The sequence below is a fragment of the Capra hircus genome, chromosome 5 (genome assembly GCF_001704415.2).
Source record: "Capra hircus breed San Clemente chromosome 5, ASM170441v1, whole genome shotgun sequence".
NCBI classification, from domain to species: Eukaryota; Metazoa; Chordata; class Mammalia; order Artiodactyla; family Bovidae; genus Capra; species Capra hircus.
In genome coordinates, this window is record NC_030812.1 from 25,806,005 (window position 1) to 25,877,344 (window position 71,340).

Sequence of the window (71,340 nt, forward strand, 5' to 3'; positions counted from 1 at the left end):
ATTTGCTTACTTGTGATAATTACAATACTGGATGAGGCAGATCTATGCAGACAAAGTAAAGCCAAGGAAATATGCTGAAAAATGAAAGTGAGACTGTCCTTTCTTGAGTATGTTTCAGAATCTGTAAACTTGCCAAGGACCTCCGTGGTTTAGGAGTAGCCATCTTGTAGGGGATGGGTCATGCTGGGAGACCCTACCACCTCCTTTTCTCCTTATACCCCCCTCTGCACAGACACCAGAGAGGATCAGACCATCAAAAGGAAATGCTTTCTCTCTCCCCCTACAATTATCCGGATAATTGCTTGAATCCTTCCTGGAATACTGCTGGGTAGTCAGGTTGAGATTTCACCAGGAAGTGCAAGGGACAGGGATTCCAAATGGGGGAAGCTGAGAGAGCCTGCGTTCTTACATTCCTAGACTTTATAGTTCTGTCTAGTGTTACACTGTTTCTTCAGGCAAAGATCTTTGTTTGCCTTCAGTCATATTTCTCCCCTCCCCCTCCCTTTCTCTCTCTCCACCTCCCCCTTTTGGTCCCGTTAAAGTAGATTGAGATCGCTCTCTGCTCTTAATAGATGACTATAAAAGTAAAATTAATTCCCCCCTGCCTACTAATATCAATATCTCTCTGTTCAGTATCCACATTGGTGAGAATAAACAGAATTAAGTGCTGCAACCCAAACCAGCAATTACACCCAAGGATTTTTTTTTTTGGGGGGGAGGGGAATGTTTTGTTGCTGTTTTTGTTTGTTTTTTGTTTTCCTTTGGGCTTATCTAGGGGTGTTTACTCTGCTGAGAGATAAGCAGGGGTATCTGTATTATTATTTTTACAAGCTCACTGAGGCCTGAGCCAGTATCAACTTGGTAGAAAAAGCAAGCTTGAAGCCAGAGAGCGAGCCTAAGGAGGGAAGAGAGCGCCAGACGGAGATGAAAAAGGACCACGCAGAGAAATGCGGGGAAAGGAGAAAGCGGCAGGTTCCTGAACAAACGTGGTGGAGGGCAAGACAGGCACTCATGGACAGAGGTTTATGTATCTTTATTATTTTTTCTAGTTTTTTAAAATTTGAGGCTTGATTTTAAAAAGGGAAAACTCAAGGAGGGGGGAGGGGAGAGGGAATTATTCGAGTCACAGCATTTCAGCCCTAGAAGGGAAAATCCCTGGATACACCGGATCCTCGGTGGTCTCGCTCTCGGACCACCTCCTCGATCCTCGGTGCTACATGGCTCTGGTTCCTACATTGCTCTGGCTCCGACCTGCTGCTGCCCCACAGACCCTTGGGCTGGGCCCTCGAAGTCCCCCCTCACGGCCACCAGGGCTTCCTTGCTCTTCTTATCATCTCCATCTTTATGACGAGGCTTGTTAACAAGACCAGCGAGCTGGCCACGTACATCTATCTCGGCCGCTCAGGCAGGCTCAGCCAAGCAGCGGAGGGTGTGGGGAGTGGGGAGGCACTAATTAATTGATTCCTTTGGACAGTAAAATATGGCCGCATCTACACGGAACCCATTGACTCATAAACAATATCTCTGCTGGGTGTGAGTGTGTGATCTCTCAAAGAATTTTTCCATAGGTAAGTGTCAGATAGTCCTGGATTTTTAGCTACTAAAGAAGGACCCAAGTGGACCTAATTTTTAGGGGACCAAATCAGAATTTGCTCAGCCCCCCAAAATGCTTTAAGTTATCACTTAAAGTGGGTTTTGTTGAGAAAAACTTGGGTTATGGGATAAAATTTCCTGGTTGCTTGGATAGACCTGGCCAAGATTGAGGTTGGAAACTGGAGTCCAGAAGCTGGGCAGGCCAGAGTCCTCTTCCTGGTTGGCTGGGCAGAGTGGGGCTGCTATGGGATTAGAGAGGAGCACAGAAGACAAGGTCCGGTCTTTACTTTATACTGCTTCCTAGACTTGAATTTTGAAAGTAAATTTTTAAAAAGTTAATTCTCACCCTTCAAGGAACGCTTGTATGGCCAGCATACACTCAGAACCTGTCTGTTACACACCTCTCCTGGCTGCTGCACTCTGGCAAACCAGAGTAACTGGATATTTACAGTAGGTCCAGAAGAACAAATGCTAAGACAGAAGGGATAAAGTAATTAGACAATGCTAATTCCATGCAGGCATGATTGTGCAGTTAGACCCTGCTGCCAACAGGACTTAGGGCTCAAAATATAGACCCTGACCTCAAACAAGAGAGGCAACAGTTAAACAGAGACAGGAGACCACTGATATAAATAATCCGTGTAGATGTAGAGGGGGTTTTGAAAAGACAAATAATAGAAAGTTCGGAAGGATAGAAAAGAGCTTCTGCTGATGGGGAATGTCATTGCTAATGCTTGGGCTTCCTCCTGATACTGTTTTTAATATTGGCAGAGAAGTGTGTACTATAAATACAATACTATGTGAACCCAAAGTATGTACTTCAATGTATTTGGTACACATACAACATGTATGCAGATGTAATACACAGAATATATTTTTCATGTACTCAGTTGGTATGCACTTTGTGTATATATAATAACATATTTCCATGAAGTTTTAAAATGTGGGTATATTAATAATAAGATATACTATTAGTATCTAGTATTATAATTATTATCTGGATGCATTGTCCGTGTACTGATTTTATATGGCTTTTACAGTGTATATACTCATGTATCTAAGTTGGTGCAGGACTGTACTGTAAATGAATTTTTATACATGTAAATGAATTTTTATATATGATGGATATACATGCTATATGTAATCTTTTTTCAGGAGGTGGCTTTCCCATACAATAGATGAGTGCCTACATTTGTATATTTTCTAGAGAAATATATTTTCCATTGCCAGAATGTACATGTAATATAGATCTCTGTGCATTGTAGATTGTTTCAATATGTCGGTTATGTGGGCAGTATGTCCAGGCGTACATTTTGTGGAACATCTTTTCCCTGCTCGGAATGTGGACTATCTTTCACAGGGAGCTTTTCTAGCAAGAACTGCCAGTGAGTTCCATCCGCACAGACCGGTCCTTGAAGTTCTCCACTCCATATCATGAAAATTGACAAACCAAAGGCTTGTCTCGGAGTACCAACGAAGCGACTCACGCTCAGAGAGAAGTCACCCCCAGGCAACAGGCTGGGTCGCACTGCCTAAAGGTTCTCTGTGTTTGATCTCTTCCAAGCCTCGGGTGCCAGGCTCCTGCGGGGCGGCACAGGCTTTATTTAGGAGCCTGAGGCAGATCCGCCGGCGGTAAGGAGCCCGGCAGGAGGGCCGGCCGCCGCCGTGCGGACGCCGCGTGCCCAGCAGAAGGAGGCCATTTGGGAGAAAGGCCTGGTTCCCGCAGCCTGGCAGCGTCTGGGGCTCAGGCTGCTCTTTGAGGTCACCCACAAACCCACGGAGCGTCTCCCCGGGCTGGGGCTCGGGGCTGATCAGCTGGGCGGGTCCGGGTCTTGGCGGTCTCCGCGGCTCCGGCCAGCAGGGGTCATCCCGTCATTCGCGGGGGCCTGCGGCCCTCGGGCGGCGACTGGCGCTGTTGGTTGGGCTGGCAGCTACATGGGGCGGCGGGGCCGGGGCTGGGAGGCGCACCGTATTTCCTCTCTGGGATCCCGGGCGCCCCGGATCCGAGGTCGGGTCAGGCGCTCGGGGAACTGGACCGAGGTCCCGGAGCCCTATCCGCCGGGCCGGGGCACGGAGCGCTCCGGACTCGGGCTGGGGAGCGAGCGGCCAGGCGCCCGTGTCCGCCACCAGCGGCCGGCGGGTCTTTGTCTCGCTTGGAGCGGCGATCGCTAGCTCGGCGCCGGCCGGGCTGCCGTGGTACGGGGCGTTCGGTGTCGGCGGGCCTGAGACGCACGCTTCCCCGCGGAAAATCGGCAGCTCCTTCTCGACGGAGGCAGACACTGTAGGGCGGCCGGTCGGGCCAAACACTCGGCTTATACGCGGCGGTGGGGTCCTCGGCCTGCAGCCCACCTCGCGCTTAATTACGCTGGGACCTTCGGCGCCTCCGTGTCCCCGCCGCACAGAGAGGGCTGGGGGCTCCAGTATGCGTTTCTCACACGGGTCGGGGGCCTACAGTCCTCTCCTACTTTCCGGGTAATGGCAGGGAGGATGGGCGGAAGCTCTGGCCGGTCTGGAACCCAAGGTCCCGGGGGTTTGCTTTGTTCGAAGATGGGGCCGGCGGTCCCTGCTTGACTCTGGGTCTGTGCCATCGATCTCGCCGGGTTTCCGGCTGAATTAGCATCCGCAGAACCAGGGCTGCCGGGCCCATCTCCAGTCCGTTCGTCCGTTCGATAGTGGCTTAAAATACCCTAGCTGCGTCTACGCAGCGCAGAGTGGAGTAGAACTGGGTGATAATCAGGGCCCAATACACAACTTATTTGAGTGGTATAAACTTATACATACACAACAGTGAAATTATTTTTTACCTGAGTTATCCAGATAACTCTCCCTTTTTCCTGTCCCTCAAGACCCGATTACAGACACAGGATGCTTTGTCTTAAATCAGTGGAGTAACTTGTAGTTTGAAGGCTTAAACCAGACAAACAATTGCAAAACAGATGCAGTCTTTGCCCAGATACAGAGCTCAACTGCACCCTGGGTTATTTAGGTTGCAGCTCCAACCATGACCTTCTGTTTGTCCAGGAGAGCCAAGGACTTGTTATTTAGCCATTGGGAAGAGGTTATAGTGTTTTTTTCTTCCCTGACAGCTTCCCCAGTTATTGAGTCTCGGGGCCTGCATAGACAACACATAACAAGGAAACTTTTCTCTCAGATCTGCACTGTCTCTGGGGATAAATCAAGGGAATAAGTTGAAGGTCAGTAATTCCTGACCTCCCTTCTTTCCTATTTAGCCAGAAATGCTTTCTCTGTTAACTTCCTGTATAGATGTGGCTTAAGAGGGTAGTCTCTTTGGATTTAGGACCCCCACCCCCTCACCCTTTATTTAGACCTAAGGGCAGCAATCCAGTCCCTCCCCCCCACCCAGCTCAAGGCTTCCAGAAGCTGTCCAGCTCCCACCCTCCAAACTCTGTGGGCCCTTTATATGAGTACCCCCAAAGTTTGGGATCTCCTTTCTGCCTAGACCTCTCAGATGCACACTCAGCAGGGGATTGGGGCAAAGGGAGGATGGGATTTGGTCTGAATTTGGTACTTTTTCTAGTTGCAGGAGTAAGAAAAGGAGGTGAGAAAGAGAAAGATTTCAGGGCAGGAGGCCTGGCTCAGGAGGCTGAACTCTGTGGGGGCTCTTGCCATTCTGGAGCAGGCCTAGGAGGGTGGAGGGGGAATGTGGAGAAGACTCATGACTGGAGCCTGGCTGTAAGAAAGGGAAACTTGGGGACCAGAGGCTCATGGGTGGTGGAGGCAGAGGGAGGGTGTCCCTTCATCCATAAGGAAGGAGTGAGGTAGAGGTGCAGAGGACTTGTGGGCCCAGGTGGGACTAGACTCTGGCCCAGACCAGAGCCCCTCTCTAGCATGACCTGAAGGGGACCACGGCTGACAGGGATGGAGCGTATATCACAGGCTTCAATCAGTCTTTAGTACCCTGTCCAGTCATCTGACAGTGCCCCAGATGTGCTCTCACAGTGAATCCACAGAGCTAGAAACATACAGCTGAAGTGTGGACCTACCAGCCCCTGCCCTGTACCCCATGGCACTCTCACCATCCCATCTCCTACCCTGGCTTCACTCCTGGGAGTTCCTGCAGCTCAGACTTTGTTTCTGTGGTCCCACAGGTAGTGTCAGCCTCCCCCAGGCTGTCCACATGATTTGTACAACCCTGTGACTCCTCAGATATCACTCTCCTCCCCACTCATCTACCATCCCTCAATTTTCTTTCTAGTAATTGCTTGGGACTGGAGATGGCAGCTCATCAACAGATCTTGGTTGCTCGTATATTTTTGTTGCCCATGCAACCACTCTTCCTTTATTATTGTAGGCTTATTATTTTTATTATTCATCTGAGCTGGAGAAAATAAAGTGGGTGAACAGCTAGGAGGTTGGGGATCCCATTCTTTCTGGGCAGAAGAGACCATGTGTAGGGAGCCAGTTTAAAATTTTTTCTCTCAAAAAATCACATCATCATACCATCATGTTTTTAATTATTATTAATATGATGAAGCAACTCTGTACAAGGACAATATAAAGGGAAAACGTGCTAGAGACAGACATCCGCATAGGAGGGCACACTACAGAGAGCTGGGGAAGGAGGGAAAAAGGGCATCTACCCACAAGGGTCACTCTAGGTACTAGCAACAGACACAGACGAGGACACAGAGTAACAGAGACGCTCACAGAAGTTTAAAGCGACAGGAAGAGAATATTGCATATCTTTGTTCCCCCACCCCTGTTGGAGTGTTCTGGTCTCTCTTCTCTATTAAGCTGTAAGTCAGGCTGGAGTGGTGGAGCTCAAACCCAGCACCCCAGAGCCCAAGAGGTCACAGGAGGGGCTCAATGAAGGGGTAGATGGGTGACCTGGCAAAGAGGGGAGCGCCTCACACCCAGGTCCAGCCCACAGGGGAGTGCGAAGACAAGCTGGAAGCCTAGTGATTTTTGCAAATTTGTACATAGGTTACTGTTGGTGGGGAAATGTGTCAGGTGCCCAGTAGGGGATGGGGGTATGTGATTGTACAGGCTACTCTGCAGGGCTGAATTCGGGGTTATGAGTCTGCCTGCTTGCAAATACAGTCAGGAGAATGGTGTAGGCCCAATGGTGTACTGGGCAGCTGTGCCTGTTTGTCCATGCTGCTGGCTGTACAATCTTGTGCAGGGCCTTGAAGCTGGTGGCAGAGTGGGGGGCCCTGTGGATTGCCTTTCCAGGATGTGGAAGGAGAGACTCTGCCCAGGTGGGAAGAACTCCAAGCAAGCAGGCCAGTTTCACACTGTCCAGGCTGGGTTTAACTCCCATGATTTCCCCCCACCCCACCCGGCTTCTCATTCTCTGCCTCCTGTCAAGGCTGGGTCAGCAGATGGGAGGTTGAGGGACTCTCACCAACAGGAATAAAAATGAGTGCAAGAAGGCAGGCCAGCTCCCTCACTGCTTCTCTTTCCGAAGCTCAGCCTGGCATCTACCCAGATGGGGGTGGGGCCGCGGCGGAAGGGGGCTATGAATAAAAGGCTCTCGGCGGCTGAAGCCACCCTCTGGCCTACAGTGGGTTTTGGGGATGTGCCCTTCCCTCTCCTCTGGTCCTCCTAACCAGTGGCTCCACGGCCTGTGGGCGGAGGCACCGGATCTTCAGACAAAAGGCGGAGGTTGGGGAGCGGGTGGAGTGAGGGGTGGGTAAGAGAGAAAGGAGTTGGGTGGGGGGCTGCAGCGCCCACCTCCTTCATTGTCACCAGCCTGGGAAACCCGGGCTGAGCGGGGGGCCTCTGCGGCCGGTAGCCCCTTTTAGGGGCGGATTCTCCTCCCGCCTCGTAAATTATCCTGGTCCAGCCTCCGGCCGGCCGTGACCATGAACGCCAGCGGGAAGAGAGGATCTGCTGCGGCTGCCAGAAACTCTCTCGGCCAATCAATGCTGCGCTTCGCAGCTCCTTTTACAGCCTCCCGGGTTTGCCAAACAGCCAAGTGGGGGTCCCTGGGGTGGCTACTGAACCTGAGACTGCGTCTGCTCAGCTCTCAATTCCCCTCTTGCGGCTTCCGGTCCGCAGCCCCCTGGACGGCAGGGAGAGTGGATGGCAGCACACCTGTCAGCGGATGGGTGCAGGGGCCTCGGTGCAGGGGGCTGAGGACCAGGAGCACGGTTGGTGCGTTCGGGTAGCCTGCTCTAAAGGGGACCTAAGGCTGATGATCGCCCCGTCCACAGCCGGCTCGGCAAAATGCGCATGCCTTCTCATGCCTTTACCTGCTCCGCGTCCAGGCCTGGAGGACCCAGGCCCCAGCGGACTTGGGCACTGCTGACCATTCTGTTCTCTCAAACCACACTTCTTCCTCTGTTTCCCCACTTCCTCCTGCCTTCCCAGAGCCCCCCTGACCCCATTCCCAATCTCTGCTGATACTCCACTCTCGCTCCCTCCTCTTGGCCAGTTCTAACCCAACAACTGCAAGCTCTGAGAGCGTTGGCCCCACTGTCCCCACCCTGGCCTCCTCCTGCAGGCAGACTGACCAAAGACCATGGAAGGAAAGTGGTGGGAGGGGCGTCTTAGTCACCTTGCCTCCAGATCCTCAGCCCAAAGCCCCCATCCCGGGGGGGTCAAACTGGCCTCTCCCCAGGGCCTCAGCCTTCCCTTCCCCTACCCCCTACCTGCAGCTGTGGGCTTCTCTCCCTGGCTGGGTTCTTCCCTTGTCTCTGGGACTTGGCAGGGTCTGCTGGGGGTGTGTGGGAGGGAACCACGAACAAAAGAGACAAGAGGACGTCCAGGGAGGACCTGCAAGAGACGCCTGGCATTCTAAGCGGGGACTGTGTCCCAGGCAGCACCCCCTCTTGCTGTCCGCCAGAGACAGGCTCAGTCTGGGGCTGGCACCAGTGTCTTGGCCCCCTAAAAGAAGGAGAGAGCTTGCTCCCTCAACAGAAGTCTTTTCTTTTTCATTCTGCGGTTCTGAAACCAGATCTTGACCTGCTGGTCACTAAGATTCAAGCGGTCTGAGAGTTCCCTCCGGCGCTGCCGTGTGATGAACTCGTTCACCAGAAACTCGCCCTCCAGCTCCGCCAGCTGCAACTTCGAATAGGGCTTGCGCTTCTTCCGTGAGCGGCTGTGGATCGGGTACCAGGGTGCTCCTGGGTGGAGATGAACCAGCAGGGTTGACCAGAGGACCAAGAGATGACGAGCCCCGTACCCTCGGTCCTTGCCAAGCCCCTTCACCTTGGCCTAACAACCCACGCGAGGCTCTTCCTCTCCTGTTTTGCAGACTCCCATCCCCACCAAATCCTCCGCCTTCATCAATCTCTTCTTCCCCTTTCACTCTTTTCTCCTGGCCTCCCCAACCCTACTTCTCAGTGCCAAATCCCAGAACCTTCTAGATTCTTATCCTCTCACTTCTCCTCAAACCTCTTCTCCAGGATATCCTGGCCCCTTCCTCTCACATTCTCCAGAATGGAGTCCCTAATCAGTTAGAACAGACAAGAGCTAGTGACAAGAGTAAACCATATCCACTGGCCTTTCTTAAAAAAAAAAAAAGTAGGGAATGGGGCCCTTTGGGAAGGTGGAAAGAGAGGCCCTGGGCAGGCAGGGATCATGCTCTGGGTCCCCAGGCCCCAGGCCTGGAAAAGTCTGTCAGAATCCCCCGTCTCCAGAGCTCCCTGCCCCCTCCGGCTGCAAACCAAGCAAAAAGGGAATCTCCCTAGTTCTTTTATGGGGATATTTACATGTTTATAGGGCTCCCCCCCAATTCTTCTTTTTTTTTTTTTTTTTTTAAGAAGCGCTTCCTCACCGCACAGTCTGTCACCCTAGGAGGCCCTAGCTCAGTCCTACACTGCCCGCCCGAGTGAGACGTCCCGTCCGGAGTGGGCCGAGGTCCTTACCGCTGGCCGCGAGCCCGCCACCGGGGTTTAAAGGCGATACCAAGCTTCCGGGGTCGCCTGCGCCGGCGCCCTTGTTGCCCTCGTTGAGCAGGGACGAACTGGAGTCGGATTCCAGCGACTGGCACGAGGGCGGGTCGTGCGGGGGCCCCGCGCCGCCGTCGCCACCGCCTGCCGCGTAGTCGTACTTGAAACCGAGCGCTGGCGGCCCCGACGGCTCCAGCGGCAGCAGCGCTGCCCCGGGCCCGACTCCTGGGCCGGGATCGCGCCCGCGCTCCTCACGCTTCAGGCCCCCGCCGCCCTCGGCGCACGGCTCGCGGTAGTAACCCTTGCTGTCCTCCACGCGCGCCAGCTCGCACGTGCGGCCGAAAGGAGGGTTGAGAGACACCGGGCTGCCGAGGTAGGGCTGCGGGTAGCCATTGCACGGCTCCGCCGACGGCCAGGGCAGCGAGCACACGTTGTCGCGGCGCGGGTAGGACAGCGAAGGCAGCCCGGGCAGCTGCGCCCCGGACGCGCGGAAGTTGGGAAAGTAGAAGGTGTCTCCCGTGTGGATGTTCACCAGCGGCCCCACAAACCCGGGATTCAGGAGATTATGCTCGCCCATTTCCGCGGGGCCCGACCGGCAGCTTCTACTTTATTGCTATCTGACATTAAACATAGTTAAACCTGCACCGGCCACCCATTGGCCGTCCGGCTCACGTGGGCGCCGCCGCCAGGGGGATGGGTGGGGACAGAGAATCCCCCCACCCTGCACCAACTCCAACTTCCCCCTTCCCCAGTAGAGGCGGGTGAGAGTGAACGAACCGCGGGGGCAGATTTATTCGCTGACTTCTGGTTTTTAAAAAAATCATATAAAACCTAAGGCAGAGATCGAGGTAATCGCCCGACACGGGGAAGAGGAAAAAATCCACACCAAAAATATCCTCACACGCTTCTGCAACCTGAACAGGACCCCCCCCTCCCAGATGTACTATCTTCTGGCCAGCAGCTGGCCAGAGCACAGCCTGTCCCTCTTTAATTAGCTCCTTTATTAACTAAAACCGTTGGAATTTACAATATATCCTCAATAAATTACTATTAGATATTGTGTCATATAAAGTTTACTGGCTGTTTAAGGAGACGGATGAGCCCTTTGGCTCGGGGTTTATTTACAGTAGAGGCGAAGTGGGGGTAAAGACAGGTTTTCCTGCAGCTGTCTCTTCCAGCCCTATCGCTGCCAGCTTCTCTTCCTCGGCTCTTTCTCCTCAGGAATTTGGGGAGACACGTGGGGTACTCTCCTCCAGGAAGTGCTCAGGGAGGATTACTAATGCCAGGTCTTCCCCACTCTCTACCTGGGAGCCATCCAGCCTCACATCTTCATTCACTGTTAGAGGAAGAATAACAGAAGAGAGACGGAAGAAGCAGAATAAGGACTCTCCCAGCTCAATGAGGACTTCCCCATCTGCTCTTGAAAACCCAGGGGGCTGAACTACTCTTCCCCATGACTTCTGTGGGTCAGAGGGGTTTCTGGGGAGGCTGTCCTCTTGGAGTCTTTGCAGCAAGAGACTCTGGGCTCCCAGCAGGGCTTGGCTGGCCGGAGAGGCCCCTGATTCCCACTGTGGAGGAAACACTCACACCCTAGAACGAGCCTAGCCTACTGCTGGGACCACAGATAACAGCGTCCAGCCCAGTAGGTGTGCTGGGAGTGAGGGAAGGAACACCAGAGAATTATCTTCTTGGGATTTAAAATTATATGTATGGTGCTAACCCCAACAGCTCTTTTTGCAGAAGGCTGAGAACCTTATGCAGACCATTGGCAAAATTAATAGACATCTGGAAGCCACAATCTAACTTCAACCAAGTGGACAGACACACAGTCAAGCAGATTAAAATGAAAAGGGAAACAAACCTTCCCTTCGAAACAAGGTGTATTCTATTGGAATCTAGTAGACTTAATACTCAGATTTCTATGCTATTATTTTGGGTTCTTTTGAGCCAAAGCTCAAAGCATCGCTTCAAGTAATACCAGGTGGGATTAATAGTCCAGCAAAAGCCTAAATATGAGACTACACCAGATTTAGAGAAAACTAGAGAGATGACAGGGTATGGGAGAAAGAAACCCACGTGGGTGAAAGTTAATATCTGAGAATGAGCAGAAGCCACAAAAGCAGACCTAAGCAGAAGACTCTCATTTCCCTCTTTTTCTCTATTCTGCAGGACACGGCAGAGAGAATGCAGATTCTTTGAATTCCAGAGCTTCTCGAGCAATTTCATATCCCAAACCATAGCTGCTCACTCCCACAGAAATGTGTCCGCGCGGGCGTCTCCCTGCCCGGCACAGCTCGCAGCTCTTAGCTCGGTACCCTCCGCTCTCACCCCGCTTCCTCTTCCCCGCCCTGGCCAGCTAGGCGGCCTGGCCAGGTCCCTTCTGCCCCCAGGAGCCCGCCCCACGCCGGGCCCACTTGCCGGAACCGAGGTCAAGCGGTGGGATGTCAGCCCCGCGCAGTCACCTCCAGTCAGAACCGCGACAGTCGGGGAGGCGAGGAGCGAGCAGAATTGAACTGGCCTTTTTGTGCCTAATTGATTAAGGGGCTGTGCGACTGCACAGAGGAGCATCCCTCAGCTGCGAATTCCACGTCACAGCATCTCCAATATCTTATTTATGCCCTCTTTTCAAGATGCATTAATAAGCGTTACTGAATAATTAAATTTATTTGGGGGTTATTTTGGGTCATAAAGATAAACAAGGTATGACTTTAATATTGTTGCTGTTTTCAATCAGAACATTGCGCCAGCGGCGAGGTCTCCAGGCCTCCAGGCCTCGCGCTCAGCCGCTATTGTTGGTGTGGGGGACGCCGATCTGAGCTTTGCGGGATAATCACTAGTCCTTGATGGGGTGGAGGCTTCTCCCCATTCTCTTTTCCCTTCCCAGATGACTCCAGTCTCCTAGAAGGGGGGGGGGTGCAAGGAGAAAGGTCTTAGGCTTTCCCCACCCCTCCCTAGCTCGAAAATCTCAAGCTCAAGCCCGGAGCTCTGCTCGCTGTCCTCCGGGCCAGGCAGCTGAGCACGCGGAGCAGCGGCCACAGGGCGGCAGATGAAACGGCGCGGAAATGAGGATGGGAGTGAGGACTTCCTTCTTCCAGACATGCAGTTTCTCCTAATCCGATTTGGTCCCATCAAAAAAAAAAAAAAAAAAAAAAAAAAGCTACCACTTCCCCCAGGTTTCGGACCCTGGCACTTGCACACACACACACAAATCCCCTTCCTTCCGTGCAGCCGACCCTGTTTCCTCTAGGCAAGAGCTGCCGAGGACCATCGGCAAAATTCACATCCCCAGTACCCTATTCCTCGAGGATCACTAGGATTATTACAGGGCTGTTAGGACCCCGGCAAAGACCCAGGCAATCTAGGCGCCCAGCCTCCTCTTGGAAGCCTCGGATATCTGTACGGCTTTAAGGCTCCCCGCCGCACACGCCGCTCAGACGCCCATTCCTTAACCCCGCTCGGATTAAGAGGCTGCAGAGAGAGCTTCCAGCCTGGGTCCCCGGGGCCGGCGGGAGGCTCGGGTGCGAAGCTAAATTCAGTCTCGGGGAAAGCTGCTCGCCAAGAGCCGACCCGGACTTGGTGAGAATAATTCGTAGGACAGCCCGAGACGCTGGACAGCCGCTTCCAGCCGGGTTTAATGCGCCGGCACTTGCCAGCCTACAAGAAAAGCTATAACGGCCAGAGCCCGGCTCCGGACGCGCGGAGCGATCTGTGCGCCCAGTCTAATACACATTCATAAAATCACAAAAAGAGGTGGGCTGCCTGTTGGCCGCTGGACCACAGGTTCATGCTGCAGCTGGCCTGGCTCAACCATCCCCTCGCCTTCATTAACTCAGGGGTTAATTAAAACTGAAGACCAGGATGTGGTCCAAGCACTTCCTTGAAGACCCCTCGGCCGCCCTCGTGCTTCTTCGTATCCACCAGCGGCATGCCCCGCGGCCTCTCCCGACCTGGCTCTGTCTAAGCCTCAGCATCTTCGCCGGCTCTGAGCGGTTCCTCGAGTCTCCGCCACCGCCGAGCCGGGCGAAAGGAGTTATTACAAAATCTCTGCCAGCTCTGGTGGCACACGCAGAGCGGCTGCGGGTGGCTTAGGCCACCGCGGAATGACTGTGAGCTGCCTGCCGTGGTCCGGCTCCCCTGCCAACCCGAGGTCGGAATTATTCCGTGCGGTGCTGCCTTTTCCCCAGTCAGTCGAGAGGCCAAGGCGGCCCAGTTCAAGGTCACTGCCTAGTCTGCACAAAGTGGTTCTGCCGCGTATGCAAATGAGGCAGGGCCTTGGGTCCCGAAGGGAGGTGAGCAGGAGCTGGGCTGGCCCAGAGAGGGGAAATGAGAAGCGGCGGGTGGGGAAGGGCTGCACCCCAGCCCGACCTCTTGGCTCTCTCTAGGTCGTCCTTTTGGGGCATCTTGGGCTTGGGACAAGATATTGTCGGGTTCAGACAAGACTGATGGGTGGTGGTAGGGGGCTCAGACTCCTCTCTCTTCTGCTTCGCTAGCTCAGCCAGGGGTTAGAGCCCCCTGTCTCCCAGGCCCCCTTATGCGACTCAAGAAGATTGGAAGGCCCCTCCCCCTGTGCTGTCTTCCAGGGCTCTGCAGCCTGGAGGAGCAAGGTGTGAGAAGAACCTTGGGTGAGGGGCCCCAGTCAGGCTTTCAGGCTCACACAAACGGGCCCGGGGTCAGCAGCGCCCTTACCTCCTCCAAGTCTTCTGTGGCTCCCTTGGGCCCCCTCCCACCACAAGATCCCAGCCTGATTGCCACTCAGGAAATGAGGAAGGGATGGGGAGGGGTCCCAGGCGGGAACATCTGGGAGACCATCTCTCCACTCCTCACCTGAACCTTCTTCCCTCATTTTCACTGTCTTTTCAGCGCGTGAATAGTTAACTAGTTTCGCGGCTCTGACATTTTCTCCCTCCGCCAGCAGAGGATCTCCTCCGCCTAGTGAATTACTGAGTGTCAGGCAAGGTGTGGGGACCAAGTTAAAAAAAAAAGCACCCTCTCCTCAACACCACACCTACAGCCGCTGGCAACGTAAGGGGAGCCCAGGGCCAGGGTCTCCGTGGACCTCGAAGCTCAGCACGGGGTGAGGACTACCTAGAGTGCCCTCTGTCACACAACCAGCCGCTCCCTCTGACCATGGCCTCTGGCCAGTCCTGCTCAGGGGAAGGGCTGAGATCTGCATGGGCTCTGCTCTGCCCAGCTACCCAACTGCTTCCCAAACCAAGCCTCCAGTTCCAGGCGGGGGCGGAGATGGTCCTGGGCACAGGCGGATTGCGTGGGGGCAACCGGCCTGAGAGGCCAGTTGGGGTAGGAGGATGCGCTGCTAACCCCGAGGCTGGCTGGGCTGGAAGAGTGGGAACGGGGGCCCACTTACCTTTGGAGACTGAAGAGGTTCAGAAGGGTGCGGGGCAGGGGATCTCAGCCTCCAGGAACCCTCTGGATCGCCCCCTCCCCAAGACGGCCCGCAAGCCCAGCGGAGGTATCTGAGGAGGGCGGGGCGGAGGAGGCGGAGGCTTCGGCCAGCGGTAGGCGCGCGGGAGCCGAGTTGCAGAGCATCTCTGGAGAGGCCGCCTTTTATGGGCGTTATTAGCGCCCCTGTCTAGACTGCAGACGACACCTCTGTGTGTAAACAGAGGCGGCGGGCTCTGGCGGGAAGGGGGATGGCGCGTCGAGGGGGCGAGTGGCCCTCTCCTTCTCTGGCCACAGGAAGATCAAGGCCTTTTCCACCCTCCCCCTCTTCCCAGTGCTCCCTGCGATGTCAAGGTCACAAAGACCTAGTCACGGTCAAGGCTAAAAGAGGAAGAGCCTGGTTGGTTGCGAAAAGGCTATGGCCCCTTCCTCCTCCCAGAAGCTCCTGGCTCCCCAGGGACCCTCCATCTTCCAGCAGCGCAGGTCTGGATACACATCTGCCTGATCCAGGGCTTGGAGTTTTTTCAGGACCGGGCTTCCCACACCATCCAAGTCAGACTCAAGTAGATCTTGGTGTGTGGGGTCTCTTCAGAACAGAACAGAGGGGGCTGCTACAGGGTCCCCAGCTTCAATCCTTGGAGAGATGGAGAGTGTCCCAGGGGCTGCCCCCACCTACACCCACACAGCCCTGCCGACCAGCCGCCTGTGGAAAAGCGTCTGGTCTGAAGACAGACATGGAGGAGTCTCCCGAGAACTGCTGGCCTTGCATCCTCAGGTGGGTTCCTGGCTGAGACTGACTACTGGCCAAAAGGCCACTTGTGCTGGCCCTAGATCTGAAGACTAAGATATTGTTTTTATTTGGGTTAGTGAAATGGTTTTTGGTAAAATGGGTGGAGAAGGGGTTTTCTCCCCCAAATTAGGAAAAGCTCTAACTGAGTCCTCCCTGGCAACCTGGTAGAGTGATCTCCAGAACGAGAGTCCTGTGAGGCTCTGGCTCTCCCAGGTCCCCCAGCCCTGGCCACAGAGTCACAGGGAGCAGGTGATGCCACTGGGTTATGAGAAAGATAGCAGGAACCTCAGTCCCAGAGAAGAGGACACCGCAATGCTCACAGTCTTTCTGACCTTTTCTATCCCCTTACACCTTCATATTTATTGCATCCTCACCCTCACACAGACACTAGGAGACTGGTCTTGGGAAGAAAAACTTTTATAAATTTGAATGAAGAAAACATACTGTACACCTTGAGATGAGTGCTCGCTGACAGCATTGTTACACATGCACACACAGAGGCAGTAAAAACTGGGGAAATTCTGCACTAATCAGAGGCTCCATACACACACACACAAAGATGCACACAGGCATGTGCGCACACACACACACACACACACACACACACACACACACACACACACCCTGTCATAGGAATGTCTCACAGAGTTCCCCAGTGAGAATGCCAACTCTTGGAGGAAGGACAGGTAAGGAACCGACACAATCAGGGAATGAATCATACTTTTTTTTCCAACTCTGGGGAATGTGTGTCTCCCCAGAATACACACTCACACAATACCTGTCTCACACAGGAGTTTCCATTCTCAGACCTGCTTACTTTTATGGGAGAGGCATCCCCAAAACTGCTCCAGGCATAGTTAATCCAGTGAATGGGTGGCATCTTAAACACTCTGGAACACTGGGGTTCACTGGGACTCAGAAGTACCACAGTGCCTGCCCGGGTCACTGGTGTCCCAGTGAGCCTGCACGAGCTTTCCCTCTCTTTTCCATCGCCCCCTTCTGGGGCCTTACGGCGGGCGGGTCCCTCTGTGTGGGACGACTCGCTCATTTGACTTCATGTGGGTTTGTGTGCAAAAGTGGAAGGATGCCTTAGAGAACTTTAGAATTCTCTTTCCCTACTGAGCCTCCAAGTTTCCACTGTGTCTACAGCTGTGTCATGGGACTACCCAGTGTACCCTCAAGAGGGGTGTGGGTCCATTAAGGAAGCCCCGAGGTCTCTTGTCTACTCACTTCCTTTTTTCTGATGAAACACACACATTTAGTGTTCAATTCTTTACATCTCAGGGAAGACTGAGGGGTTTTGGAGAGAGGTTAGAGTGGTGAGTGGGGAGAGAAAGGGGAGATGGAATTAAGAATGAACCTTATTCCTGGGAGATTCATCTGTTTGCAACTCCTAACTCTGTACTGCTCAGCCTGGGATTCTTTGGTTAGTTAATCCAGAGTTGAGATGGAGAGAACAGGATTGGCAGCCACATCAGCAGCAGACGCTCCACAGAGGGTGAATTCTTCAGTCTGTCTTAGTCTCTCAGATTCACTATGTGTGTTGTGTGTGCATCACACCCCCCACCAAACATTTATTTAAATAAAACTCGAAGACCTTCAGCCATTAGGCAAAGAGAAATTGGAGCACTCTGAATTCCAATCCAGTGCCTCCAGTCTTTGTGTGTCTCAGAAGAGGAAAAATATCTTATATAAATAAAAGTTGTTGCAGTAAAGATTTAATCTGAGATAACATTGTTTTAGGCTATATTGCTTTTTAAAAATCTTTTAGTCTGACAACTTAATGTTCTCATTAACTCAGCCGGATAGGAAGATGGGCGCAGATGGACACGACAGTGAAAACAAATTAGTGGCAGAGTCTACACAGCTCCTGATTGCCTGGAAGACTGAGGTTCCCAAGAAAGCTGGAGAATACAAGCAAGGTTGGCTTAGCAAACTTGGGGCCCACAGCATCCTTGGGGCCTGACCTCTTGCACAGGTCGGTGGGGAAGAAAAGAGAGCAGCTTGGGAATGCTGAGCTTGCATGCCGCCCCCAACCAGGGTTGGCTAAGGGGACCACTTCCTAGTTCCAGCTCTGAACTGTTGGCAAGGATTTGGGACCCTCTGGGGCACAAGGGCCTCAAGAACCTAAGATTAGAGCCCAGTTATTGCCACCACCACCAGAGCATCCAGCTCCCAGATGGGATGGCCATTTTCTCAGCCCCAGGATCCAGATCTGAGCCCTGACTACTAACTGAACTCACTTACCTGCTGCCTTTTTAGTCACTGATCACATCCTTCTCTCCGGAACCTACTCATTTGTCTGGGGCATCAGGATGGTAAAGTTTTCTCCTGTCTAGACACTATCAACAATTTGAATGACTAACTTAAAAAACTTAAGCAAAGAGAATTATGAGCTTGGGATGTACCTAGGCTGGTGTGATGCCAGGACTCTTGCCCTGGCCAACTCTGACTGTGTCAGGGCAACAGAGTCTCCCCCATAGAGCCAGTGGATAGGAGTTTCAGAAGTAATGCAAGCTATAAAATTAAGGCCAAAAAAAAAAAAAGATTTTATTTTAAAAACAGGTTTGTGGGTTCTTTTTTCTTTTTGCATTCAGTACATTGCCATTTAGACACCACAATACTATATACAGATACACAACATTTTTTTAAAAAAAACCTATTTCTGATGAACATTTCAAAAGAACACTGTTTTGTAATGCGCCAGTGGGAAAGGAGAAGGTGAGCCCCCATACCTCCCCAGCACTGAGCTGGCCTTTGAGGAGGGAAATGTCAGTCGGGTCTAATTAGCTGGCTACTTGTGATTATTTTGGCCTCCTGGAAGAAAATGGCTCTCCTCTGGACAAAGAGTAAAAGTGAAAGTGTGAGGCCTTCTCAGCTATTGCCTTGATGGAGAAGTGACTGGAGAAGGAATCTGCTGGGGGACCCACTCTCCATCCCCTTGGAAAAGAAGTCTGTCCTTTCCTTACGAAAAAAGTTCTGCTCCTGTGCCTGCCCTAATCTCAGCCTCACCATAGAGAGACAGAGAGATAGAGAAGACATATTTAGCAGCGTGGCAGGAGTTTCTGGGACCCAGAAGCAGAACAGAGGAGGCTGTGGGGGCACCGGTGGCTCCAGAGAAACTCACTTCCTTGCTTGAAGCGGGAGAGGGGATAGGCGGTCCTCAGCCAATTCCAGCTTTTGTTGAAACAGATAAGAAAACAGAAAACCTAAGTGCTGTCTGTACTCCAATCACGATGCCAGATCCCTAATACTTATCATTAATGAGACTTTTAAAATATGCACAGAAAATCTTAACTGGGATATCTTGCCTAACTAAGGAGTGCCAAGGGGCTGGGAGCAGGAAGAGGGACTGAAAGGAAAGTAGGAGCTCAGCAGATCCTGCACCCTGTGGCACCCTCAGTGGGGATGCCTGTCTACCTGCCGGGGCAAAGGATGAGGCAAGAATGGGATCATTCAGGGTTCCCCAACTCTGCTTTGGCTGGAATGATCTTCGCTGCCACTCTGCTTTCAGGCAAGGGGAGAGGGGTGAAGGCCAGAGGGAGTGGAGGCCAGCTGCCTTTCTCCCACAGTCCACTCAGACCCACCTCCAAAGCTGTTGAGGCCAGGTAGGTCCCATCTGCATAGGGGTAGGGGTTGAGAATGGGGTGGGGAGTAGAGGGCAGCAGAGCCCACCATCTAATATTTTCTGCCTCCCTGCATTCCTCTTTCTGGTTAACGTTAAATATTGGTCTGCACCCGGGAGAAGGGTCCTTCTGGTGAGTTCAGATATGGTACAAATCGGCGACATAAATAGACGGGGCGGGGGCCGGTAGGCAGTCAGGTAGAGTGAAGGTGAGGCGTTTTCGATTTGCTGACCACCTTCTTCTCTTTGACCCGACGGTTCTGGAACCAGATGGTGACCTGGCGCTCCGAGAGGTTTGTGGTAGCCGAGATGCGCCGGCGCTTCTCTTTGGTGATGAACTTGCTGGCTGCGTACTCCTTCTCTAGCTCCTTCAGCTGCACCTTGGTGTAGGGCACACGTTTCTTGCGCCCGCGCCTGTAGCTGTTGACTTCGGGCTGTAGGGGGACCACGTCTGGGGGGAGAAAGAAGGCAGGCAGCAGGAAGTGAGTCACACGGCTGGACCCGACAAACGGCTGTAGAGGCACAAGGCACAGGGACTCACAGGGGGCAGGCGGATTGTCCCCAAATCCTTTGCACCTCTGCTATTACCAAGGCCACAGCTGAAGTGAGGACACTGGGGTATTACCTCTGGCTCGAACTTTAAAGGGGGGGGTGCCAAAAGCTCAGAAATCTAGATAAATAACGTTTTATATATTATACCTATATGAACATCAAAAAATTCATGATAAAATACTGAAATTTTAAATGAATACAGGACCAGTACTACTGATTTTTCTTTTTGCCTCAGCTTCCAATATGGTTCTGCACAGCATTCCTTATCAGAATCCTTGTTCCCGTAGAGGGATCCCTCCAAATTCCATCCTGGTCAGCTAGCCTGCAGGATTGCAAGTATTCAGGAAAATTCCTCTTTCCTAGCAGTTAGATCACTTGGGAATCGGTCAGTTTATACTCTGCCCAATTATTAGAGGAAGGTGTCCTTTTGTACACTTGAGGGAGAGCATGGCGGGCAGGGAGACTGTTTCAGTCAGCACAGACCATCAAGTGGGGCCTCTTGCCTTTGGTCACTGGCTCTGCACTGGGAATCTGTGGCCAGCTCCAACAGCTAGACAGAAAAGTGTCCATGTGAAGCCAGACTGCCTGGGAGCCAATCTCTCAAGGAGTCCAATCTTATAAGCCACTTAGTAACATTCCAGGTGAGCATGTAAGAAATCAGGTCCCTAGAAATAGAGAGTCCACACCTCAGGGTGTGCCGGCCAGAGGAGACACACCAAGAGAGACCTCTTGGGTTAAGACCAGCAGTTCACATAAATTTTCTACAAAAAGAAATCAGTGCCCCTCCCCTGCCTTTCCTCAAATGTCCATTCACCAAGACAGAGCAATTCTGATCTCGTTCCCCATCCTCATCTTTCAACCAAGGCTGAAGGAAACTCTCCAACCCATGCAGGAACCCTAATCCTAAACTCTAAATGCCTTGCCATACCACTGCTAGTTCAATTTCTTTCTGCTCTATGAGAATGTCATAGGAACTAAAGGCTAATGTGCGTCACTTACGGCCCCTCTTCCACTCCAACCTCACCCCTGTCAACAGAAAGGTCCTTGCAACACTTTCAAGGAAAGTAAGGAACTAGGGAGATGATCTGAATAACTCACCCCTCAACTTTAAAAAATGTAATTGGCTGACTTCTTCCTGCAGGATCTAATGAGTAGGTCTGAATAAGGTTTCCTCTTCATTCTTACTGCCCTTTGGAAGCGTAGACACAGTCTAGAAGAAGGGCACAAAGCTCTTTCTGAAATGCCTGTTCTCACCTCCCCTTCATGAATCACCTTCCTTATCCCCTTTCTCATTGGGTCTGCTCTCTTTCAGAGACCTTTGTCTACACAGGACAGGAAAGGAGAGGTCACCATCACAGGCAGGGGGAAATAAAGTACATGGAAAGAATATGGGAGAGAGGGGATTCTAATGGCCTGGTCTGGCTGTCTCCAGGATGACAATTTCTATGGAAAACTGTTGGACTTGTTACTTTTTTCTGCCTATGTAGGAACAGGCTAAAAATTTTTTTAATCTGAAAAACAAAACAACTTCACTTTAGCAAAGCAGATCCTTTACATTAAAAAGGATTTTTTTTTTTGCACAAGATAATAATAAAAAAAAACCTCTCAGTTCTCAAATATGTTTTGCTCTTACAGATGTAACTATGATTTGAGAAATTGATGAATCTGGAACAACAGTAAAACATAGAAGGTAAGTAGTGATAATATGAGGTTATTATTTTTCGATCCTTGGAATATCTTTTTAAAGCTTATTTTATTAAACCCATTTTACAAGATAAGGAATCTGAGGTTCAGAATAGGTTAAAAAAAAAAAAGAAAAAAACCTCAAGTGGCAGAGCCGGGTTTTAAAACCAGATTTTTGGGCTCAACATAATGACACAGTAAGTTCTAAAATGGAAACAGACCACCTGGTACAATTTAGCTTTAAAATACCTCCTTTTCCCTGGAGAACAAATGAGATAGAAGTGGGTTTGTGTTCCTGACCTAACCAGATAATTGTCCCTGATTTGTTAAACGTCACTTTCTGAGAAAGCTCACAATTATCTACCTGATTTGGGCACTCCTAAACCCCAACTATAAATTTCCCATGAGGTTTAATCAACAAACCCTAAAAGAATCAGTTTTTGAAAAGCAGATAACTGGTCTAAATTGGTTCTTTTTCTCTACAGTATGCCAAGGGTTGATCTGGCCAAGCTTTCCCTGGATCAGACCAAACTGCCAGTTTTTTTTGGGCAGCTGGGGAAAAACCTTCAGCCTTGCCTTCTCAAAGAAGCCCCCTTTCATTGTCTTCTATCTTGTCTGGAAAGGAAGTGGGATCTATCGTGATATCTGGAAACTTAGGCCCTGAGTTGTGTCTATACTCCCTAAAGTAAGTAGAGGACTTGGTGATTAATTTTACAATCAACCTTTCTGTAGTCTCCCTTCAGAGAATACGCAGGCATGCAGGCACACACATACACACACACACATATGTACACACACCCTACTTCATACCTGGGAACCCAACAGACACTTTTGAGGAGCAAATAAAAAATCAGATCGATGCTTAGCCATAGCTCTCTCTTGGGGTCCTGTGTACATGTTTCCACCACTCACTAGATCTTGCCCACCCTCTCCCACAACAGGGCTCTGGGCTCCGAAGAGGACCTAGTTGTGCTAGAAATCCTAGCCACTCTTCTCAACCAAAATCCAATGGCTTATCAATAGAGACTTTCAGTATGACCCAAAGAGCCCATTATTTCTTTCTCTCTATTATTCTCTCTCCCTATTTGTCCGTCTCTCCCTGTCTCCCCACCACACCCACCTTCTCTCTTGGAATCTCTTGTCAAAATTAAAAATTGTCTACCCTCACTATAGGAAGGGAAAAAAAAGAGCAATAAAGCAAGGGTCTATATAATTGGGTGAAGGGAGAAGCCACAACTCATCTTGGCCCTAATTATCTGGATCTTTCTGAACAATTGCCTTCATCTCCCATACCAGCCTAGACTGCCACAGATGAGGTTTCTCAGAGCCAGAGGCACTGAAGAGAGACAGTAGTGTTTATGCTGAGATGCTGCCGAACAAACCACAATTGCATAGACAGAGTTATCTGGCAATCTCACTACTTCTGAAAGGGCTCTGTGTGGGTAGGAAGATGGAGGGTGTCTGAAAATAATTTCTTATTCATCTGCCTTTTGCCTGTACCTCTGCACTGAGATACACCAGCCAGTTTCTATTTCCACACTGGGAGTGTGTGAGCACGAAGCTGTTGAGACATATTTGGTTTTATATCCGTTTTCATGCCATAATTTGCAAGTGTATTAAATCTCAGTTGGGTTGTATGACTTTTTTATGTTGAAGATATTTTTCCCTAGGAGGCTGTGATCAAAAAGTGCTTACTTTTAGCAGGTTTTTTTTTTTTTTCCTTTTCTGGGCATCTTTAAGGTGTTTATTTAGCTCAGATTTATTTCTGAGCTCCTCTCCAATCTCTCACTCACTCCGCATGCAGACACAGCAATGCCAGAGCAGCTCCTTCTCATCCCCTCTTCACACTAAACCAACTGCCCACTGCTCTGCCCACAGTGGGGCTGGTGGGCATTGGCCCCTCCGCTCTTCAGCCCCTTAGCATGGTCTGTTGGCTACCAGCTACCCATGCTCCAGGAATTCCTGCTAAATCCCCACCTCCCAAGATCTTCCCATCTAGGTGAGATGGGAAATTAAAGGGTCATATCTCCACAACACATTATTGTACACCTACATGTGAGGTGTTTATCTTCTAGAAAAGTGTTATTATGTGTTTCACATTAGGTAGTTAATAACATAAATCATATTATATAAAAAATATAGTCAATGCAGAGTAGGTAATGCATGCTACCGTGCACTAAAATTCCATCATCCTTAAATCTTCTGGCAGTCAGAAACTGGGTGTCTAGTGTGAGTCCCACCCTGCTCAGTTGTATTATACTAAGTCATCTTAGAATATTTACAAGAATATTATTTGCTATACTTTGTAACATCATCCAGTATTTTTTTTTAACTGTCTGCTCTTTCCCCAATCCCGGATGCAGAGGAATTTCAGGCCCACCCTAAGGAGGTCTTCAGGTCTTCCCAATGAAAATGTCCCTGAGTCCCCACGGAGAGCCAGGACGGGGCCCTCTGGGTAGTAGTAGGAAACATATATGGCTGTTCTGGGCCCCCAGGACCCCTGCAAGCATCAGAACAGAGCCAGTCAACCCTCTCCCACTGAGCTCTGCTTATATATAATTAGAGCAGACTCAAGATCTGGATTCACTGAATCCTGATTTCTCAGCATTGCGCTGAATCCAAAGCTCCTGATGTGATTTTGAGAACTCTGGAACCGGTCTTTTCCTCTGGGGAGTGGAGGGTGGGTGTTGCAGGATTCTCTCCTGTTCAGAGATAGTCTCAATTGGAGAAGGAACAGAACACCAGTGAATTCCAATCCCCCACCAAATACATAGCCAGACAATTCCGAGGGGTTCCCAGCCTGGGCCTGGACCTGATTCCTTCAAATACAAGCCTTCCCCCGAAACCTCATCCTCACTCCCCTCTTTCTGTGTCTAAGGCATGGGTAACTCTATCCCCGACGTTTGGCGGAGTTGGTAGTGCGCATACACACATAGGATATGAGCTCTACAAACCGGCAAAGAATTTTATATCCCAGGAGAGGGACGCAAACACCCTTTTTTTCCCCAAACCCTCTCCAGAGATTTCAGTTCCCTTGCTCCTCAACAATCAAGAAATTCGTGATCAAATTCTTAAAACAAATCAAGAAAAAAAAAAAAACTTTTAAAAGTTAAAAATCTACATTTCTGTAGACCCCGGCAAATTAGACCCGTATTTTAAAAACAGCAACAGCAACAAAACACCTGTCTAGTGCCTAAATGTTCTTGGAAATTCAGGCCAAGAAAATGCTTGAGGTTCTTATTTTTTCCTCCAATTGATTCGGTGGCTTGAGCGTTTTTGTTCTAATGGTTTTAGATTCCAAGGCACCCAAGGCCCACCCCACCCCCTATTTCAGGCCGGAAGCGCGTTTAGGGGGCCAAGAGCCGCCGGTGAGACTGGAGCCCGGCGGAGGGGGAGGAGGCGAGCTCCCGGCTGGAGCGGAGCCGGCGGCCCGGCGCTTGGGCGCCTGTGATTGCTTCACTCTCGGCCGGGCAGCTCCAGGGAACGTGTCGGAGCAGATTTCTTCCCCGACGCATTCCTCAGCGCAGCTCGCCCGGCCGGCTCCATCTGCAGCCCAGCAAAGCCGGCGCGCCAGGGCCAGACGGCGGGGGTGGCTGGGGCGCGGAGCCCCAGGGCAGACGGGGCTGGGAGGGGTCCCTGGCGGCGGCCGCGCTCGGGACCCTTCCTTACCTGGAAAGGGAGACTTCCAGAGGTGGGCGGACTGCGACTGTTCCTTTGAGCAGTACACCTGACTATCCCAGCCGTTGGAGAGAGCCCAGTGCTGGTAGCCTTCGACGGGGATGAGCGCGTCGTGACGCGGCTCTGGGTGTCCGCTGATCCCAGGCACCACCGACACGTCCAGGTAGCCGGGCATCGCCTGGTAGGAGCTGGCGAAGCTGGGATAGAAGGCGAACTCCTTGGCCCTGGAGGACAGGTCGTCACCGGGAAGGGCGCCCGACGGCTCGGGGTACTTATCGCCCGAGTGATAAGCGCAAGGCTTTTGCTGCAGGTTCACGTTGTGCGACAGGCGGCAGCCGTAGTAGCTGCCACCGAACGGGTAGCCATAGCCCAGGGTGGCGCTGGATGAGGTGGGGGGAGCCGGTGGCGGGGCGCACTGGCGCGCCGCCTCCGGGGCCGGGATGTCCGTGTAGACGGCGCCCTGAGGGGCGCCCAGGGGAGCCGGCGGGCGGCCCAGCACGGGGTGCGGAAGCAGGTCGCGGCAGTGGCTGGCGGGGCAGCTGTTGCCCAGCCCGTCCATGCTCGGGGCTTTGCCGGGACTCGCTCCGCTGCAGCCGACCCCCGCTCCGCCCGCGCCGCCGCCTCCCCCGCCGCTGCCGCCGCCGCTGCCGCTCTCCGCCGCGCTGTCCTCATAGACGTACATAAGGCTCTCCGGCCAGCGCGGATGCAGGAGCAGCGAAGTCGTCATGACATGATCTGCTCGAGCTTTTTAAAAACTCCACTTGCCAGAGGCTGCGAGCTAGGGAGACACCTCGCTCCCTTTTCCCCTCCCCCATCCCTCCTCCCTTCCCTCCCCACCCCTCCCCTCCTCCTCCTGGTGTTTCCACCGCCCTCCCCACCTTCCCTCTACGCATGCGGGTACACTTCATTAAGAAATCACCGGCTCCAGCCTGCCTCCCCTAGGCCACCCTCTAGCGCTCACGTGACGCCGGCAGTGCACGTGACCTCCTGGTTGGGTCTCCTGGGGTTCCCACCCCTAGAGGCGGGGCGGGGCGAAAGGGGAGATGTCTCTGCTGATTGGCTCTCAGGGGGGCAAAGAGGAGGGAGCTGGGAGATTTAAAGGGACAGGGTACCGCCCCCTGGCAGGCCCCGGGGAGGGAGAGTGAGGAGGGTGAGGCTGAATTTGGCCGACGCAAAGGGGTCTGGCGAGAACAGACAGTTCCTGGGCACTTCCTCCTAGGCTGAGGAGGCGTACGGGGAAGACTGATTCCAACCCGCAAAGGTCTCTGGCTGGATTGGGGCTTGGAGCTAAGGGTGGAGGAGACATCGTATTTTTTTTTCTTAATAAATAAAAAATCTAGAAAGCACGCGGAAGCGCACCGGCAAGGAGTAGGGAGCCCCGACTCTGGCTGGAACCCGACGCCGACGCCGAGCAGCGAGACTTTGATGTCGAGATTGGGTTTCCATTTCCGACTTTCATACACTTTTTCCAAAGCTCCAGTTGTCTGACAGGGACCCTCTCTAGTTTCGTTGCCCGCAGGTCTTCCTCCAGCGGAGCAGAAAACTGGGAGAATGTAATAACTCCCAGACACAAACATCATCACACCGAGGGCAGGATGCTCTCAATGAAAAATTGAGATAGAATTAAGGAGAGAAATGGAGGCATTTCAATACACAGTAGAGTTTAAAAGCCTCGGAGTGAGATTTTTCAAAGGAAAGGGGGAGGAGGAGCAGGGATTCGGTCTAGGAAAGCTGAAAAACCCTGGATGCGAACCAGAGCACGCGCTCTCGGATCCATATACAAAAGGAACGTGGCATGAGGGAGAGCAGGCAGCGCTGCCCCTTTGGAGGAACGTTTCCCAGGCGCTACTCTGGGAGACCCCAGGAAGCCCGACCCCAGCCCCGCGGATCCGTCGCCGCTCGGCCATAAGCTGAGAGGCCAGGCAGAGTCTGGATCAACGCAATTCTCAGCCGGATAACCCCAACTGTAGCTCCCAGAGTGTTCTTGGGGTCACTCCCTTTTAATGTGAAGTGTTTCAATGCTTTGAAATTACCTAATCTTTCAAGAAAAAAATCAACACCAATTTATTAATTTTCTTTAAAAAAAAAAAAAGCCACCCTTTTCTCTCCTCCCAATTTCCCGACTTGTCGGACTTCTGTGCTCAGTTTGGATACCCCTTTCCAGAGAGCATCTCGGTGGGATTGAGCCATACTCCCTTTCAGCATAGGGCCTCCCTGAGGAGAAGCGGTAATAAACAGAGAAAAAAAGAGGGGAGAGGGGCTGCGGCATCTCCATCTTCCCTGTCGCTGCTAAACATTTTCAATGCTGGGTGCTCCTGTCCAGACAGCACACAGGCCGTGCTGAGGCAATAGCATCCGGCTAAGCCTAACCCACTGGATCCCTCCAACTGGAGGAGAGCAAGTGGCCAGGTCTGTACTGAGATCTGGCCCAGGGGCCAGCCGCCTCCCTTCTCCCTGCAGGGGCAAGGTCTTGTTTGACGATGGAGAGCGCCCTGGCGTGGGTGAGTTAGGATAAGATCTGTAATCCTTATCTGTGTGATCTTCATTCGGACAGGCCATCTCAGAATTCCAGAAAGAAGGCTTCGGGCTGGGCTAGCTACAGTAGGAAGAAAAATATATCAGGAATCTCGGAAACGTCAGCAGGCTAGCTTGAGTGCGTGTTGAGGGCACTGATGGTGGAGGGAAGAGAGACTGAGTGGAGGGGAAGGTGGGTCTTGCTGGGAGCCAATTCTTGGCTAAGAAACTGGCTTCTCTTTCTTGGGGGCCCCAAGGTCAAGATAAAAGGAGGAAAGCAAACACGGCCTGGCTAGTCTAGACTGGGTCCTGTGACCTTGGCCCCCAAGTCTGCCTGCTGTCTGGCTGGTGGGGGTGGGTGGGTGGAGAAGTCCGCTGCTTTTCCAGAGGCAGGTGTTGGGGTGGTGAGAGGCCCTGGCTTCCCCCCTCCTCTGAAGTGCGGGGTCCGGGTCCCCGCAAAGAACCCCCAGGCAAGGTGGACCAGGCTATGGGGTGCAGCCGGGAGAAACAAAGGGCCTGAAATGGCAACCCCATTCCTGGGACTCACTCCAGGGTTTGGGGAATGGTCTAGCCCAATGCGTCTTCACCCCGCCAGAACCCAAAGACAGACGAGTCCCTCCAGCCTTTGGGAATAAGGGGCAGAATAGTGAAAGGCTCTGGGTACCGGCGGCTCAGCAATAAATAAAATTAATAGTATGTTCTTTTCGAGGTTTATATAAGGGCATTAACTATTCCTATTGCAATGAGATATAGATTTAATTAACCCAGCAAATTTACAATTCCATTTATTAGGGGCACTGTGCGGCCAAAATTTAGCGACTGGTGGAAAGAGAGGGAAAAGTCGCCTTCCTTCAAGGAAGACCAGCCGAAGATGTAGGCCCCCAAGAGACTAGAGAGAGCGGGAAGGCTGCAGCGAAAGTTCAGGACTCAGGGCGTTTAAAGTGCTGGGGAAGCGTCTGCAGGCTCTGAACGATCCCTCACTCTTTTTTGCTCGGTTCCCCAAGAACTTCCGCGCCTGAAACTGCCTACTTCAAGAGTGGGGCGCCCCGGGAGTGGGGAGCGAGGCCTCGAGGAGAGAGCCTGGGGCAGGAGGCTCAAAGTAAAGCCTTGTCGGTTAACTAACTTTAAGCCTGGGGTCACTTCTCCCTCCTACCCCGGAAAAAAAAATGTGGATCTCACTGAGACACAAATAAAAGCAAATTAAACACTGCAGGAGAATATGCACTACTGGAAAAGTCGTAATTAATCTCAGAGGCAATGAGGCGATCCCGCCCTAGAAAGCCAGGCGGTGAAATCCTCGGCCCGGGCGCTCGCTCACCCCCTACCACGCGGCCACACCTCGCTCCGCCTGGGGCTTCGCAGACCGATGATGGAGCTGGACTGAGGTTGACAGGAAGTCAAGAGGAATGAATAGGAATATGACCCTTCGGTCTCTAACTGTGATGTCGGTGTGTGGAGGAAAGGATGGAGCATTTCATCATACGAAAGGAAAATGGAAAACAGATCCTCTAGCCCCGTATAGAAGCCCCCAGGCTGCACTCTCCGCTCTTTTTTTCAAAGGGACATTTGTGATAGCGAGATCACGGGAGCCGCTCTGCCCTCAGCGTCCTCTATGGACTGGGTTCACTGCTAAGTTCAACTCTGAAATTCTTGTTTTCAGAGGCTCCAATATATAAAAGCGATATTCGATGTGCCTTCCTACTGGAAGCGTGTGTTTGTGAGTGCGCTTGCACGGTGTAGGTGCATGCACATGTCTAGCCTGTGTTTTTGGGGTTGTGGGCAGGCTCCATGCACTGTTTCAGCACATGTTCTTGTGGATAAAGCTCAAATGTATGCATGAAGATATCTGGCTCCAATCCTCTCTGTGAAAATAAAGATCTCTGCTGGTCTGTTTCTTTCTCTGGATACACAGTTTATATGCTCATCCTGCTCTCTACTTCGGAGAATGCAATGGCACCCCACTCCAGTACTCTTGCCTGGAAAATCCCATGGATGGAGGGGCTTGGTAGGCTGCAGTCCATGGGGTCTCTCAGAGTCAGACATGACTGAGCGACTTCACTTTCACTTTTCACTTTCATGCATTGGAGAAGGAAATGGCAACCCACTCCAGTGTTCTTGCCTGGAGAATCCCAGGGACAGGGGAGCCTGGTGGGCTGCCGTCTATGGGGTCACACAGAGTCGGACACGACTGAAGTAACTTAGCAGCAGCAGCAGCTCTCTGCTTAGACATCTCCAGGAGAATACCAGGAAAATGAGGAAGCAGATGTCTGTGTCTTTCTCAAGATGAGGGATGAAATTCCTGGCCTGCTGTGTTAGAGACCAAGTCGGAGGGGTAAGTTAGCAGCATTTGGAGCAGGAGCTCTGAAGCTTGCCGCACACACTGCAGGGTGGGTGTAGCTAGAATACCAGGTTAGGGAGAAGGGAATGAGCGAAATGAGGTTGATGTGTCTCATAGTCAGTGCCCAGATCGCCTTCTCTGGAAATCAAGCATCGGTTGATTTCCCTTCATTTCCCTGCCCCCATGCTCCCTTTCCTCTGTTTCCTCTATATTCTCCAGAAAAAAGAAAAGGGGAAGGGGAAAAAAAAAGAGTTTGAAGCTCTGAAGCTCCTGCCCCCCTTTTTTATGGGAGAAATTCCAGTTTTAAAAAAAGAGGAGGGAGTGAGTTGAGGCTGCAAGAGAACAAAGAGCCTTACCACCATGGGGTCTGGATTCTTGCCCAGACTTGGGGCCTTGGTGGGCGGGCATAGAGTTTGGGGGGCCCTTTCAGGTCCAGGATACAAGCTGCAGGCAGGATGACAGAGGAGGTTTGTAGAGGACAGAGCTAACTAGGAAAACGGGATTTGGGCTTGGAGAGACCACAAACAGGAAGGGGTGGGAGTTGGGGGAGCGGGGGCTATGGTAGAGCCTTCCACACATTCAGTGGAAATGCCTGATCCTGTGACTCCCTGGCCCTGCCCGTTGCCCTCCTTGACCCCACCTCCCTGGCTCTAGCATGAAGATGCAGATGCCACTCCCAGGCTCCTGGATCCCTTTGGAACCTTCTCCACTTTCTCTCTCTATCCTCACAGCCTGGACTCAGAGGAGATCCACCCAGGCCTTTCCTCCAGTCTGAAGCACCTCCCACCTTTATTGTTCTCCCTCCTTGGGCCACTCGATTGAGGGAAGATGGGACCAGGATGGGTCGAAGCATTGCTTTGCTCCTAATTTGCTTTCTGCTCTCAAACCCAAACTTGCTTTCCTCCAGGCCCTATTCACTTCCCTCTCTTAGACATCAGGGAAACCTGGCCTCTTTGTCAATTTAAGGCTGCAGTGCTGGCTGAGAGTTTGGGAAGTCACGTTAAACATTCCTCTCTGGTTCTGCAGGGATCCACAGGAAGGTGGGGGATTAGGCTGCCATCTCCAGTCTTTTCCTGGATTCTCCTCCTGCCCTCAATCACAGACCCTGCCTGTTGTGCTCTGTGGTCGAGTGGGGGGATCAGGTAGCCTCCAGTGGGCTCCAGGATTCCTGCCTCAGCCCTCTTTCTTCCACTGCTTCCCATCCTGGCCCTCTCAGCCCTGCCAGGCTCCTCACAGAGACCCTTTCCAACCCTCCTCAACCTCTCCTTCCCCAGCTCCACCCCTTTTCTAATTTTCCTTCTTCCTATTCCCCCCCTTTTTTTTTGTTTTTTCAGGAGCAACTCTGCCAGTCACTTGCCCTCCTGCCAGGCAACATGGACAGAAGTTCTGGGAATAAACAGAGTTAAGAAAATTAACAAAGTATCTCTCCCTCTTCTTACTGCCCAGAGTCCCTACCCCTACTCCATCTCTGCAGTGGAGGAGGGCCCCCTGTCCCCCTCCTCTTCCTCCAAACACCTCCTCCTTTTTGGAAACCCTTTAAAAACAGACAAATAAAAATCTCTCCTGGTTTTAGGGCCTGTCTGAGAGGGAAGTCCAAGTTCATTTTCAAGTTAGACAAGGGAGCTGAGGGGGTTGGGGAAGAGGTGGAGGGGTGTTTGCTAGGGGCTGTATTTTATTTCCTTGCAGAGATCTAACAACAGGCACTTTTGGTCAGAAAGCCAACAAACCGAACACTTGAAAAGGTATTTATCACTTTTGATAATTTCTTCCATCTTTTAAAGTTTAAATTTGGGGCTTCCAGAAAGGCGACAGACCATCTCTTCTCTTCTCTTTCCTACTTTCCCTTCCCCCTCGCCTTTCTGTGTGTTTCTTTAAGATTTCAGATTACTTTAAAAGAAGAAAATGGAAAATAACATTTTTCTGAGAAAGGATTATAAACCTCAATACAGCATTTTTCTGGATCAAAATGGACTGTTTTTCCTGTACCAAATAAGGAATAAATATAAAAGGCATAGCTGAAGGGGTGAACATTTCTTCTCTAACTAGGTGAAAGTCTGCCCTCAATTCCAACATGAAGCTGATTCCTGGAGTTTAGTGGCTCCTAAGAGGTAGACAGAGACGGTAAGATGTATGTATATTTCATTATGAGGAAGGGGGGAAATAATACTCTGAATGGATTACAGCCTAGTTCTCCCCATGACCAGATACCCTCAGAAGTAACATTAGAAGATACATTTTAATCATTCTAATTGGAAAATAGTTGAGCTGAACACCAGAAATTAAAGAACTTTCAGAAGATCCCTCACCAAAAGAAAGAAAATGTAGTTTTCCTATCTCCAAAAAAGAGGGAAATGAAAACCCAAGACTCAACTAAAGGGGGAAGAACACCTCTTTGGCAAAATAGCTGATCTTGCTTGAGAAATATGGAGCAAAAAGGCAGGAGGAAGATTCAGTAGGTACTTGGGACAGGATTTCTGCTGGTGACAATTAATTCCACTTTCCTAAAAAGATAGAATTTGGTGACCTATTAGTGACTGGAAGGAAACTGTCCCTATGATATCTGTAAGGAGGGGACTGCTAGATTTTCTTTCCCTCACTGTCTCCTCCTTCTAACCCCAGTTTCTCCTTCTCTAGAGTGTATTTAGAAGAATTTTCTCTCTTAGCTATGGTCTTATACATTCACGCAGTAAAGTCGATGAAATCTAAAGAACTAGAAAGGATGATTCGGACATCCATTTTCTCTCTTCTGAAAGATTACCACACTCACTTGCATAGTCAGAGGAAATTTAACTTAGATAAGAAAAAGTATATTTCAAGGTACAGAGGACACCTCAGACCTCTTGCACGTGATGGTCTTCAGCATTTCTGGGGAGCATGACTGTAGGGTCCTGGTTTTTGAACACTGTTGGATGGATAGTTCACAGGCTGGGGAACATGCATGGCGGTGGCTGTGCATTGTGCTAGCATGGAGACAGGTTGATCATGCAGAGTGCTGGGGGGGGGGGCAGGCTGAGGAAAGAAAGGGAAACGCAGCTAGGATTTGAGCTTGGGGAGACCTCGAGAGGATCCTCTGACTCCAGCTGTCTACAGTGGTGGTCTTCTCTCCTTCAGCTGAGCCACTATAAGCAAATGGATGGGAGAAAAGATCGCCCTTATGTCCACAGAGATGCTATTTCTAAGGGGTTAAGGAAACCTTGTGCAATTCCTCTCTTACTCTGAGGACTTAGGACAACTTTTTCTGCTAGAATCTTCATCTGTGATGTGAAGCACTAGTAATTTTTTCAGTGCTTGGTTTATTAATGAAATTCTCTCCAAAGAAGTACTATAGATGTATTTCTCTCATCTATTATAGACCTATCATCACTAAACAAATAAATATGTAATATATGCTTTGTTAGATGTTAAGGGAACTTTAGATAAATATTAACATAAGATATGTACCCTCAGATACCCATCTCCATCTAATTAGGTACTCTTTGTAAAAAAATGAGTAATATTTCCCTTGAATATGAAACATAATCACATTTAATTTTTTTTTAAATTGAAAGCCAAGCCTTTAATTGTCTTTATGCCAGTGCTGAGATGTGTGTGGGGAGTCTGGTGGACCTGTGGTTTGGTGGGTACAAACATATTGACACAGACACGTGGGTTTGATAATCCACCCTCACCAGCGTTTTCCCGGATGCAGTTAGCTATTAAGCAGAGATGGTATTCAGGCATGTATGTAAGGCAGAAATGCTTTTTCTTAACAATTTTGCTAAAAGCCTTCTGTTTAAGAGAGAATAAAGACACCATGTCTGACGATATCCAGGATGAACTTTGCAGTATATAATTCTCAGACCTATTTCACCCCAGCCATCACGTAGCAGAATTACGTGCCTGCCAGAAACCAAATTGCCATCTAGCCAAACTTGGCAGAGTCCAGGCGTTGGCACTGTTCTTTCAGAGCGTTTTTTCCCTCTGCACAGATTTTTAGGAGATTCAGGTCTCTTCTGGAGCCTGGATGGCTAGTTCCCTCAGTAAGAGCAATCACTGCCGCCTGGCTCCACCGGGAACGCGGCAGCAGCATCTAATTCCTTTCTCTTTTCTTTGTGGATTGCTCCCAAGACTTCGAGAACTCTTCCGTTAATTTTAACAGGCTGATTTTGTTTGTGTTTGTTACATGATAATTATTTAGTATTTGATTTCACTAACTCCGCCTAAACTGAAGCTTGGCGAAAGCCGCTTCACTCCGGAGCATCAATGACCGAGCCGTGAGGACAGCGGGACGAGCGCCCGCGCCGAAAAGCTCCTGCTCCACTCCCCGTGGCGCCAGCGCAGAACCAGGGGACAGTCACAATCACAACTCACACCCATAATCTTGACTGATGCACTTGGGTGCCCTCCGTGGGCACTGATGGCCGAGCACAGCGGTGAGTACACTTCTCTGTGGGGCAGAGCGGACTCTAATAAGATCCCAGAGAGCTCTGGGCGTGTGGGGAGGCGCGGGTCCGCGCGGGCGTCTGGAATTCAAGGGCGTGCTGCTGCGATCTGATGGTCCTGGAAGTTGGTCCCTGTGCCTCCGGGGGTTCCTGTGCTTATTTGAAAGGACGCGGATTTTTTGTTGATAACCAGCAGTGCCATGTTCAAGAATCAGCCAGCTTTCCTTTGCTTTTTTCTGTCTGCCTGCCTGCTCCTGTGGAAAGGGTACCTTCTAAATAGAGAAAGAAACCCCTCCCCTTATTCTCTATGCCTTGTGTCCAGTCTTGGGATAGGAAAGTGGTCTTCTAAAAAAATCATACACTTACAAAGATTTCTCCCAAAGAGTTGAGAGAATCCCTGTTTTTTTTTTTTTTTTTTTTTAAGTGGGGTTAAGTGGGTAGGTGGATGGGTGGTGGGTGGAAAGGCTGGAGGCCAGAGGCAGAGAGCCCTGAGAACAGACTTCTGCAAAGCTTCCTAAATGTTAACTGGCCTTAGGGTAAAGGAGGAAAGCAAATCATTCAGATGCTAGGGATCTTGGTATTAAATTATGGGTGGCTATGTGTTTGTTTCCATTTGCATATTTACATGTTTGTCACCATTTGCTTATATAATATGTATGAAGTGGCACAGTCATGCATGGTTCATGTAGAAACTCATGAAGACAATATCCCCTCCAACTGGATATGTTTCGGTTTAGTTTAGGTTTAGTTGTCCTTCTAAACCTAGTTCATATATACTATAGGCCTACAAATTTCTGATACTAAGTGTTTTCTTTAGAATACTTTGTCCTTCAAATGGCAGGGGCAGGGGCACTCATAAGCAGTGGCAAATTTCTCTTTTCAAACACTGCCAGTAAGAGCGGCCTTTTAAAGTTTAGCCTCCTCATTCTTGGGGGGAAGAAGGTTTCTCAAATGTATTTGTCCTAGGAAGAGGAAAGTCCAGTCCCATTCCTTCTTCCCTCAAAATGACTGCTCCATTAGTCCCTGGGTTCTGGCTGTCTGGGTGCAAACAGAAGAGATTTCCCTCCCTTCTGCATGCTGGCCGCTCAAGGCTCACTCCTTAGGCTCTGAACCAGGCAGGAATGTCTCAGATGTTTTGTCCAGTTTGGAATATGGATCTGAATCTACCAGTTCAAGTGGGTTGATGCCCCAAATTCACTCTGCGATTGCATTCAGCCTACGGGTTTTGTGGAGGGGGCTAGCCCTACCCAGCTGTGATCAACCTGGAAAAAAACCCTGGACGTCCAAGAAATATGTTTTCCATTGACATAAGAAGAAAACCCATGTTTTCTCTCCCTCTTGCTCACTTTCTCTTTCATATATATATCATATATGCGTTCTGACAAATGTGTCTAGTTCTATGCCCTTCATCACAGCAGAAGCCATATCCTTAGAGGAACTGGTGCCCTGGAAAAGCAGATTCTGTCCTTTTAAGCCAGGAAAAAATGCACAAAGGACCCGTTCCACCATTGTGGAGCACACTGCACTGGTCTCTATTAGATTTTCCTTTTCTCTTTTTCCTCTCCATCCAGGGGAGTCTCCACAAGCAATCAGAATTCTCCTCTTCCTGAATTACACAAATAATCAATCCAAAGGTGAGAAGAAGAGTTGTGAGAATGTTTTCAGGATTTCATCGTGAAGATGCTTTCTAGTATTGCTCTCCCCAGGCACCCTCCACGGACAACCTTGCGTCTATGACCCGCCCCACACGGCGAACCAGGAGAATGCGGGCCATGCTATGTGAGCAGGAAACATACCTGTGAAATTTCAAAATCTGCCTTGATGACAAGGTAGCTTCAGTTTCGAGAATCTAAAACTGTGGGGGCGGGGAGAGTCCCCCATCTCAAGGCCGAAAAGGCACCTTTTCCTGCCCTCGGGGGACGGAGCGATCTCAGGGGGTACAGACTAATGGGGGAGGGTCTTCAGTGGAAAAGCCGGCGGGGTCATAATCTCGCTCCAGACCTTTATTCAAACTTCAGTCGAATTATTTGATTTTTTTCTCTCCCAGGGCTTTTCAAGTTGCTCGCGAATCTTGTCTTCCTATCTAATTCCCCAACAGCTTCCTCATCTTCCCTGGAGAACTGATGAAATCAGGCGCAGAGAATGGCCGCAGTTGAGCAGAATCCTTCCCCTTCCCGCCCTGCGGCCTCGTGTGCTGACTCGCGCCTTCCGGGCAGTGACTCTGAGGGGTGCGGGCTGTCCCACCGGGATCTGGGATCCAGCGGTCCCGACGCCTACTTCCATGGAACTTCCTGAGTCTTTGGGCAGCCGGGGTCGCGCGCCCCTCTCGAAGGAGCCCCAGACGGTTTGCACAATTTCAGACAGACGTCCCCGCTCCCAGCCTGGGGCCTGGAGACCCTTTTCTTCTCAGCCTGAACCAAACGAAATCTGCACGAGTCACAACCTCAGTTCCCAGACCAGGTGGCATCTACCCATTCACATCTTTGTTTTTTTGAGGGGAGCAGATTTAAAGAAGAGGGAAAAAAAATCCTCGAATGGGGAGAAACGTATTTCCAAACATTCCCAGCGGACCTTGTGTGTAAGCGCGCTTCACTAGGGCCCGGCATCAGCCCAGAGCCTCCCGCCCTTCCCAGAAGCCGAGGCCGCCAGCACCTTCACTGTAGGGGACCGAATCACTTAACCGCATTCGCCTTTCCAGGACTGATGGCTCCTCAAAACCGTTTTTCCAGAAGTTCGCCTCCTTGTCCAGGCAGTGTGCAAGCTTCGGCCGCTGCGGGCGGGTACTCATCTCCCGCCTCCGCGGGGTGCAGCACTGGGAACCCCAGATCCTCCACGCCTTCGAACCCCCGACGCCTCCGAAGACCTCAGTTCGCAGCTTTGGAACTCCCAGAAACGACGGTCTACTCTATCACGGCGTTGCGGGGAACCCGGAGTAAATTCAACCCTTAAGTGTCTACACTAACGAATTCTTTCCTCTCTAAGTCCGTTTCATTTTACTTAGCCTTCGCTGCTCTTTGCTTTGGGATTTGACAGACCCCCGTCTCCCTCAGTGTGTTTTTCCTGCGTGACTTCCAGATTATTTCAAGAAACCCAGCGGGGAAGGGTGCTTAACATAAAACTCCAGTGAAACTAGGGGAACAGGAAAACGTTCTTTTCCCACATACATGAATAAGGTAATGAGTGTCTCTGCAGAATGGAACATCTAGGGAAGAACGGAGATACCCTTTTATTTTTAATAGTGAGCCAGAGGCCTGAAATTTAGATAACAAGTTGCTGGAAACTTTGCCTTAGGTGATAAATCCAGTGAAGAAGCTGTTTGCTCCCATCAGGAGTGAGACGCCAAGAGAGGCAAGTGTTTTTTTTTTTTTTAATTGTAAATATTCAAACTCTTCTTGAGATGACCTCATCTCTGCCAGATGTGTCTTCTGATCCTACCAGAATGAAGCATTAAAAAAAAAAAAAAAACAACTTAAATCCAGTTTTGGAATTACCCTCGTGTCAAATATGATTTTGTTAAGGGTTGAAAGACCAGGCAGTTCTTCTGCTTTCACTGGATTTTTATGGCCCCTGTGTCCAGTGTTAAGCTGTATTAGATTCTTTTCAATAACAAAAAGTTTTTTGGGTTGTGTTCTCTTCCACACTTCCCAAGACCTAGGGGTTTCAGGCACATCTTCATTACACAAGAGGCCAGAAGTTCCGTGGGAGAAGAACCCAGTCTCTTGTGAGTGGAGGGTTTGGGTAGGCAAGCTGCAGGACCCTGTCCATCTGCATGGCCACCTGATTGCCGTACCCTCTGTTCTTTCCCAGGAGTCCTCTCTTTTCCTCCCCATCTTTTCTCTCCCGCATTCACCAACACATGCCATCTGGGAAAAAAGATCTCTTTGGAGAATGATGCTCTTCCTTTTGAAGAAAGAAGTATTTTTACAAAGGTGCTGTAGAACCATTGGTTCTTCTTGAGGATTTTCCAGGTTGGTCTCTATAGCAATTATTTCCCCCAAATCCGGTAGCTCTTCACAGCTGGACTACATTCCCCAGTTTCCTTTGCATTTTGATGTGGCCACGTGACTAAGTTTTTGTTAATGGAATGCCATTTTCTAGCCAAAGCTTTTAATAAGTGGATGTGCCCCCATCCCCTCCCCCAATGCTTTCTGTCTCCTTCTTCTGTTTGATGCTAATCTTGAGGCCCTAGGGAACAGTGGAGATTCTCAAGGGAAGAGCCTGGCTCATTGAATCACATGTGGAGAACTGCCCACTGACAGGTATCATTTGCCTAGGACTTTACCCAAGGGAGAAATAACCTATTGTGTTTGATCCACTGTACATTTTGGATTTTATTATTGACTAACATGCTCTTTAAAAACAAAATCGTCCCTTATAAATGTCAATGGATGTTAGGTCACCTTTACTGGGGTTAAAACTCCAAGAGGCTCCAAGATTCTTCTGCCTCTTCTTAGGTGACAGTCTGATAACAACTTCAAGTCATATATACAATTTCAAATCTGTAATTAGAATATCCAGTCTGTTGTATCTTCAAGTTTGATTGTATCCTGAGTTTGATTGAATGTGATATCTTCTCCTGTCCCTAATTCAGGATTGCTTCAGTCTAGATGTCTATAGAGGGAAGGAGGGGGTAGTTTTGACTTATTACTTAGCATGAGTTTTTCCTTCCCCCTATCCTCAGCTGCTGTTTCAGATCAACTAGTGGTTTGAGAGGTGGAGACAGTGGGGGATTGGTTTGAACAATGTCCAGTGACTTTGAGTTTAGATAAACTAACCAGATCAGGGCTGCTGTAATGGTACACAGCACCAAATGAAGCAGAACTTTGGCCATTAGTTACTTAATTGGATATATAGACAAAAGAATGGAGGTCTAGACAATTTATGATTTTTAAGTAGATTTTCTGAATTATTAGTCTGATGTGTTTCCAAATTTGAGTAAAGAATCACCATTCATTCACTAGGTTGTGTAGAAATGGCCCCCACTGGTCTCCTGCAAGAATGGCTGGTATGTAAACATTTCTCCAAAGGTAAGGAGAATACATTGTTTTGAATTAGTTCACCCAAACTTCTCCCATCATCTTGCCTAGATTGTAGACTAGGCTCATTCACAGAGAATGAATTCCTGGTTTGGGGCCCTTTCCAATATTAGGAACTGGGCCCTTTCCTCTCTGCAGTTCTGTTTTGCATTCTACTTCTTCTTTTATGGAAATCACAGCAGTTGTCTGATAGTTAAAATGCCTGTCAGACTCTGGCATTTTTGAGATACTGGCATCCCTCTTTATAGCCAGTGCCAAGGCATTCAGGCCAGCCTTGCGGTCACCAGGTGGGGAGAAAGCCTGTCCGGCAACAGCATGCCAAGTGCAGAAGTGTTAATGATACAGTTTACTCTATCTGTGGATCCTGCTTGGCTATAGGTTTTTAGGGCTGTCTACATCCTGATAAAGGAAAACTTCAACCCTTCATTGGGTTATTTCAAAAAATCTAGATATATTGTAGTGAGTGGATGGATTAACCAGATGACATTTTCTTCCTGCTTAGGAACAGTTGCTTGGCATAACAGAGACCTTTTAAGTGTGCATTTTATTAAGTGGCATTTTCTGAGCCTGCTCAAGGGGAAGAGCTATAGAGTGGGATGTAGGTAGACAAAAGGCATTGAAATGTTGCCTACCATTTCTTACCACCTAAGAAACCTGCTTACAATTGTCAGCATGGAGGGATTTCAGATGTCCACGGAGAGCAACTAAAACAGTCTGGAAAGTAGCCTGATCTTTGGAAAGAATGGCATATTGGGTTAAAGATTGAATAATCCATCATGGATGACCACTTGGCCCATTTTCTCTGGATCATGTCCAATCTTCTAATTCACATTTTCAAGTGTACAGTAAGCTATATTCACTATCCTCCACTTTCTGAGAGCAGCCAAAGTGGGAAGGGACTTTCAGTCAAAAGAAGAGGCAGGTCTCTTTAATGAAACATGTTTTTCATACAGTGAGGGCTGTTAGACAAGGGAATGGGAAGTGAAGAGTATGTATCCAGTTTCCTTGCGAATCACTTTGAATGCTAGATCTTTTCTAATTTACCTGAGCAGAAATGGATGAGTACTAGACCAGAGACAGGAGCATGTCCAGGATGATCTCTCAAGACCCCTTGTCCCCCCTCATTTTTGCTGTTGGCTTCTATAGTTTACTGACAACGGTAGTACCTGTAAAATGTGTAGGTTCAGTAGCAGGGTCAGGGGCTGCCGTCACTTGGCAGTCTTCAACAACATGACCCTGGCAAAGACTTTAGAACGAAAACATCAGGAAAGTGAACCCTCAGTGCCCCATCACCAGAGGACTGGCTGGGAGCTGTCAGGTTGAAATACTAGTCTATTTGGGAAGGGAAAGAACAGGAAGAAGGCCTCCGGCACTCCTCTCCTCCTCGAAAATACCTCTCAAGCAACCGATGCCAAACACATCAAATTAAATGAGAAAAGAGATAGGAGAGGTATCAAGGCTGAGCTTCTACCCTAGCCAGTCTGTCAATCAACACCCCTATGGAGAGCAAGAAACTGCCCACCCTGGGAGGGGACACCACAAGAGGTGAGGTTGGTTTCCTGCACAGAGGGAGACTTATCCAATCTGTGCACAGAGGTGGAACACGGGCTCAGGACCCAGCAAGAAAAGAGGAGAAGGCTGAGAGACAGAGGAGATGACAGAGATGTCCATGCACAGGGAGGAGGGGGAGGAGCGGGGAACTGAAGAGAGGCTGGAGGAATCTGCCAGAGAAGACTCCTCAAGGAGCGGAGGTCGCTCAGAGCTGAGATGGGGCTGAGGGCAGATGTGGGGAACAGCTTGTGCCCCAGGTTGGGCAATGGCTTGTGCAATTTAGAGACTGGAGACTGTGTTGGTGTGCAGAGTGCAGGAGTCCGGTTGAGCAGAAATTCTGCAACAGGAAGTTACGGGAGAAGAGGCTAAGAAGCTGTTGAATTATAAAGCTGGCAGGAAAAGATGGGCCAAACTTGAATTTCTGGGTAAAAGCGTGTGTGGCCATAATGCTGACAAGGGAGGAAGATTTTGCCCTGGCTACCTTTCAGAAAGAAGTAAAATCCAAGCAAATGAGGGCAATGCAGTCATCTTCGGTTAGCAACAGAGGGGTAAACAGAAAAAGCAAGCTGCTTCCCCAGTTCCAGCCTGAAGTAGCAATAGTATCTTCTAGCTACTGCAGGAGCATCCAGGGAGGAGCTAGGGAATGTGTGGTAGCATGTGCCTGTCTGTGTCTCCACCAGTGTGTTTAGGGCTGCAGGTACATGTCTTTATATGGCCTGCTTGTGTTTCTTCCGGGACCCTTTAGACAAAGTATGCAGAAGACGCCCCAACAAATATAGTAGTGCAATAGATTAGCAGGCACACTGCTGAAGGAGCTTGAGAAGTGTATATCCCATGGAAGAAAGTGTAACGCTGACCCCTTCATACACACACACGTGCTGATAACATTCTCATATATATATCTGTATATGTGTTTCTAATATATGTATATCTGTATTAGAAAAGCACAGATGTGAAGATACACCATTTCAGATCTGCACAGAGACACAAGTGCTATTAACTGCTGCCCATTTCACACACTATAGAAAAAATTAAAAGAATAGTAGACTTTAAATGGTGTTTAAATCATCTTATCTATTTTTTTTTGTCTATAAAAAAGAATATCAGCTAACCAACTACTTCAAGCCACATAGTGCCTAATTTTTTTTTGAACGAACTACAAAAAATCAGTCCAATATCTAACTGGCACTAGCATGTGTGCTGCAGAGGAAAGTGCACTGGACCCTGTAGGAGTAAAGATGTATGAACTATTAGTCCATGTCTCTCACCTAATAGCAGACTGTCCTTTGGCCTATGTGGCCAGAGAGTTTGGTGAAAAAGAAGATCAGAAGATGACCATAGTTGTCCACAAAATGCCCCAATAATTTTTTAGTTCTGTTTTCTAATGGCAAAACTTAATTTTTTTTGATATTGTGAGGACTTTTGATATTGTCAGGAGTTAATGACTGAAATTTTCATTTTTTAACAGCTGCGTTGGTGTCACATAATGAACCTGAGAATGACTAGGTCTATCGTCACCTGTTCTGCCCAAATGTTGGAGACTGACTGCAGTTACACGATGGAATGCTTTAGTTAAGTCAATGAAAAAATCAGTTATGTTGGCCATTTGGCACTATGTAGTCAAAACATTTTTTTTTTTTTTTAACATTTTAAGCAGATTGAGTGTCTGTGTTACGGATGTGTGCCCATTTCCTCCAGAACTGGTGTTCAGGCCCTCTTCTGGATCTCTCTCTACCTTTATCCTGATTAATATCAAACGCAAAGACTTTGCTCTGGTCTCCCAGAGCAGCCACATTCTGAAAACCTATTCAGTTCACTTCAGTTCAGTTTCTCTTTGCGACCCCACGAATTGCAGCACGCCAGGCCTCCCTGTCCATCACTAACTCCCGAAGTTTACCCAAACTCATGTCCATCGAGTCGGTGATGCCATCCAGCCATCTCATCCTCTGTCATCCCCTTCTCCTCCTGCCCCCAATTCCTCCCAGCATCAAAGTCTTTTCCAATGAGTCAACTCTTTGCATGAGGTGGCCAAAGTACTGGAGTTTCAGCTTTAGCATCATTCCTTCCAAAAATCACCCAGGACTGATCTCCTTTAGAATGGACTGGTTGGATCTCCTTGCAGTCCAAGGGACTCTCAAGAGTCTTCTCCAACACCACAGTTCAAAAGCATCAATTCTTCGGTACTCAGCTTTCTTCACAGTCCAACTTTCACATCCATACATGACCACAGGAAAAACCTTGACTAGAGGGACCTTTGTTAGCATACTTTAAAGATCCACATAGTTATGCATGTCGAACATACAGACCAGCAAATAATAGCACACTCTTTTTTTTTGAAGGCTCCTATTAGAGCCCTGACACTTGCCATAATATTCCATTGCAAAAAAAAAAAAAGTAAATAAATAAAGTCTGCAGCTGGTAAACTTCATCCTGAATGCCAGCAGGGTGCTGATCCCATAACACAACAGTCTGAGATAACCTGTATCACAAAGCTAAGCCTGTGTGATTATTTAGCATTTATAAAGCACTTTATCTGTGTTCTGTATGTCAGCATCATTAATGGGAGATAACTCACCAGGAGTAATAGCGAAGAAAAAAATTCATGACCAAAAAGGAAGAAAAAAGGAAAAGCTTAAAGGATCTGAGTGATTCAATAGGGGCTTGCAATTGCAGTTACTGGGTAATGGGGAGAGGGCAGAGATGCTATTTTGAAGAGGACAAGGAAAGCTCTTTTGTCTCTCACCAGTGAATAGGAATGACTGAAGGTGCACAAGGAGAGAATGAGTTCAGACAAGGGAGAAAACCCTGCCAGGGAGACTCACTAAGCCTGAGCGTGACTAAAAGAATTTATAGTTTGTCTTCTATAGCACCTTAGATCCCAGGGAAATTATCATCTAGCAAAGACTGTGAATAATGGTTGGAGGGTGGTTCTGCCTGGAGGCAGGGGGATGGACAAGATGCCCTTTTAAGGTGGCTTTCAAGCCCAGAAGTCTATTTTTGTATAATTTGATTTATTTCAATTTATTTGGCTGCATCAGGTCATAGTTGCAGACTCTCTGTTGTGTCATGCAGGATCTTTCGTTGTGGTTTGCAGGCCCTCTATTTGCAGCACACTGGCCTAGTTGCCCGAGGCAGGTGGGATCTTAGTTCCCCCAACAGAGATCGAACCTGTGTCCCTGCATTGCAAGGCAGATTCTTAACCACTGGACCACGAGGGAAGTCTCCAGAAGTCTAGTTTTTAAAATATAACATTCAAAAATTCATCAACATTCCACTGTGGTTTGTTTTTTGTTCTAAAAGATTTTTTAATTGTAGTTGATTTACAGTGTTGTATTAGTTTCTGGTGTACAGCAAAGTTATGCAGTTTTATATATATATGCTTTTTCATATTCTTTCCTTTATGCTTTATTACAGGATATTGAATATAATTCCTTGTGCTATATAGTAGGACTTTGTTGTTTATTTATTTTATATATGCTGCTGCTGCTGCTGCTAAGTCGCTTCAGTCGTGTCCGACTCTGCGACCCCATAGACGGCAGCCCACCAGGCTCCCCCGTCCCTGGGATTCTCTAGGCAAGAACACTGGAGTGGGTTGCCATTTCCTTCTCCAGTGCATGAAAGTGAAAAGTGAAAGTGAAGTTGCTCAGTCGTGTCCAACTCTTCTTGACCCCATGGACTGCAGCCCACCAGGCTCCTCCGTCCATGGGATTTTCCAGGCAAGAATACTGGAGTGGGGTGTCATTGCCTTCTCCGTATTTTATATATAGTGGTTTGTATCTGCTAATCTTAAACTCCTGTTTTATCTTCCTTCACCCGCTTTCTCCTTTGGCAACCATAAATTTGTTTTCTATGTCTGTGAGTCTGTTTCTGTTTCATAACAAATTCATTTGTGTCATATTTCAGATTCCATGTGTAAGTGATATCACAGGGCATTTCTGTTTCTCTTTCTGACTTAGTTCACTTTGGATGATAATCTCTAGGTCCATTCACGTTGCTGCAAATAGCATTCTTTCAATCTTTTTAATGGTTGAACAGTATTCTGTTGTGTATACATCTTCTTTATCTGTTCCCTTGTTGGTGGACAGTTAGGTTAGTTCCATGTCTTTGCTCTTGTAAATAGTACTGCTGTGAACACTGAGGTGAATGTATCTTTTTGAATTAGCTTTTTCTCCAGATATATGCTGAAGAGTGGGATTGCTGGATCATATGGCGACTCTATTTTTAGTTTTTTAAGAAACCTCTATACTGTTTTCCATATTGGCTGCACCCGTTTACATTCCCACCGACAGTGCAGGAGAGTTCCCTTTGCTGCACACTCTATCCAGCATTTATTTTTAAAAATTTATTTATTTAATTTCTTTTTGGCTGTGCAGGGTCTTTGTTGCTGTGCGTGGGCTTTCTCTAGTTGTAGCGAGCAGAGGCTACTCTTTAGCTGCAATGCGAGGGTTTCTCATTGTGGTGGCTTCTCTTGTGAGCACAAGCTCTAGACAGTTCAGCCTTCAGGAGTTGGGGCTATCAGGTTCTGGAGCGTGGGCTCAATAGCTGTGGCACTCAGGCTTAGTTGTCCCAATGCACGTGGAATCTTCCCAGACCAGGGATCAAACTCGTGTCTCCTGCATTGGCAGGTGGATTCTTAACCGCTGGACCACAAGGGAAGTCCCAGGATTTATTATTTGTAGACTTCTTAATGATAACCATTCTGACCAGTGTGAGGTGGTACCTTATTGTAGTTTTGATTTGCGTTTCTCAAACAATTAACAATGTTGAGCATCTTGTCATGTCTAACTGGCCATTTGTATGTCGTCTTTGGAGAAATGTCTATTTAGGTTCTTTTGTCTATTTTTGATTGGGTTGTTTGGTGTTTGTTTTTTTTTTTTCCCCAGTATTGACTTGTATTAACTGTTGGCATATTTTGAAAATTAAGCTCTTTTGGTTTCATCATTTGCAAATATTTTCCCCTAGTCTGTAGGTTGTCTTTTCATTTTGTTGATAGTTTCCTTTGCTGTGCAAAAGCTTATAAGTTTGATTAGCTTTTGTTTATTTTTTATTTTTGTTTTTATTTCCATCATTTCTGGAGAATAGCTTAAGAAAACATTGCTATGATTTATGTCAGAGAATGTTTTGCCTATGTTCTCTTCTAGAAATTTTATTGAGCCTGTGGGCTCGGTAGCTGTGGTGCAAGGGCTTAATTGCTCCGAGGCATGTGGAATCTTCCCCAACTAGGAATAAAACCCGTGTCCCTTGCTTTGGCAGGCAGATTCTTATCCACTGAGTCAACAAGGAAGTTCAAGACCTCAGGTTTAAACTTGGTTCTACCATTTGTTATCTGTGTAAGCTTTGGGAAATGATTTAATCTCCTGAGACTTAATTTTCTCATTTGTTAAATGGAAATTTTGTAGAACATATTAATGAGATGGGCTTTTCTTTCCAGCATTATAACAAGTAAAAATGCTTTACTATAAACCACTTAGAAATACTGGATAAAATATAAGTTAAAAAAATACATATAGCTGAACTTGTTAGAAAGAAAATTCTCCCAAGGGACCAAAAATAAGAAGAGAACTGAAAACTTGAACAATAAATGGTGAGAACTGATCCTGAAGCTTCTTCTCCAGTGTATTTAAGAGTGATTGCTGATCTTGGTAATCAAAGGATTGTTTTTCTTTTGTTTGTTTGTTTTGTTCTTAAAGCTAAACACCAATCAGAATGTTAATTTTAAAATATTATAAATACAGGAATATAAATAAATATTATAAATACAGGAACAAATACAAACTTTAGATTTATTTAGGTTTACTTATTTCTTCCAATTTGATATGTTTAATTAGATTAAGTAATTTGTATTCCATTTCTCCAGTCAATACCCACTATTGTTATTATTATTTTTTTTAGGATTTTAATGGTCATATTAGATTAGGAATCAAAATTTGGCCCAAATAAAAAGGAAGATTAGAAAAAATATCTTAAAAACAAACAAACAAACAAAAAAAATCTGCTCCCTGAAAAAAATTATAAAACAACTGTACTCCAACTAATATATGCACTCCTTAGTAAAGGGAAAGAACAAAGAAGTTTATCTTGGTCTGGGTTCTGGTCTGGAAAACAATTGCAACATGTGAAAACACATTCTCCTATGATATGTGTGTGTGTGTGTGTGTGTGTATTTTTTGCCTCCCTTCATGCCAGTTTGGGATTCAATTTTTTATTAGTGGGGCATGGTATAGGAATTCTTTAGTTGAGAAATATAACAGCAACATTGAACAAATTCTGGAGGCCATGCGGGGCACTCTTGGGAAATGCCCTTGAGATCACAGAGGATGCCATTACATGCAAATGCATGGCATTTTAAAAGCATTCAGAATATGTGGGCTCCAAATGTGAAGACATTTTAGAAGTGCCTTAATTCATTTATTCCCCTTATATATATTTCTTCTCTTTTTGCTGCACTGTGCAGCTTGTGGGATCTTAGTTCTCCAACCACAGATGGAACCCAGACCCTTGGGAGTGAAAGCATGGAGTCCTAACCACTGGACCACCAGGGAATTTCCTATTTTTTTCTAGTGAATACACAAGTAATAAACTATAAAACCTACGTCTGAAGTCTGAACTAGTTCTTTAAATAGATAGCAAACATTTCTGTGTCGATTAAGTATTTGTCTTAGTTTAATTGCAGTAATGGCTTTCTTAATTCAGTAAAATAATGGTGCTTCTTACCTTTGATATCATCTTAGATTATGTGATGTACAAGAGTCATTGTATGAGTCAGGATTCAGGACTGAAAAAAATATCTCCCTGGGGATTTTAAACAGGAAGAAATCAAGGAACTAAGTCCTTACAAATTATTGAATGGACTAGGTCAGGAAGCATCAGTTAGAACTGGACATGGAACAACAGACTGGTTCCAAATAGGAAAAGGAGTACGTCAAGGCTGTATATTGTCACCCTGCTTATTGAACTTGTATGCAGAGTACATCATGAGAAACGCTGGGCTGGAGGAAGCACAAGCTGGAATCAAGATTGCCGGGAGAAATATCAATAACCTCAGATATGCAGATGACACCACCCTTATGGCAGAAAGTGAGGAAGAACTAAAAAGCCTCTTGATGAAAGTGAAAGAGGAGAGTGAAAAAGTTGGCTTAAAGCTCAACATTCAGAAAAGTAAGATCATGGCATCTGATCCCATCACTTCATGGCAAATAAGTGAGGAAACAGTGGAAACAGTGGCTGACTTTATTTTTCTGGGCTCCAAAATCACTGCAGATGGTGACTGCAGCCATGAAATTAAAAGATGCTTACTCCTTGAAAGGAAAGTTATGACCAACCTAGACAGCATATTAAAAAACAGAGACATTACTTTGCCCACAAAGGTCGGTCTAGTCAAGGCTATGGTTTTTCCAGTGGTCATGTATGGATGTGAGAGTTGAACTATAAAGAAAGCTGAGCGCTGAAGAATTGATGCTTTTGAACGGTGGTGTTGGAGAAGACTCTTGAGAATCCCTTGGACTGCAAGGAGATCCAACCAGTCCATCCTAGAGGAGATCAGTCCTGGGTTTTCATTGGAAGGACTGATGTTGAAGCTGAAACTCCAACACTTTGGACACCTCATGCAAAGAGCTGATTCATTTGAAAAGACCCTGATGCTGGGAAAGATTGAAGGCAGGAGGAAAAGGGGACGACAGAGGATGAGATGGTGGGATGGCATCACCAACTCAACGGACATGGATTTGGGTGGGCTCCGGGAGTTGGTGATGGACAGGGAGGCCTGGTATGCTGTGGTTCATGGGATTACAAAGAGTCAGACACAACTGAGCGACTGAACTGACTGAACTGAGGGGAGTGGAAGCCTCAGTCAATTCTTTGTCTTTATCACACCTCCTTTCACAAAGATAAATGTATCACTGAAAGTAGAGGAAGGTGGTTCCTGCTCTGCTCTGCCTTCCAAATCTTTCATGCATACATCTTCTGGATGGAATCTAATTTGTATGCAGAATCTGGGAAATGTAGGTAGATACTTATTTGTTTTGCTTTCTAGATTTTCTTTTATGAAAAGATTAGGGAATGAGAAGGGATTTTCAGCTCCAGCAGACCATATCTATGAGGGTAGCTAAGTATAAAAACCAAATGGATAGAAGTGTATCATTTCATTAATTGCAAATTAAATTATTAGCTATAAATTAAAGCCACAATAAGATACTATTAGATATCTACCAGATTGGCTCAAACAAAAAATTCTTCTTATAATACCAAGTGTTGGTGAGGTTGCTGAGCAATGGGGTGCTTATATATTACTGAGAGGAGTATAGTATATCTTGAAGAACAGTTTGGCATTATCAGATAAGTTTGAAGGTATGCATATCTTAGGACTCAGGAATTCTTTTCTAAGTATATAACCTACAGAAATGCACATCTGTATGTACCAGTATACTTGAACCATAATGTTCATAGCAACATTGTTCGTAATAGCCCCAATGGAAAACAACGAGATGTTCATAGTAGTAGAATAGTTAAATATTTGGTATATTAGACAATGGAATAGTACATAAACATACACACAAAAATGGATGAGCCACAGATAAAGTAGGTAGATATTTAGTGTATAATATTGGTCCAAAGACAAGGACAGAAAATTTTACATACAATATTTATTTTATAATGTTTGAAAACAAATAAAACTAATCTATATTGTTTAGGAATACATACTTAGGTGGTAGAGCTTTTTTTTTTTTTTTTTTAAATACAAGACAGAGATTACCATGAAAATCAGGATTGTGGTTACCTCTAGTGGAGAGAAAGACAGTGTGATTGGGAAGATGTAGAGGGAGGGCACCTGGGATTTGGCAACATTCTATTTCTTGATCTGTTACTGTAACTATAATAATTCAACAATACATTTTTTGTGTACACTTCTACGTATGTGATGCACTTCAATTTTTTTTTAAGTTTAAAAAAGAAACTAAGTGGGTGAATAAAAAGAAATCTCAGTTCAGTTCAGTCGTTCAGTCATGTCTGACTCTTTGCGACCCCCATGAACACAGCACTCCAGGCCTCCCTGTCCATTGCCAACTTCCGGAGTTCACTCAGACTCACGTCCATCGAGTCAGTGATGCCATCCAGCCATCCGTCCCCTTCTCCTCCTGCCCCCAATCCCTCCCAGCATCAAAGTCTTTTCCAATGAGTCAACTCTTCGCATGAGGTGGCCAAAGTACTGGAGTTTCAGTTTTAGCATCATTCCTTCCAAAGAAATCCCAGGGCTGATCTCCTTCAGAATGGACTCGTTGGATCTCCTTGCAGTCCAAGGGACTCTCAAGAGTCTTCTCCAACACCACAGTTCAAAAGCATCAATTCTTTGGTGCTCAGGTATAAGTAAAAAGAGAATTACAAAGCTAGAGGAGAGAGCTGAGGAAATTGTTCAGAAGGTAATGCAGGAGATAGAGAGTTAGAATATATTAGAGACTATAAGGTGAGTTGGAGAATGAGACGGTCCAACATATAGTAGTTCTGGAGGAGAGAATAAAGAGCCTGGGAGGAGGACACATTTTATCAAAGAGATTATGGCTGAGAGTGTTCCAGAATTAACTGAAGACCTGAGTCCTCAGATTAAGATTGCAGAAATCTTCAGCAGGATTGATTAAACTACATCCATACTCATATACCTTGCTATGAATGTTCTATTCAATTCCAACTACAGTGAGAAAAGTTTAAAAAGCAAACAGAGAGAAAGACACATTATCTTCAAAGTAACAATTTTATTCACGGCAGACTTTCTGAAAGCCACAAAAGAGACTAGATAACAAGAAAAAATGTATTCAAAGTTCTAAAGTCTTAAATTTTTCAGCATGAATTCTTTAGTCAGCTATACTATCATTTAAGAGTAAGCATGAAATAAATAAATTTCCAGACAAACACAGTAGGTTTCTTAACACAAATAAACCTCCCACTAAAGACATTTTCTTTAGGGAATTTCCTAAAGAAAATTTCAACCCAGGGGGAGGAAGTGAGATAAAAATAAGAATTGTGAGAATAGTTTCGATGAGTAAAGACACTGAAAACGTGGTATATCTAAACAAGCATTGACTAGGCAAACAATAGTAATAGTGACTAAATCGGGGATATAAAAATAAGGGGTGTTGTAATACTGGACAGCAATAACGTATAAAATGAGAGAGAGACGATCAGAATTAGAGTTCCAAGTTTCTTGCGTAATTTGGGAGGACAATAGGGATATTGCTTAGGCCAATAAGATTACTGTTTAAAAATAAGAATAATCATGAAAAGAATAGAAATAGAATATACAACTTTCAAATTCGTAAAGGAGAAAAGGAAATTTTTTCAAAACTTTCATCACCTTCATACAAAGCAACAAGAGAGACACTGAAAAAATACAAGCACAAAATAATCTGGTACATATACAACAAAAGTTATTAGTAAGTTCATCAAATATAAATGGGCTAACATCAACAGGTAACAGATTGAGATTGTCAGACTGGATTTTAAAATTTAGTTATGTGCTGTTATATGTCATAATGACATAGAATGTTTGAGATTAAAAGAATGGGAAAAATACCAAATAAGCTGATATTACTATATTAAGATGGGACAAAATCAGCTTTAAGATCCATAGAAAAGTGGTTACTGTGAGCTTCAGGGAGAGGAGAATAGGAAGTTATTGGTCAATAGGTACAAATTTTCAGTTTGTGATGGATGATGGAAAAGTTCTAGAGACGGAGAGTGGTGGTAATTGCGCAAGAGTGGGAATGTACTTAATGCCACCAAACTGTATGCTTAACGTGGGAGGTCTGTGGTGTGTCTATCTTACCACAATTCGTTAGACCTTAAGATTTTTAAAATGTAATCACTATATAATCATGAAAACAAGCTTACCAGGAAGATATAGCATTTACTTTTATGTGCTGACTTAAATATATAAAACAGAGCTAGAATAAGAAATTTATAAATTTACCATAATAGTTGGAGATTTAAAATTATAATTCTCTAGTAACTGGCACACTGGTAGATACAAATTAGTAAAGACATAGGAGATTTGAATAACACACATCTTTATATAACAATTAGGAAATACACTGTGTTTTAAAAATATACGGAACCTTTCCAAAACTGACCACATATTGGACCACAAAACAAATCTCAACAAATAAAAAGAATTGGTGTTATCCATAGCACAGGGAACTCTACTCAGGGCTCTGTGGTGACCTAAACGGGAAGACGATTCAAAAAAGAGCGGATATATTCACACAGAGCTGATTCACTTGCTGTGCAGCAGAAACTAACACAACATTGTAAAGTAAATATACTCCAATTTTTTAAAAAGAATGTGTTATACAGGCCATTTTTCTCTGCATGCAAGCAATTAATTTAGATAGCAATAATAAAAAAATATTGAATTCCCATATAGTTGGAAATTCATGAAAAAAATTGAAGTGTAACTAAAAATGGAAATTGGATAATATTTAGACTGAATAATAAAGAAAACATACATTCAAAATACGTAAGATATAGCTAACATAGCATTAGAATAGTCCTTTATTGTCTTAATACATTAGAAAAGAAGAAAAAGAAACAAAAAGCTAAGTTCCAACTCAAGAAATTACCAAAAAAAAAAAAAAAAAAGTCACAAAACCTCCCCTATAGTCGAAGCAGATGGAAAGAAATAATAATTGTAAAGTTAAAATTAGAAATCAAGCATACAATAGGGACAATCAACAAAACTACAGACTGGTAAATGCTCAGTCACCAAAGGGTTCCAAGAAGTCTCAATAATGAGGTGGCTGGGATCACCTGCGTCTTTAAATGTCAGTCATTCTCTATCAAACTGCTCAGGAGATAGGGAGAGAACTCTTAGTACAGTAGCTATGGGCACAGGTTGGAAATTATGCAACGAAACAGATTTTTCTCTCACCAAAGTAGATCTGGCTACCATATACCTCCTGAGGATAATCTGCCAACAGCACAGACCAATAATGAGCCTATGATACTGTACCTGAGGGAATCAGCTAAGACAGGCTGATTATAGCGATCCCTTCCATCATGGAGAGGCTGTGCTTTGCCTCACTTGAATAGACATTTTTTCTGGCTCCAGATTTGCCTTCTCTGCCCATAATGCTTCTGTCAGCCCCCTCATCCATGAACTTATCAAGTGCCTTCTTCACCATTATGATAAGACATACTGTATCTCTCCCATCCAAAGTACACACCAAAAGAAGTGAAGCAGTGGGTTCAGGCTCATAGGATTCAGCAGTCTTAACATGTATTCTATTATGAAATGATAGAAGGGTCTAATGAAGATTCTACTACAGAGCCAGCTGGGAGATGATACTTTGTGAGTTTGGGGTGCTGTCTTGTAAGACTGACTGAGAGAGCCATGGTTGGAGATACTATTCCTATAGCCAAAATGTATGGGTCTAGGTACTAAGAAGTGTATATCGGGTTGAATTTTCTCATGTATGTGCACGTGTGCTCAGTAACTTCAGTCGTGTCTGACTCTTTGCAACCCTAAGGACTACAGTCCACCAGGCTCCTCTACCCATGGGATTTTTCAGGCAAGAATACGAGAGTGGATTGCTATGCCCTCCTCCAGGGGATCTTCCCGACCCAGGGATTGAACTCACATTTCCTTCTTTGTGGGTGGATTCTTTACCACTGAGCCAATGGAGAAGCCCCTGTTTCTCTCACTGTTACACATACTGACCAACTTCAACGTTTTTCTTGCTTCTCATCTCTCTAAACTTAGATTCTGGTTTAGAGGTATTAATTCCTAGGAAACTTTTATATCCTTAATGCCACTGAATCAACAGGCAAAGGGGTTCTTGTACCAGCTGGGGTGAAACAAAGTGGTTGCTTTGCAATGAGAGCAGGGGATCTTCTGGGGTATCTCACAGTAGCTCCATGACTAGGGTAGAGCTGATGGAAGATTGGAGCACCCCCAGTGCAGACAGAACCCCTAAAGGATAGCTCCTTCAGGAATAAAGGTTTGGGCCTCTCCACCAGGAACCCAAACCAGCTAGGTGCTGATTGACAAAAACAACATGGAAAGGGTAGTTGATTAAGAAAGTTATAAGTAGCAGCTACAGCCTTGTTCTCAGAAGCTTTGGGCCATATGTGGGTGGTGTTGACAGTTATGACGGTGGGAGCAGCAGCTTCCAGGCCTCTTGATTATAACCACAGCGGTATGTTCTTCAACCAACAAGTTTAGTGACACCTTCTGACTCCTGTTCTTTCAGTCTTTCCAACAGTTTTGTGAGCATCGTACATCGAGCATCAATGTGGTAAATTCCTTTCTGCTTAGAATACCTGGAGTTATTTCTTTCCTTACATTAAGCTCTGACTAAAGGAGAAGGGGGCAGCAGAGGATGAGATGGTTAGATAGCATCACCTACTCAATGGACGTGAATTTGAGCAAACTCTGAGAGATAGTGGAGGACGGAGGAGACTGGCTTGCTGCAGTCCCTGGGGTTGTGCAAAGAATCAGACATGACTGAATGATTGAAAAACAGCAACATCAGGTAAGTGTGGTATTTGCATAGGGATGATCAGATTGACTGATTTAAAAGACTAGAACCCACAAACAGACCTCTGCTATTTAAATCTGGCTTCTGATATTTCAAACCAGTAGAGAAAATGCTGGACTATGTAACTAATGCCGCTGGGGGACAATGGGCTTCCCTTAGCGGGGACATTAAATCCTTTTCTCTCACTAAACAAAAAGTTAATTCCAAGTGGATTAAAGAAGTAAAGGTGAAAAGCAAAAGTGTAACACCATTAGAGGAAAATACAAGAAAAATTATTATGCTAATAACTTAAATTTACATCTCTAGCTTATTGCCGTTGTTTAGTCACTAAGTTGTGTCTAATTCTTTTGTGACTCCAAGGACTGTAGCCTGCCAGGCTCCTCTGTCCATGGGATTTCCCAGGCAAGAACACTGGAATCAGCTTTCTATTTCCTTCTCCAGGGGATCTTCTCCACCCAGGGACTGAATCTGCGTCACCTGCATTGGCAGGCGGACTCTACCGCTGAGCAACCAGGGAAGCCCAAGGAATACTATACAGCAGTAAAATAAATAAATGAAAGCTTCTTGTAGCCACACAGATAAATACCGAAAACAATATTGAACAACAAAAGCTAGCTGAAGGATAAGTATGGTATGATACACTTGCAAAAATTAAGAAACATATAAAACAATACTGTATATAGCTTATGTTACATACATATGAAATAAAAGTTTTTGGAAACTTCCATGGTAATGATAAGCACCAAATTCGAGATGGAGGACACTTCTGAGAAAGAAGAACACTAATATGATAGGGGAAGATTATCCATGGGTTTTCCTTTTATTTGTAATTTATTTCTAAGCTGAAAAGTTGGCACATAGTGTTAATTTTCTTATAATATATACTTTTTATATGACTGAAATATTTAATAATTTAAAAATAGGGCCCAGAACTCCCCTCCCAAAGAATATGAAAGTGATGATGACTTTTATGACATGTTAGATTTAACTGAGTATGTAAAAAGACACCACTGGTGGAATCCAGTGTTTGGCCACAGTTCTGGACCTGTGGTAGAAAATCACTCAGTAGCCACCCAGATTGTAATGGATGAAGTGAGTGACAGGTATGTGGGATTTTTGTTCCAGAAAGTTGGAAAACTTGCAGCAACTGCAGTAGGTGGTGGCTTTCTTCTCCTTCAGATTGCCAGCCACAGTGGCTGTGTGCAGATCAACTGGAAGGGAGTTGAGAAAGGCATAAACAAAGCCAAAGAACAGATGAAGAAATGAGCAAATAAGGCAGCACCTGAAATCAGCAACAGAACTTGTCAAACAGAACCTTGTGGTATCCGGTGGATTTGTGGGAAGCTTTTTGCTAGGCCTTGAATCTTCAGGATATGAATGTTCTGTCATTGTGGGGTCACCTCTGAGAAGTGGTGGTGACAAGATGATCTCAACATTTCTCAATGGCACGTTTTCCAGGATGACAAGAAATACCTAGCTGGACAATACCAGACCCACAGCTTAGCATTTTGCCATCTGAAATTTGGCAGACTAGTATCTACTATGGAGAAGGGAATGGCAACCCACTCCAGAGAATTCCATGGACAGACAAGCCTGGTGGGTTGTAGTTCATGGGGTCACAAAGAGTTGGACATGACTGTATAAAACAACCAGTAGAGTATGTGTATAAAAGTATTCCTGAGCAAAACATGGCTTTTTAAAAAATTTGCAGTTGTTTAAAATTTGCCTATAAACACCACCACTGGGTGTAGATATATATAGAGAAAAAAATCTGTTGGGTATACTCCCCAGTGAAATATTATCCTTATTTTATTTAAATAAGATGTTCTCCATTGTGCTTTTTAGTATAGTGCTGATAATTAAAATAATTTGTATTATAGCTTCAACAGTAGGGCTGACTTTTTTAAAGATATATTTGCAATAAACTGAAGAACTATAATGCCCCTTTGTGGAAGGATTTATAAATAATAGAATTATTAAAGATAATAAGCAATTTTTTAAAAAAAGAGATAAAGACTAGGGTATAAAAATAGTCACTATTTATATGGAGTCTGGTTTGAGTGCTGTTCTAAGTGCTTTATATGTGATAGCTCATTTAAATCTCAAAAACAAGCTTTTTTCCTTTCTTTCTTTTTGGCTGTGTCCCACAGCTTGCAGGAACTCAGTTCCTGAACCAGGGATTGAACCCAGACCACAACAGTGAAAGCCTAGAATCCTAACCACTAGCCACCAGAAAACCCCCTCAAAACAAGCCTTTGAAGTACTATTATCTTTAGTCTAGGGATGAGGAAATGAAGATGCAGAGAAGTTAAATAACTTATTTAAGATTAGATGGTGGAGCTGATCTGGGAGAAGAAGAGCAATTTGGCTCTGATTTTTAACCACTACACCAAATCGCCTCCTAGTTCTATTAAACACACAAGAGGTTCTTAATATTCAGCTGAAATCTATGAGATTATGGTTTTTGTAGAACAAAATGGCCAAATATGTCAGCAATTGCATATGGTTCAAGCAATAAATGACTAAGAAATACAAATACAATTAAAATGATCGTATGACAAGGCTCAATGATGACTCTGTCATTGCTTTTAAATGTATGGAAGACTTCTGCATGCTTGACCTAGATGTTGTTACCACTGAAGCACGAATGCTTGAAGTCCCTTCCTGACCATTAACTCTGAAATCAAGGAAAGAAAGGAAGGTCATAATAGTGTAGGTAGTGTAAGAGCCAACCACGGCGGGATTGCAGGGGGGGAATGACAGAGTTGCCCTGTCAACAGCCCAAGCCTCCCTTCCCCTTTGCTTTCTCAGCTTGTCTCAGAAGCTGCCCCACAACAACCAGGACTTTGCTAAAGACTGGCTCCAAGGTCCTTACCTGCAGGCCTCTGAGTGAGCTCTTGAGAAACCCAGACAGGGCGTCAGGACAGTCTCCTTGGAGCGTGAAGAAGCATAAGATCAAAGATCTCTCTCCCCCAGCTCCTGGCTGCATCCTGACTCCCAGGAATTTGGAAATAGAAAGAGGAGGCAGACAGACACTACCCCAGGTTCAACCTGTCTGATCTTTGTTTTCACAGTCCTAATTTTTCATCTGACGTTTCTGAGACTCGTCTTTTGTGTCTATTCAATGGCATTGCCTCCTCCCCAGTCTCTGCTTCTAGTGAATCAAAATTTAGCTCCATCTACCTAGTTAAATTCAAAAGCAGAGACATTACTTTGCCGACTAAGGTCTGTCTAGTCAAGGCTATGGTTTTTCCAGTGGTCATGTATGGATGTGAGAGTTGGACTGTGAAGAAGGCTGAGCACTGAAGAATTGATGCTTTTGAACTGTGGTGTTGGAGAAGACTCTTGAGAGTCCCTTGGACTGCAAGGATATCCAACCAGTTCATTCTGAAGGAGATCAGCCCTGGGATTTCTTTGGAAGAAATGATGCTAAAGCTGAAACTCCAGTACTTTGGCCACCTCATGCAAGAGTTGACTCATTGGAAAAGACTCTGATGCTGGAAGGGATTGGGGGCAGGAGGAGAAGGGGACAACCGAGGATGAGATGGCTGAATGGCATCACGGACTCGATGGACGCGAGTCTGAGTGAACTCCGGGAGTTGGTGATGGACAGGGAGGCCTGGTGTGCTGTGATTCATGGGGGCGCAAAGAGTCGGACATGACTGAGTGACTGAACTGAACTGAACATAGTTAAAACGATGTGTGTGAATCACTGCTTTCCTCACGTCCTTCCTCAAGAACAATCATTTACTGAATTCAATTCGGAACAGTGAAGATTTGTGCGACTCCTCATCACCTTTATAGTTGCTCCTCTCAACCATGCAAAGCTGAATAAAACCCACGTCAGTGGTTGGATCTAGCCTGGAGCCTGTGTGGAAACACAAGACTGGACAGGATTGTATCTGAAAAGTGAAATTATGTTGCACACTATTGCATACCTGCTCTTTCTATGGACATGAATGTCTGAGTATGCACATGGAGGGGGTCCATGCACGAGTGCACAAATGTAAAGAAATGTGCCTGAAGGTGGTGTGAGCATTTTCTAGAACCCTATGCTCGAAGCTTCGCTCCATAAACCTCTTTTACTGGCAGGACTCTGAAAGCCAAGGGCTGTGTAATAATTTACGTTGCATCGTCCTTCCACTCTTGCTCCCCTTCACTTGCCTAGGATGAAAACTAAAGGTTGATGGTGACATCCCTTTGCAGGAGCCAGGAGTGCCATTCATCCTGTCTCTGTCGGCCTACCCCTCTAGAGCTTTCCTTCTCACTCCACTCCTTCTGTTTCGCTTTAGGAGCTCTAGAGGCCAGTCTTTCTGTCTGTCTCCTCTTCTTCCCCAAACCTTGTCCGCTGACTCCTTCTGAAATGTTCTCCTCACTGGGGCAGCCACCTTGGGTCAAGTTGAAGGAGAAGGACTTTTCAGCTGATCCAACCTTGAGACACCCTCCCTCCCTGGCCCTCTGCTCAAATAAAAGTCCTCCACAGGGATCCAAATAGCTCCAGAGGTTTCCTCCTTTTTCCACTCAAAGCTGTTTTAGTGTAACTTTTAAAGGTTCCAGGGAAGATAAATCCGCACTTCTGTTGTTCCTCAAGAAGAGTATTTCTAATTCTCAAAGCTTTACCTTTTATCCTTTCCACTGTGGTTTTGGCCATATTCTCTTTAGATTGTTTTATTTTCACTAGATAGAAAGCTCCAGGCGAAGGATAAAGGATAAGGATGCCAGCAGCGACAGGGTGACCTGGATAGGGTGGTACACACTATTTTCAGTTTGTGCCTTGCAGCTTGTTAGTGATACATTTAGGCTCACCGAGAACTGGAGGATTATTTTGTCTGTCCCTTGACTCTTAGCCTGTCCCCTCCAGTTGAATTATCTCTCTAGTATTCATCAACCCCCAAGCAACCACCACCACTCCCAAGCAGAGTGAAATAGACTCCATTGCTTCAATAAGCCATCATAGATAGGAAACCCTTCCTATGGTTAGATCAACTCTCTCTGAAGCAGCATCAGCTCTAATTCTGTGTAGATGGACCACCTTTGGCATCCACCTTCTATGTAAAGAAAAAGTACCTCTTTTGATGGATTTCTATTCCATTTTCACACTTCTTCAAAAATCAATTCCATAAAACATGTCTTTATGACTTCAGGGTAAAGAAAGATTTCTTAAAACAAGATGCAAATAGAGTAAACCATAATAGACGAGATGGGTAAATTTGACTACATTAAAAATGTGTTTTCTTTAAAGGCCTCCATCAAAAAAGTGATAAGCCATGAACTAGGAGATTTGCTATTCAATAACTTACAAAGAATTTGTGCACAGAATATATAAAGAATTGATAAAAAAATCATTTTTTATTGTGGGCAAAAGACATGAATAGGTCATTCACTTAAGCGGAAATCCAAACAGTCAATTAACATCTGAAAAGATGTTCAAACTCTATAGTAATCAATAAAATGCAAATTAAAATTATCCATAGATTGGCAAAATTTGAAAAGGATGACAATACCAAATGTTGGTGAGGATAAGGAGCAAAATTCTTATATACTGCTGGATAGAGTATCATTGGCACAACCACTTTGGAAACAATTTAGTTTTATCTTCTAAAGTTGAAGATACATAACAGCCAGCAACTCTATTCATTGTGTGTGTGTGTGTGTGTGTGTGTGTGTGTGTGTGATCAAAAACACAGATCAAAAAATTTACCATCTTAACCTTAGGTGTGCAGTACAGTAGTGTTAACTATGTGCACAAAGCACATCTCTAGAACTTTCTCATCTTGCAAAATTGAAACTCTTCATACTGAACAATTCTTTTCCACTTCTCCCAGTCCCTGGCAGCCACTATTCTACTTTCTGTTGCTAAGAGCTGGACTATTTTAGATATCTCATAAAAGTGGACTCAGGCAGTATTTTTCTCTTTGTTATTGAATTATTTCACTGAACATGATATCTACAAAGTTCATCCATTCTGTAGCTAAGAAAATGTTTCCTTCTTTTTTTTTTTTTCCAGAGAAGGATTTATTACTTGCAGCAAGTAAGGGGAACACTTGCTTTCCCAAAGCAGCATCTCTCCTTCTTTTTATAAAGACTGAGTCACGTTCCATTGTATTTACATTCTACATTTTCTTTATCCATTCATCTGTTGACAAACAACTGGATTATCTCTATTTCTTGGCTGTTATGAATAATGCTGCAAGGAACATGGATGTGCAAATATCTCTGTGAGATCTTGTTTTCAATTCTTTTGGATGAATACCCAGAAGTGGGATTGCTAGATCATGATAGTTCTATTTTTAATTTTTGAAGGAACCTCCATATCATTTTATATGTACATTTAGTGGCTACACATTCCCACCAACAGGGCGCAAGTGTCCGAATTTTCCACATCCTCACCAGTGCTTATTTTCTGTTCTATACTGTTGTTTGACAGTGACTTTCCTAATTGGTGTCAGGTGATTGTAGTTTTGATTTGCATTTCCCTAATGATTGTAATATTCCCTGGTGGCTCAGAGGGTAAAGCGTCTGCCTGCAATGCAGGAGACCTGGGTTCGATCCCTGGGTCAGGAAGATCCTCTAGAGAAGGAAATGGCAACCCACTCCAGTACTCTTGCCTGGAAAATCCCATGGACAGAGAACCCTGGTAGACTACAGTTCACGGGATCACAAAGAGTTGGACACGACTGAGTGACTTCACTTTCACTTTCAATGATTGTTCAGTTCAGTTCAGTCGTGTCCGACTCTTTGCGACCCCATGAATCGCAGCACACCAGGCCTCCCTGTCCACCATCAACTCCCGGAGTTCACTCAGACTCACGTCCATCGAGTCTGTGATCCCATCCAGCCATCTCATCCTCTGTCGTCCCCTTCTCCTCCTGCCCCCAATCCCTTCCAGCATCAGAGTCTTTTCCAGTGAGTCAACTCTTCGCATGAGGTGGCCAAAGTACTGGAGTTTCAGCTTTAGCATCATTCCTTCCAAAGAAATCCTAGGGTTGATCTACTTCAGAATGGACTGGTTGGATCTCCTTGCAGTCCAAGGGACTCTCAAGAGTCTTCTCCAACACCACAGTTCAAAAGCATCAATTCTTCAGCACTCAGCCTTTTTCATAGTCCAACTTACACATCCGTACATAACCACAGGAAAAACCATAGCCTTGACTATGATTGTAGTGCTTAAAATATTTCCATATCCTTTTTGGCTATATGTAAATCTTTGAAGAAATATCTGTTAAAGCCCTCTGCCCATTTTCTAATTAGATTTTTTAATTGTTGAGTTGTTAGCTTCTTATATATTTTATATATTAATCTGTTATCAGATATATCTTTTGCAAATATTTTCTCCCATTCTGTAGGTTGCCTTTTCAATCTGTTTATTGTTTCCTTTGCTGCACAGAAGTTTTTAAGTTTGATATGGTCCCATTTGTCTCTGTTTGCTTTTGGTGCCATATCCAGAAAACCATTGCCAGATCCAGTATCATAAAGCTTTCCTCTATATTTTCTTCCAAGAGTTTTATAGTTTCAGATCTCATATGCAGGTATTTAATTAAGTTTTAGTTAATTTTGGTATCTGGTGTAAAGTAAGGGTCTAATTTTATTATTTTGCACATGAATATCCAGCTATCATAATACCATCTGTTGACATTATTCTTTCTACACTGTGTGGCCTTGGCACCTTTTTCAAAGATGATTTGCCTATATATATATTTGAGGGTTTGTTACCAGGTTCTCTATTCTATTTGCCAGTTATATGTCTGTCTTTATGCCAAAACCATACTGTTTGGATTACTGTAGTTTCTTCTTCTTTTTTAACAAATGAACTTTTCTTTAATTATTGGCTATGCTGGATCTTCACTGTGGTTCTTCTCTAGCTGTGGTGTGTAGGCTTAGTTGCCCCGCCAGCATGTGGGATCTTAGTTCCCTGACTAGGGATTGAACCTACATCTCCTGCATTGGAAGATGAATTCTTAACCACTGGACCACCAAGGAAGTGCCTGCAACTTTTTAATATGTTTTGAAATCAGAAAGTGTGAGGCTTCCATTTTTGTTTTTCTTTTTCAAAATTGTTTTGGTTATTCAGGGGTTTTTTGAGATTGCATATGAATTTCAAGTTTCTTTTCCTATTTTTGCAAAAAAGGCCATTGGGATTTTGATAGAGATTGCATTGAATCTGTAGATCACTTTGGGTAGCATGGACTTTTCAACAATATTAAGTCTTTTAATCTATGAACATGGGACATCTTCTGATTTATTTATGTCTTCTTTAACTTCTTTCCGCATTGTTTTAGAGTGTGCAAGTCTTTAGTTTCTTGATTAGGTTTCTTGTTTTGCATTTTATTGATGAGACCGTCACTCGGGTGTAACCACAAGAGGAGATAGAGGATATGCTCAAGAAAAATAAAGTTTATTATATTTGCCCACACTAGAAACAGGAGGCACCCCATGTAGGACCACATGGGAAAACACCAGGGTAATCAGGAGGCAGAAGACAGGAGTGAGAGGAAAGTTTAAGCTGTAGAATTTCTTGGGATTTCCATGGAAAAGGCAAGACCAGGAAAGGTAAACAACTTAGGGTTGGTTAGTTTGAGTGATTTTGGTGGACTTTGGGCTCTAGAGATGGTCTCTGGTTGCCTGATATCTAGTCCTGGAATGATAAGGCAAAGGAATATTGCCTCTGGGGCTGCAATAGCTAGAGGAGGCATGACTGCCAAGTGGTTAGTTTGCATACCAAAGACATGCTTCCAGCTGGGTTTTTTTTACTTTAAAAATTGGCTAGCCCAGGAAGGGCAGTCTCAACCCAACCAGAAAGGTCTTTTAAGATGTCAAAACATCATAATGTACAAATAAAAACTAATATATATAAATGATAAATTTATCTATATACATTAAATATATACACAGAATACATTTATTCCTAAGTGATTTATTATTTTTTATATTATTATAAATGGGATTGGGCTTTCCAGGTGGCTCAGTGGTAAAGAATCTGCCTGCAATGCAGGGGACCTGGGTTCAATACCTGGGTCAGGAAGACCTCTTGGAGAAGGAAATGGCAACCTATTCCAGTCTTCTTGCCTGGGAAGTCCCATGGACAGAGGAGCCTGGAAGGCTACTTCCATGAGGTCACAAAAGAGCTGGATACAGCTTAGCAGCTAAACAACAACAAATGGGATTATTTTCTTTCGATTGTTCACTGTTAGTGTATGGAAATGCAACTGACTTTTGTGTCTTGATTTTGTATCCTGCAACTTTGCTGAGTTTGTTTATTAAGTACACGGGCATCTGTTTTATTTATTTAAAACTTTATACATATATATTTTAAAAATAATTTTATTTATTTATTTATTTAATCTCTAGTTGTGGAGAGCAGGGGCTAATTCTAGTTACACTACACAGGCTTCTCACTGCGGTGGCTTCTCTTGTTGCGGAGCACTGGCTCTAGGGTGCTCGGGCTTCAGTAGTTGTGGTACACAGACTTTGTTGTTCTGCAGCATGTGGGATCTTCCTGGGTCAGGGATCAAACCCATGTCTCCTGCATTGGCAGGCTGACTTTACCCTAACTGAGCCACCAGGGAAGCCCTATTTAGGATTATATTTGATATATGTACTTTTCTATATGTATGACGTATCTGAAAATTATAAAAATGTTCACTCATTCAACAACTATTTATCAAATATCTGCTATGTGCCAGTCCCTATTCCCAGGGTTGAGACATAGGAGTGAAAAAAAAACACCAGAAAGAAAGAAAGAAAAAAACCAGAAAGAAAGAAAAAAAAGGATTTCAGAATTAGAAGGTGAAAACAGCAAACATTTAAAATAAATCTTTCAGCCAGGAAAACTGTAAGTAAATCTGTGCCAAATTCTGTCGAGTATGACTCACAATAGTCCAGGAAAGAGCATCCAGATCTGCTATCCCAGAATGAGGCAGTGTTTATGACTCTCACGATCTGTTCTGGGCGAGAGGTACAGTGGTGAGGATGATCTAAGGGAAGGATTATCTACTCACCCAGATCAACATTACAGGGAGAAGGTAGAGGTAGAGTTCATCCTAAATAGCGGTTCATCTAAAATCTCAGCTAATCCAAATAATCGGAAACGAGCAAATATCATTTGCATTTGTCTTTGGGGTGTTTTACCCTGCAGTTATAGCATATCTACTCAATGCACTTTCTCTTGCACATTTTAAGAAGTAGTATTAACTTCACACAAGCTTCCTGGGACTACCCAAGAGAAAACTGCTGCTGATTCAGTCACTCACTCAACAAATGTTTATTGGTCTCTACTAGATGTCAGTTATTGCTCTGGGCACAGCAGATACAAGACAAGTAAATTTGATTCCTGTCCTGAATCAGTTTAGTTTATAGCGAGGTAGTAGAGGAAAACTGATTTCTCAAAGAACTTTAAAACAACATTATAAACGTTAAGATGAAAATAGGAACAAGGCCTTCCCTAGTGTTTCAGGGGCTGAGACTCCGGGCTCCCAATACAAAGGGCCCAGATTCTATCCCTGGTCAGGGAACTAAATCCCACATGCTGCAAGTAAAGAATCCACATGCCTAATATCACATGCTAGTAAAGTAATGCTCAAAATTCTCCAAGCCAGACTTCAGCAATACGTGAACCGTGAACTCCCTGATGTTCAAGCTGGTTTTAGAAAGGGCAGAGGAAGCAGAGATCAAATTGCCAACATCCACTGGATCATGGAAAAAGCAAGAGAGTTCCAGAAAAACATCTATTTCTGCTTTATTGACTATGCCAAAGCCTTTGACTGTGTGGATCACAATAAACTGTGGAAAATTCTGAAAGAAATGGGAATATCAGATCACCTAACCTGCCTCTTGAGAAATCTGTATGCAGTTCAGGGAGCAACAGTTAGAACTGGACATGGAACAACAGACTGGTTCCAAATAGGAAAAAGAATACGTCAAGGCTGTATATTGTCACCCTGCTTATTGAACTTATATGCAGAGTACACCATGAGAAACGCTGGACTGGAAGAAATACAAGCTGTAATCAAGATTGCCAGGAGAAATATCAATAACCTCAGATATGCAGATAACACCACCCTTATGGCAGAAAGTGAAGAGGAGCTAAAAAGCCTCTTGATGAAAGTGAAAGAGGAGAGTGAAAAAGTTGGCTTAAAGCTCAACATTCAGAAAATGAAGATCATGGCATCTGGTCCCATCACTTCATGGGAAATAGATGGGGAAATAGTGGAAACAGTGTCAGACTTTATTTTTTAGGGCTCCAAAATCACTGCAGATGGTGACTGCAGCCATGAAATTAAAAGATGCTTACTCCTTGGAAGAAAAGTTATGACCAACCTAGATAGTATATTCAAAAGCAGAGACATTACTTTGCCGACTAAGGTCCGTCTAGTCAAGGCTATGGTTTTTCCCGTGGTCATGTATGGATGTGAGAGTTGGACTGTGAAGAAGGCTGAGCACTGAAGAATTGATGCTTTTGAACTGTGGTGTTGGAGAAGACTCTTGAGAGTCCCTTGGACTGCAAGGAGATCCAACCAGTCCATTCTGGAGGAGATCAGCCTGGGATTACTTTGGAAGGAATGATGCTAAAGCTGAAACTCCTGTACTTTGGCCACCTCATGCGAAGAGTTGACTCATTGGAAAAGACTCTGATGCTGGGAGCGATTGAGGGCAGGAGGAGAAGGGGACGACAGAGGATGAGATGGCTGGATGGGGTCACGGACTCGATGGATGTGAATCTGAGTGAACTCCAGGAGTTGGTGATGGACAGGGAGGCCTGGCATGCTGCGATTCATGGGGTTGCAAAGAGTCAGACACGACTGAGTGACTGAACTGAACTGAACTGAATATCTACTATCTGGTGGAGTCAAGTACATATAAATAAGTAAATAACTTTTTAAAGAGGCAAAACCCTTTAAAAAAAGAAGAAAGTATAAACAAAATGCCAGGAGCACATAGGAGGGACCACCCAACTCTTTAGAGGGGAACACAGCCCTTTCAGAAGTGGTGATATTTAAGCTGCACTGAAGAACAAGTAAAAATTTTCCAGGAGAAGAGCATTTCAGGCAGAAGAACCAACATATGAAGACATACGTGGCTTCACAGAGCACAGGACAATAGGCAAGTCAGTGTAGCTGCAGCCTAGGGTAAGTGATGGGGAGTTTGCCTGACAGGCAGTTAGTGCCACACTCCAGCGCTTGGCCTCCGTCCTATGGGCAATGCAGATCAAAGCTTGAGCAGAGGAGTGACCCAACTGGATTATATTTCAGAAAGATAATTTTGGTGGTGGCAGCGGTGGGGGAGGTGTAGAAGTTTGGGCTGCAGAATGGAAGATGCCTGGTCAGTCAGTCAGTTCAGTCGCTCAGTCGTGTCTGACTCTTTGCGACCCCATGAACTGCAGCACGCCAGGCCTCCCTGTCCATCACCAACTCCCGGAGTTCACTCAGATTCACATCCATCGAGTCCGTGATGCCGTCTAGCCATCTCGTCCTCTGTCGTCCCCTTCTCCTCCTGCCCCCAATCCCTCCCAGCATCAGAGTCTTTTCCAATGAGTCAACTCTTCGCATGAGGTGGCCAAAGTACAGGAGTTTCAGCTTTAGCATCATTCCTTCCAAAGAAATCCCAGGGCTGATCTCCTCCAGAATGGACTGGTTGGATGAGTCTTCTCCAACACCACAGTTCAAAAGCATCAATTCTTCGGGGCTCAGCCTTCTTCACAGTCCAACTCTTACATCCATACGTGACCACGGGAAAAACCAGAGCCTTGACTAGATGGACCTTAGTCAGCAAAGTAATGTCTCTGCTTTTGAATATACTATCTAGGTTGGTCATAACTTTTCTTCCAAAGAGTAAGTGTCTTTTAATTTCATGGCTGCAATCACCATCTGCAGTGATTTTGGAGCCCCCAAAAATAAAGTCTGACACTGTTTTCACTGTTTCCCCATCTATTTCCCATGACGTGATGGGACCGGATGCCATGATCTTCATTTTCTGAATGTTGAGCTTTAGGCCAACTTTTTCACTCTCCTCTTTCACTTTCATCAAGAGGCTTTTTAGTTCCTCTTCCCTTTCTGCCATAAGGGTGGTGTCATCTGCATATCTGAGGTTATTGATATTTATCCCGGCAATCTTGTAGAAAGAAGTATATAGTGGTTGTTGCAATAGTTCAGGGTAATGATGATCATAGTCTGAGCCAAAACAGAGAAGAGAAGAGACAGCAGAGAAATGTATTCACAAGATATTTCTGAAATACAATTCAACTGGTCACAAGCCTAGATGATCAACTTGCTGTGGAAGAGAGGGACTTAAAGATAATTGCAAAGTTTTTGGCTTGAGAGACTGAGTAGACAGTGACTCCATAAACTGAGATAGGAAAAACCAGAGAAGGAAGCTTTGGAAAGATGATGGGTTGAAGAGTGAAAGGGGATTGGCATTTTAGGGGAAAGAGATTCAAGGAGAGATTTATTTGGGATGAGGGAAATGAAAACATGGATCAAGGACAGGTGAAAGAGGAAGGAGATGGGGTGAGAACAGAAGTGGAGAAGCTGATCTAAAAGCAGTAAGGCCACATCTGCTCGAACCCAGGTCTCCCGCATTGCAGGCAGATGCCTTAACCTCTGAGCCACCAGGGAAGCCCCTAATTAACGTAAGAGACTTGGAAAGGCTATTGGTTATGATAAAATTTAGAGACCAAGGGGATGGAAGTTGTGAGTGTTAGCATTAGCTGGTTTTAATGGAGGGGGCAGTAGGAGGAAAGATCATCTATCAAAGGTGAATAAGCGATGTGAGATGTGAGAATACACTACTATTGTACTCTCCCCACTATTTGTATTAATGAAATCATAATACCAAGCCCACAGTTACAATCTACAGCTTAAGCACTTGCTATTTTCATAGATGTTCTTCTTACTAGTCCTTTGTTCTCTTAGAGCTTTTTTTTTCCCTGTAGACATGCTACTCAAAGTTGGTTGACATCAGAACAATTTCAGTTAGCAAATCAATGTAATTTCTTCACTTTTTTTAATGGTTAAATATAAAATTGGAACCACTGAGAACTGACTTCTGCACAAACTTCTTTTTTTAACTTAAGCTTCCTGATATGGCTCTTCCACTCTGGGCAATTTGATAAATGTTTAGCAAGCTGCTTAAACATTTGAATTCTATGGGACTTCCCAAAGTGTAAATTCCAGAGGAAATAGCTAGTCCTCTTCACTACCCATTGAGGACTTGCGTCCCAGGCACTGTACTAGATGCTAGAGGTTAAGAACCAGAGAGACACAGCCTTTGCCCCTGGGCAGCTGACAACTACGGGAAGCAGCTGTGCTCTGGAGTGTAGAAGGCAATGTGTTTGTTTATTTCACTGTTATCACTGTTTATTTGACAATAATTGATTTAGTCTGTAAGTTTAAGACAAACATACTAATATGTTTGCTTTTCTTCAGAAATCATACTTATAAAAATTACATAAAGTCTGTCCCAAAACTAAGAAATGTTCATTGATTAAAAATAAGTCTGATTAGGATGATTTACCGGGATACAAGAGTAAACTAAGGTGGTGTACAGTTTTTTAAAAAACAAACAAACAAACAAAAAAACCCAAAAAGGCAATCTCACCTTGTTTGAACAATGTATTTTGAAAGGGTTAAACTTCAGGCATTGCTTATAGGTAAAAAAAGACTGACAACCACAAGGGATACTATTTATAAAATAAACACAGCTCTAGAGGTTACTTTTAAAAAGACAGCACTTTGAGCATCTGAAGACAAGGAGGGTGCGATGATCTGCCTTTCTCTGGGATGCAGGCGCAGGTCTACAGGTCCCGTGGGTGGCACCAGGCCATTGTTTCTCAGAAAAGGGGGAGAGTAGATGCCCTTTATCATCTGTTTCTTTTGTTTCCAGTGAGCAGTAAATGCCTAACACAACTAAGAAAAGAAAAATTAAATCTGGAAACTTCCCTAGTGGTCCAGGTAAGATGTTGTGCTTCCATTGCTGGGCGGCAGGTTTGATTTCTGATTGTAGAACTGAGATCTCACATGCCATGCAGTGTGACCAAAAAAATAGAAAAAAAAATGTTTTAATTGTTAAAAGAATTAAATCTGAAGGGAGGCAGCCCTTTTTAAGGAAGGTTATGTGTCTCCATAACATCTCCAGGCAATTCTGTAGCAACTATGGTTACCCTTTGCGTGCTTCAGTTCTAACTCTGCCAGTTACACTGATTTTTTTTTCCTGAATGCAGTGACTCTTTTTGTTTTAAAATCTGTACATTCTTGTTTTGCAGATTCGGATATTTTTTCAAGTTTCTGACAGCATAATTGTTTGGGACATCTCAGCCTGCAGAGCGTCTTTATTTTTCTGTCTTGCTTTTTTCAGTGCTTTGTTAGCATTTTAATAATACACTAGTGACCTACATCTCCGATAGAGGAGATCTGTAGCAGTTTGAATTCTATTAAGTAATATTGTAAAAGATCAGGAAGTTTGAGGTCCTCATCTGCTGATACCTGTGCTTCTATTTTTCCTGTTTTATCAAATGGTTCTGAAACTTTAAGAAAAAAACTTGCATGTATTTGTAGAATCCTGAGTTCCTAAAGCAGATAATGAAGAACCCATTCTATTGCAATCATTGCCAGCACTTTTTTCGGATCTTGTGATCCTATCAGATTTAGCAGATGTACCCTTCACTCGGTTATGATAACCTAAAAGGAATATTCATTCATGCTCAGAGAAATCATCTACAGCCTTTACTCCAGAAACAACTACTCCATCTGCTGATATTAACCATGTTTTTAAAGAAATCTTCAAGTTCCTCTTTTTCATTCTTTTTCCTCGCACACTCAAATCTTTATTAAATTCCAAGAAGTTGTAGAAATTTAAATCTTTCCTTAAAATAGGACGTGCTGCCGCATAACACAGGAACACTTCGTGCATTGCCACCGTCTTCTTGAATATTGCCAAATACCAGCTTCCAACTCCTGTTTCATCTTTGTGAATTCTTCCTTTGTCATAGACCCTTCTCCTTTTCCAAGTTTCTGTAGTTCTTCGCTTGAAGCATCACAATCAGGTCTCGGCAGTGCTGGATGGATAGTGTAACCTGCATAGTCTTCATTTGCAACGGAGGAATCATTAAGCCAGGTAAATTTCTCATGCTCTCCAACAACAGAAAACTCATTTTATTAAAAATTTGGCAATGAACTCTTTGTGTGAACAGTGAATTTTACTTTCTCTCTCTCACAAAGAGAATCAGATATGTCCCCCCATAAAGCAGCATCACTTTGAAAAATCTCCATTTATTGCTTTAGGTCCAAGATCCTCTCTGAGAGGAAGTTGGGACTGTTGTTCAGATCTTCCATCATAGCTGCTCTGAGGCAGGAGGGGCAATATGTTTCATACCCAATGGGATGTAGGGAAATTGTGCTCTGTTTGCTGAGGTATGGGGGCTCCTATTTTGTGTGTTGCCTTTTTTGCAGCACATGGAATTTCTCTAATTGTGGTACACATGGGCCACATAGTTGCCCCATGGCATGTGGGATCTTAGTTACCCAACCCAGGATTTGAAGCTTCATCCCCTGCATTGGAAGGTAGGTTCTTAACCACTGGACCACAGGGAAGTCTCTGGTGCTCTGTTTTATACTATAACTTTTAATGAGGCATTACTTCTTCTGTGTATAGATTATTAATATACAGTCAGTTTTTCTAAATTTTTATAAATTTTGACATGAGTATACATTTGTAATTTCATGGAATGCATGCCATGCAGCCATGAAATTAAAAGATGCATGTTCTTTGGAAGGAAAACTGACAA

The 71,340-nt window shown here is 45.9% G+C and overlaps 3 protein-coding genes and 1 pseudogene across 3 annotated transcripts; 1 reads left to right on the plus strand and 3 right to left on the minus strand.

Moving 5' to 3' along the window:
• On the minus strand, positions 8,223-10,087 carry HOXC12 (homeobox C12). The gene is made up of 2 exons (XM_018049091.1): positions 9,426-10,087; positions 8,223-8,681 (listed from the first exon to the last, which is right to left on the minus strand). Exons 1-2 carry the CDS (start codon positions 10,024-10,026, stop codon positions 8,443-8,445), a joined length of 840 nt encoding a protein of 279 aa, XP_017904580.1. The 5' UTR covers positions 10,027-10,087; the 3' UTR covers positions 8,223-8,442.
• Positions 18,178-26,006, minus strand: HOXC13 (homeobox C13). Its single transcript, XM_018047656.1, has 2 exons — positions 25,169-26,006; positions 18,178-19,715 (listed from the first exon to the last, which is right to left on the minus strand). The coding sequence occupies exons 1-2, from the start codon at positions 25,902-25,904 to the stop codon at positions 19,459-19,461; spliced, it is 993 nt and encodes a 330-aa protein (XP_017903145.1). The 5' UTR covers positions 25,905-26,006; the 3' UTR covers positions 18,178-19,458.
• Positions 27,658-56,040, plus strand: LOC102178515 (FUN14 domain-containing protein 1-like). The gene is given in 4 exon segments (XM_018049018.1): positions 27,658-27,678; positions 37,180-37,382; positions 55,487-55,852; positions 55,854-56,040. Coding segments are annotated over 4 exon segments (777 nt in total).
• On the minus strand, positions 69,668-70,891 carry LOC102178797 (annotated as a pseudogene).

Coding starts and splice junctions, on each gene's coding strand:
- HOXC12 (XM_018049091.1), bottom strand. CDS start 10,026: ATGGGCGAGCATAATCTCCTGAATCCCGGGTTTGTGGGGCCGCTGGTG. Junction 8,682..9,425: donor TGGCGGGCTCGCGGCCAGCG/GTAAGGACCTCG, acceptor ATCTCCACCCAG/GAGCACCCTGGTACCCGATC.
- HOXC13 (XM_018047656.1), bottom strand. CDS start 25,904: ATGACGACTTCGCTGCTCCTGCATCCGCGCTGGCCGGAGAGCCTTATG. Junction 19,716..25,168: donor CTGGAAGTCTCCCTTTCCAG/GTAAGGAAGGGT, acceptor TTCTCCCCCCAG/ACGTGGTCCCCCTACAGCCC.